This window comes from Echiichthys vipera, assembly GCF_963691815.1.
Source record: "Echiichthys vipera genome assembly, chromosome: 19".
In the NCBI taxonomy this organism is placed as follows: Eukaryota; Metazoa; Chordata; class Actinopteri; order Perciformes; family Trachinidae; genus Echiichthys; species Echiichthys vipera.
The window spans coordinates 16,177,179-16,249,267 of record NC_139844.1 but is presented as its reverse complement, the minus strand read 5'-3'; the positions used below and the strand labels follow the sequence as shown (position 1 = coordinate 16,249,267).

Here is a 72,089-nt window from a genome sequence, read left to right as displayed (position 1 = left end):
AAATTAAATGGAATTGATCGAAGTGCTGCTGCTACTAAAGTTATTACAATAACAAGCTGGTGATTTATACCGCCTCTCTAAAACTACACTTTTATTAGCTTTCAGTTGTATCGGACAGCATTACACTGCAAGGTGTTACTTGCCCAAAGACATATATTGCTCCACCGTAAACACATTAAATGAAGAGGACAAAAATACTGGAAATGCTATTTATTCTAATGCAACAATATCAGAAAGTACAGACTCAAAATGTCAACACATGAACCACTTAACCAGAGTCCATTTAGCATTGCGGTAAAATTGTTACTCTCATGATGGACAGTTTGAAAATAAATATCATAAAGCAGAACCAGAGATATTTTCTTTATTATTCCACACTTTATTCTTCCTAGTCCACTGGTTCTCAAACTGTGATACTTGTACCACTGGTGGTAAAGGAAGCCAAGGAATCTTTAAGATAGAAATAAAAGGCAGAAAGCAAAATAAAAACATTAATTACTAAATAAATATAATACTAAGAAAATACTTCAACGTTTAAGAGCCGTGAAATGTAATTTAAGATAAGTTTAGCATTCCCTGTAATATTTTTGTTTCGATATCAGCCTGTTACGTAGTCACGGTCATGAGTTAAGAGCTAAACTGTGATGGCAGGATACTAGGCAGAGGTAAAATAATTGACTGACATGTCAGTTCTGATGCTACCCTTCCTACAGCATGGTTGTGGCTGAAGACAGTCAACAATAAATATAAATAAATCTCCTGATTAGGAATAAACCTTCCTGTCTGTGTCGGCCTATGCTGCTGTATTTGAACATTGGTCTTTGAACATTGGTGGTGGTGCTTGAGAGAGCCTGATATTTTCTGAGGTGGTACGTCATGTACAAAGTTTGAGAACCACTGAGCTAGTCAATACATTGTGCCAATATTACCCACAATGCAATTGCAACCCTTTCTCATTCTACACCCCCAGTTTTTTTTAATCATTTTTAAACTTGTAGTCAGATTTCAAGTACCATTAAATAAGGCAATTTATCTGATTTTAGAGAGCTCCATCTTGACTCACCAAAGGCTTTTTTAAATACAGGTATGCAGTAGCTCTACCCCAAACAGAAAAAAATAATATTTTGATGTTCCGACGTTTGAAGTATAAATTATTTTTGGCATATACAAAGAGTTGAGCCAACGACAATAATAACAGATACAGAAGCTCACAGATGTATGTCTATTATTTACAATTTTCGACTATGTTTCATCATCACTCATTCTTACCAGAGTTGCATCACATAGTTAATATGCTTTTCTATAAGACATCCTGCTCTTGTTCTCAAATTATTAACTCTCATGCAATGTCTTTAAGCCGTGGTGCCATGCAAGCTGATCGTATGTGGGGAAGGGAAAAGCCAATCATATGACAGTTAATCCTGGTTTCGGTTCTCTCGTGATACTGTGTTCCAAAGTGAGAGCACACATTTATCAAAGATTACTGCTTTCAAGTTTAACTAATTTCTTGCCCCCTGCATTCAAAGAACTAAGATAGATGAGGATTAAAAGATCATACTATGAACTGCTAACACTATATTAGACAGGATTAATTAAAGCTGAAACACATATTTTTCTTTTCTTTACTATAACTATGATTGAGTATCTAATATGTTTTTACAGTTCTTTCAAAAGATGTCAGCTAGGATCGGTCCCAGTCCCCCCTCCCCCCGCAATCCCGATAGGGACAAGCAGTTGAAGATGGATGGATGGGTAAATGGATGGAGTTCTTTCAACCTATTGTTGTTGGTATGCGATATATTATGCAATATATGTATAACAGGGCCAAGTGGGTAGATATTTTTTCACAACAAAAAACACAAAAATGTGAGCTGACATTTTGTCTATAATCTTGTAATATATTTTTTGTTTTCCATTCTATTTTGGACAATCTTTTTAATAAAGCATCAAATTAATTTTGCAGAGATGCAGAGGAGCCATGGAAGCATTAATAGAGAGACCCCTGGGAATCTGAATCCCACAGGTCTTATTCAAAAGGATTCAGGGGTGTAACTGAGGCCAAAAGTTATCGCATCAGATAGGTGTCTAAATCAGTGTTGGCGAACAAAACGATATACAAACACAGTTGGAAACAGACACTCACGTACCAATGTACACATATGCTGACAGAGGCTTACACAAACACAAACGCACACACACACGCACACGCACACGCACAAACACACACACACACACACACACACACACATAGTGCAGACAGCTGCACGCAAATGCTTTTTACCTAGCTCCACATATTGTAAATCTCAACACACATGTTATGTAAAAACACCCATCCACACTTTCAAAGGACAGACATGCAGCTTGCTACAATGGCCTTAGCCATTAAAAATGCATGGCAATGCAGCAACAGTTTCTAAAAATGAGCATCAGGGTAGCTGCAGATTGGTACGCTGAGAACTGAGTGAAGGTGAAATCTCTCCCACAATGTCATCTGAGTATTAGACAATAAAAAAACACTCTTCTTGTGAAGTGTAGCCAATTTCATTAAAGCCAGTCCTTGTTTATTGCATGTGACTAAACTGTTAGGGAAAGGGTTAACAGCATGTGTTATCTCTAGATGCTAATATTGTCAGGTCTGCGGCAGTGCCAGTGAGGGTTAATGCGCTCACCGTTGTCCTCCCCATCATGTTATCAGCAATCATCGACACTCGCGTCTAATGTGAAAGCAAAAGTGTTGCCAAGCACCAGACAGGAAGAGAAATCATGCCAATAGACCCCAATCGAGGCTTAATGTGCGCCGAGTGGCGCGGCTAGCTGAGACCTCTCACACTGCCTGTTCATCATTCACTCCCGCTGGTGTCTGGGAGATGGCAAGGGCTCCTGGCTTATCAAACAAATTAGCTGCTTCATCACTGAAATGAAGGTGGTGATGAACAAGCTGCAATGTTGTCCTTTCCTATACAGGCTGTCCTTGTTATGAATCAAAGAAGTAAAATGCATAAAGAGAGGATGCTCTGTATATGGTTTAGTTAAGACGGGGGGGGGGGGGTCTGCAGTGCTCCGTGTGCTGGGTAAAAAAACAGTGGGCGTTTCCCACCTCCTAGGGGTCTGACACTTTGTCCTGCTCATACAGTGGGCAAACAACCAACTTGTGATGACTTCTGCTTGGACAGTGGTCTGATTACAAGTGGGTCAGGAGCCAATTGTTGCCGTTCCAGTCCATGTAAATCCTACCCACACAACACCAGGGCTCTGAATCACTGAGCAGGATGGCTGCAACCACTTTGGCTCCACTCCATATGCAGACACTCCTACAGTACACTCTACCTCCTTTTAATTTCTCTTCCTCCTCTTCACTTTTCTAAACTTAGATGCAACTTCGCCAGTCTGCAGTGATGTCATTGCTCCAGTCTTCCTGTTGCTTTTCCGCCTGTCTCCTATACTGTAGCTGCAGGGATTCAGGCCTGGGTGTGCTGCACTGAATGACAATCCAAGGACACATCTGCAGCACTTTTAGGTATTTGTATCTTTGCAGATTTGCACCATGTTGATGCTATTCCACAAATCTCTATGTTCATCACAGTGTACATCACTCCTGCTGAGTCTGCCAACTCCCACTCTGGATGATGTCAAAGCAAACCGACACAATGCACCATAGAGCTTTGTCTCTGAACAAACATACAATAGGATGAGGGAGAATAAGAAGGGAGTGTAACTCCTTTCTTATTCTCCCCCATCCTCCCTCCTCTCCGCACATCTCCTCAACTCCTGTGATGTCTCGACCCTTATGCTCCTCCCAAGCCGTTCCCACATCTCGCATCACAACAACCACATTCTATTTCAATCAGACAGAAAAAGCACAAATAGCCCCTCCGTCAGTCACGCTCCACACATAGACACACATGCTGGACACAAACAGACTCATACGCACTTAAACATACTGTAGGCCTATATAACACATACCAACAGGCTGTGAGCTGAGGAGGGGGCTGTGCGCATGACAGCCATGTAGCAGGGCATTAAAGCCTGAGTCATCACGTCATGCGACACATGTGTGTCTTCCCTGCAGGCGTTCAACATGATGGTATACGAAAGGGCAGCCTACAGAGGAGCAACAGGAGGACAAATATCATCGTAGCTACCAGCAGGAAAGAGGACGGCAAATGTCAAGATATGCGTAGCATTTATTGCCGAGCAGATGCGCTGCCAAATTCGGTCCAGAATCACAGCCTCAGCCGGCTAGAGTTAGTCTAGGATATAGGCTTTACTCAAGAAAAGTCCAATACAAAATGTAATTTATTTAGGCTGGCAGCAGTGAGGCTTAAGTCACTGAGTGGATATTTAGAGCCCCCTTTCTTGAGGTGTATGGTTTGTGGGTTCAGCTCAGCACACACACACACTTTGTGGTTGAAGCTGCTTCAAGCATAGTGGTGTTCCAGTATTTTTACTGTTACATGCAAGATTTCTCAAAAATGTTACATAAGACAACCAAGTAAGTTTTCTTTACAGCTGTCTGTCAGTTTGAAATTCACATTGTTTAAGTCTGCAATAACCATTTGCAGGCACCAGAAACAAGCCGTAAAAACAACAACATTGTCTGGCTCTTTAGCTGCTTAACGCTCCACTATGTTCATCAGGTAGTCGCTGACTTTATCTGTCTGCCTTTTAGTTCTGGAAAGTTGGTTTTTACAGCTTTTTTTGCTGAAAACAACTGCCCGTTTCGACGACGACAATGCTGTCGGCCAGTGTGGAATGAAACTAAATACATTTCAAGTACAATTTTGAGATACTTGTACTTCATGTGAATATTTTTATTTTCTGCTACTTTATACTACTTCTACACTATACCTCAGAGGGAACTATTGTTATTTGTACTGGACTACATTTGTTTGACAGCTTTAGTTACTAGTTTCTATTTACATACTATAAATCATATGTTGTATTATATGATCCAGTACTTTGTTACTAATCTACCCAGTATTTAACAAAGTACCAAAAATTCGGTCGACATTGACAAACTATCAGTGCTTGATTACTCTTAAAAATGCTGTTTCAGAAGTCTTTCCACCTTGGTAAGGAATGTTCCTGTTGGTAGCACACCGCCGTGACTGTGCCAGATATTATCTTAAGGTAAATATCATGGAAACTTTCTTAGACTGGTGTACAAATGTAAACACTAGCTAACATATTTTTGTGAGTATGTGCTGCAAGGAGGGCAGTCTTAGTCTCTGCTTGAGGGGATGCAGTGCAGTTAAAACAGTAGCAAGTGAAATATCTAGTGATTGTATGTATTCTTTAATATGCCTACAAGCAACATTACCCACAGTAGAGGCTTGTTAGCTCCAACTGACAGAGACACTAATATTCTCCAGCTGGAGTTGGTTTAGTTGAGTGTAGAAATTAGCCTTTAGCAAATAAGGTATAAAAGCATGAAATAGGTCAGACTCAAATTGTGTAGTTCTACATCGGAGCTTTGAAGGAATAAAACTATAGATATGTGTGTGTGTGTGTGTGTGTGTGTGTGTGTGTGTGTGTGTGTGTGTGTGTGTGTGTGTGTGTGTGTGTGTGTGTGTGTGTGTGTGTGTGTGTGTGTGTGTGTGTGTGTGTGTGTGTGTCGTAACAGATGGTTCACCTGGATGCACATTTTGCTGGACATTAAGGTCTTTCAGAGGCTAACTACACATAAATACAGAACAACAGGCAAGGACACACACCTACTGTATGTATGCAGCTGAAATCACATACAGCTCTGTCTCTGTCTGCCGGAGCCTTGGCACACACATACATCCACCTCGCAGCACGCATAAACATGATGACAGGCAATTCCTCAAGGTCTGTACCTTGAGGAACCTCTCTGTCTCTCCTCCTGTGTTTGTGTATGTGAGTGTGGGTGTGCGTGCACATGTGTGTGTCTGTCCAGAGCCATGCAAGTGTGTTTGTGTGTTTGCAAGTGCGTGTGTGAAGAGAGGCCTGCATACAGAGACAGAGCGTCTAGATTTCCGTAAGGTCATAACCAACCTTTTACACAGCCAATGGCCATAAGGTGCTTATGGTTTGTCACCTGTACGCCTTCAAACCAGCACAGTATCTGTCTATTAAAACACCTTATATACTACAAAAATAGCAGCTCAGAAAAGGGTTGTTGCAATGGTACAATGTTATCCTGATATAGTACATTATTAACTGACTAACTGAAATCATTTCAAGTGTCAGTGAGTCAAAGTCAATCAAGTTCTCCGTTATATGTATATCATTGTGAATCAAAAAATTATTCAGTTAGGAAAATCAACTCTAGTTAAAGCCCTAATCTTGTATTTAACCTTAAGTACTGAGATCCATTTTTATGTAATGTTTCCAGCATGACCTTCACTGTGAACACTGTGAATTTAGATCTTTGCAACAGTTGCCTCTTAACTGTTGCATTCATATGTATTGTTAAGGCGTGACATGACGATATGTTGACTGCAGGAATTTTACTAGTCAAACAGAACTATGTATTAAGATGGTTGGGAACCAAAATATGACTGTGTAGAAGAGGCATTATTCAAACAGAGGTGCAGAAGTGGAATTGAAGCTTCCATATTGTAAGGAGTGAAGTTCCTATGTCTTAATGTTTTATTAAAAAGCAGGAAGAGGTGCTATATAAATACTGTGAAAGTGCCAAAACGATAAATTCAAAGAGACATGCGCATGCATTCAGAAACTGTGCCTTAAAACGAGCCGCCAGGACTTCTGGACGGTTGTGATGTCACAACTCTACTTGCTGGGTGCAATGACTGTAACGGCAGGAAAACATCTTTCCATCATCTGAAACTGCTTATCCCACTCGGGGTCGCGGTGGTTGAAGCCTATCCTAGCTGACATTGGGCACTAGGCTGGGTACACCCTGGACAGGACACCAGACTTTCACAGGGCGGACATATAGAGTCAGTCAATCATTCACGCTCACATACACACCTATGGGCACAGCAAAATATGTTCAAGTAAGAACCCAGAATACAAGCATGAACCTGTAAATGAGCATGGTGCGCCCCTGACTGTGACTCTACAGTTCAAATGATAAAATGAAATGGCAAGAAAAAGCATCCAATGGAAAAGGTCGCTTCAATAGCCCATGTTTCACCTGTAATCACGTTTCACAAAGATTAAGGGTTTGCTTTTAACTCAACTAGTATGTATGGTATTTGGACATGCAGCTATTGCTCAATTCATTTTGCTCACCGTAACAATGGAGTGTCAGGATATCACATCCTGACATCTATATGGGATGACCCGATTACATATTTGCACATCTCACTGCATAAATAGGTGCATTAAGAACAAAAAAAGCTTTATCACACAAAGACGATCATGTTACTACCCCCTACTGTACATGTTACATACAGTAAAAGATCATGTTAGCCTATTAATTATAATTCATTTATCACGGTAGGGCATGAAGTGCATGTGATGACCATTAAAACAACATAAGCCTCTATATGTTAGGATAAAGCACTAGGGAGAGGAGGTTACAAAAACCAATGATAAGAAAACATATGAAACATTAAAATGGGGAGGAGGCAGATCCCTGTGAGACAGAGTGGGAGATTACCTACAGCAGCAGGACAAATATAATGAGCTGCGGAAAAGCAGCAGGGGGACCAGGAGCACAGAGAATCCCATTACTACAATCCTGAAACAACTAAAAAATTACATCTCAGGGAATGTGAATTTAAAAGCATTTTTTAAAGCCGGATGTAATACAACAGAAGTCGAAGTGAGGGAAAGAATAAACGAGGAAGGAATACTTCATAGATTCAGCGGTGCCGCCCTGTGGACACCTGGAGGTCACATGATGGGCAGAGAGAAAAGAGAGATGACAAAATCTTTGTGCTTCACTGCATTCTGCAAGCCAGTCCCCTTACAAGCACCACAGGGAGTGTACCAACATGACAGCAACAGTTAGACCCAAACATGCCACACTTCCACACCTCAAGCAAAAAGTGTCAGAAATCACTGTTAAAGTTATATTCACACAAGCAACTAAAAGGAAGAACTTTTGTCCATTCAGTCAAGAAGAACCCCTTTAAGTCAGTCAGGTCACCTTGAGAATAAACAGACATGATGATTAAACAGAAGGTACTGAAGCTAATTAAACACCTCAAACAACAACTAGTACTACACAGCTTTATTTATAGGTAAAGGGTGATGTGGATCCCTGCATCATTTTCTTAGTTTTGACAGTTGTGAAAAAAAAGAAAAGAGAAACAAAGTACTGTCAATATGACTTTAAAAGTACTAGCATTTAATCCTTGGAGATTTCCCCAAAGTGTCATGAAAATGATAGCCTCAGACTTACAAATGAACCACAATTTGAAATCAATAGGAGGTATAGTGTTACCATGTCCTGATGCACACATACCATAACTTGGAAACATAACGCTCGATGATGATGGACCTCTGTGGTAAAGAGACTGTACAGTGGCCAAACACTCCGGTCATGAGAGGGCCGTTACAGTAGAGAAGCATATTGACCAGGACTAATATGAGTGCAAATCAGTAGTAGGTACATGATCCACACAAGTGACCCCAAGCCGTGCTGAAAAAGCAGTTGTGTGAAGTAAACCCAGTCATAAATCACACCAAGCTGACAGCACTGCGTGTCCCTGGATGTCACTGTCTGCAAGGTCGAGGGGTGCAGCAAGTTTGTTTCCAAGAACACGACACACTGAATGATTACACCGGGCTCAAATTCCAAATTACAGTAAAGTCATCACCATACTCAGTACCTCCAAACAGCTAAGGGATAATTCCTGTTTATAACAAATTGAAGCTTTGGCCTTTTCTCTATTCTGTATTAGTTAGAACATTGTAATCACCGAAGACATTGGGATGAAGGCAAAATTGTAACAATCAAGTCTGACGGAGCAATAAACAAGTGGTCAGATGATTAGACAGGTTATAAACAAGTTTACAGTTAAGCCAGCACCTGTCTTGCAGTTAATTGTCTCCAATTACACAGGGAAACTGTGTGCAAGCTCATTAGTAGCTGGCTTCTTAATCCTCTAAATTGCTGCCCACATTTCCAATTTGTTCAGAAAGTTCTAGTGTTGTACCCACTGACAGCTGTCACTCAATCAGAGATTGGTAGGCAGGATTGAAACTGTTGATGGCATTTTCCAACATAGCTAGCTCTCTGGTTACCCCACTACAGCCATTAAAATAGAGATGGCTGCATCATACATTGGATCAATGTCTGTAAACTCTGATGGCAATTTACAATGGACAACTTGGTTAATTGTCCTATTGTTGGGCTATTGTTGTGTCTTCCAAATACAGCCACTTATGTTCCTTGAGCCTTCAGACCTCATTTTAGAAATGTCACTCAGTTCTCAGACTACATCAAATAATAAACAATGTCATCATTACAAATAAGAATGATGGGCAAATCTATGGAAATAAGATACAAGTTGTAATAATCATGACAGTGTTTTTAAAAAATATACACTCCAGGCATTTCCCATGGTACCCAACAAAAGCTTTTTGCATTCACTATCAGCTATCACGAGTTGGTCAGAGATGAATGCTTCCTCATTTCTACTGCCAGGTTTAATACTGCTTTCTAAAGTCCAGTTGTTCTCAACAACTTCTATCTGAAAGTATCACAGGTATGTAAAATGATGCCTGCAGTACGCATCATTGGGTTTGATGTCAACTGTGAAAGTCATTTTAGTTAGTCTGTGTTTACTTTTAATTAATGCTATCTAATTAGCACTTCAAAACATTATGACAAGCAATCCCAGAGCAGCAAACAATATATAATTTGCGTGGTCAAAACACTGGAGCTTCACTCATCTACAAGCAGTTAGAATAGCGCCAACCATCAACTGGTGCGGTAGGTACACCCTCTGAGTGTATGTGTTCAAATTTGACCCCATTTATTCTTTCCAGTCCACATGACACTGTATTTATGATGAATCGTTCGAGCGTTGCCTGCCGTCTGTTGGGAATAATTAGTGCACAGGTTGGTGACCTCTGAGGCACACGCATGCATTTCTCTGCAGCTTGCTTTCTATTATTTTTGAATGCAGATTGATGAGAATTTAAAAAAAAGAGCTGTTTGAGCATGAATTATTTACTCCTGTACGAAGGTTCGATCAATGTAACCCTAATTTACAAAACACCGTGTTGACAGGGAGAAAATCACACACTGTTCCAGACAAAACGTCTTTAGTATGCATCCCAAACCACAGCAGCAGCTCTCACTGCCAACCTTACTCCAGGTCATCCAGATTTCTTGTCCTCCAATGACATTGCTTTCTAGTGAGAAACATCACACGGCTTCCTGATTTATGATGACTCACTGGAGGAATAAAGGCTCAGTGTGTTTTCAGCCTTCTACCTGCAAACTTTAAGAACAGGCCTCATTTGTTGCATGATTCTGAGTACTGCAACACCGAACTGTGTACGTCAGCAAATGGCCATTGACAAGAATGTCATCTATAGGTCAATAGGAGTCTTATGAACAGGGGCTATAATAGGTGTGTGTGTGTGTGTGTGTGTGTGTGTGTGTGTGTGTGTGTGTGTGTGTGTGTGTGTGTGTGTGTGTGTGTGTGTGTGTGTGTGTGTGTGTGTGTGTGTGTGTGTGTGTGTGTGTGTGTGTGTGTGTGTGTGTGTGTGTGTGTGTGTGTGTGTGGTTTATTGTGTTCATTTGTTTTGCATGTTTACATTAGTGAACTGGTAAAACATAACAATTCTTCAAAGTCATATATCTCACTTGACCATGCACACGCAGGACTATCATTTCTGACAAGACAGGAGCTGACAGAGATAAAGGACAGGGAGCAAGAGGAGTAAAAGCTGGAGGTAAATGTACACTAAATTATTGAAGAGAAGCAACATGGCAGCACAACTTTAATCACCCTAAACCCGGATCCCATTTGGGGGCTTGTCAGGGCTGAAGGACTTAAGCAGGACACACTGTCAGGATACTGGACAGAGAGAGGCAGCAGCTACATTGTTGTGGTACTGATGCAGCAAAATTTGTTTTCCATTTCTAAGAACCAATAGAAGAGAGGCAGCTGAGTGCTTTTTGGAGAGCCTGAAAGATGAAACCCAGTACTAAAGAGGTCTTTGATTAAGAGTACTTCACTACAGTGAACAGGTACGCATGTGTAAACATTCACAAGCACGCAAGCACACATGCTGTGTTCCAGTAATGGTGCAAAGTTGATGTGCACTGAACTGACATGAAAGACACATCTCTGCATCTCTGGTGACCTCACCACGGACTCTACTTTAGAACATTTTATTAAAAAAGGCCATCTGGCAGACACAAGCTGACTCTTCCACCAGCAGCTCTTTGAACACACACCATTAAACTCTCTCATCAGACGTAATAAGAGTACTTCATTTCAAGCTATTCTCCCATCTTTCTCTTCCTCAATCCCTGTCCCGCTTGTGCGAAAGGTAAAAGGAGGTCAACTGGGATGAGATACTAATCCCTCTTGATTTTGTGCGATACCTCTCCTCTTCCCCAGTCTTTCATCTCCCATATAGTATGCTACTGATAGCTAACCCGCTAACCAATGAGACAGTAATGTGTTTTCCTTGATATCACCCCAGGAGCACGGATGCAATATTGCTTGTTGTAAATGGTAAACATGTTTGGATCATACACACTCAAGCCGTTCACACATGCAGCAGCTTAACTCCTTTGATGAGGCTGTTGCTGTCTCAATCAGCGCCAAGCTCTGGCACATTGCATAACTGAAGACAGACACAAACACACAACCCCAGGCCTGGTCTGCGCTACACTATGGAGAGCCATCTCCAAGAGTTAGCTCGCAACTGTCAACCCCAATGTGGAGAGAGCAAAAATGAGAAAGAGAATAAAGATGCAATGAAACAGATAGAAGAATAAATGAATAAACAAATGATCTGTGACCTGAAAAGAATCTCCAGCACTCTTTGAGCAATAAACTGGAAAGAGAGCTCGACACAAACACTATTTCAACATTTGCCATCCCTCTGTCTCTGAATATGTTGAAGACATGCAAAGAGAAGAAGCCAGATCTCTGTAATCGCTGATTACAATCAAAATATATTACCATGATTACAGACATATGAATAATATACAGTCAGTGTTTTGTCACAGGCATCTGTGAACTACTCTGTGAAACAAGAGCTTATATCACATTAGAATCATATGGGGGATTTCTACCATACATTGAATTCCCATTGAATTGAATTGAAATATGCATGCACACACGCTGTGAAGCTCTGTGGAGCGCATACTTTCATTTGCACATACTGTGCCAATGAGATTACAACATTGCGAGCACTTCTGAGCTACAATTTCTATTTCAACACTTTAAAATGACTCAAATTCAGTAGTCCAGTCAGAAAACTGCTGGCTCAGGGTTCTCCTGTGACTAACTCGGGGGGGTAACATAGGTACTGTATGAATCACAAGGAAGATTAATAAAGGAGATATGTTACAGTCAATCTGTGCTACGACCAAAAGCTATACAGGGCCACTGCCAGCCACTGCCAGTCACAGCAGTTACCGCAAAGCCTGTGTGTGTGTGCGTGTGTGTACAAAATTGTCTCTGCAGACACGAGTGCGCCGCTGTCCACCCCTCATGTGCAAACGTTTGCCCTCCTGTGTATGTTAGTACACATACAGTATTTGCGTGTGCACATCCACTAACATTTGTATAAGTCATCGACCGTCATACACCTGTGTGTGAAAGCACAAATGTGTGTGTGTTACCTCTTCCACATCCGAATGTCTATCCTGAAATGATAACTATGTGTGTGACTGTGCATGTTTGTCCCCTTTTTGTAAGTGTGAGTCCTATGATGCCCTGCGCCTGCCGATGAGATAATCTGGCAGAGCATGGAGTGACAATTTGATCAATTGCTAGCTCACAGGGATTCTCTGAGTTATAGTGCTGCCATCTCTCCTGGCTACCACCAGTAAAGAGCCGTCTCTCCACTGAGATGAGCCGCCACACTGTCAGACATACAGCTGCAGACCACCCAGCAAAAAGACACACAATAATACACACAAAGACAAATTACTATAGTTTGATGGTAGAGGGCTGCCAAAATTTTCCAATAAGGCCTATGACATGTTTTCTGTCAGGAAGTGACACAATCTCCCGTTACATAGTGCTCTGGAAAAATCAGTAATTTCCACCCACATTATGCTTGCCTTCAGCATGCGACCTGAACCAGCAGAGTACAATTTAAATTACGAAGGGTGGTGATGGGTTTTTTTCTATAAAAAAAACAAACTTGTTTACATCCTAAATGGATTCCGTCAAAATACTGGGAAGCTGGTTATTAAAAGCATGGGATACTGATATTCCGGGTACTGTTTGAAATATTTCGATACCACTGCCATAAGATACCTGAAATATAATTTACAATGATGCCAAACTTCCCAATGCATTAGAATTTACTATTGTTTTAACACAAACAGCCACCCGATAACTGAATAAATTACAGTCCAAAAAAGTGGAAATATCTGGTTAAAGAGAAAAAGATATTTTCCGTTTTTCTCAGTTCTACAGATGCATTGAGATTCCATTGCCCAGCCTACAGGTTACAGATGGTGATTATAATTCCACTTTGTTATAATTATGAAAGTGCGGCAGAGACTTAGATTGTAGAAAGTGTTTCGTCTCAGATTAGGCTGCATGTTTTGGTTATTGCAATCTTTCTGTCTAGAGATTGATCAATATCAATTCACATCATCATTAGCTCTGATGAAAGTCCATAATATAATCACATTACAATATATGGTTAATCAATATTAGTATGCTGAATTAGCCCCACCTTTTTAATCTGTTGTCTATGGCTTTATGATGCCAATGCTGTGTGTCAATAATCTGCAGCTGATGTTTTTAACAGCAAGGCCATTAAACTACTTGTGTTGGGTTTGAGCTTTATAAAATAAAATGTCCAGTGGCATCAGTACAACACATTTAGTTCAGCCTGGTCAAGAAATAAAGGAAATACAGATGATCCTCTTATCACAAATACTCTGGCTCAGCATTCAAAACCAAAAGAGCTTTTAATATTCAACATTTTAAAACACAGCATTTCTGTTATTTTCAAAATGACACTGCTAATCCTATGGATACCTAATATGCGTGGACTTGCTTGCACAGCAAAACCTGTTTTCCAAATGCCCACAAGTTCTTTTTCACTGAGAAACTGTGGAAAACAATTGGCAGCAGTGTGTGCACTTGGGCATATCTGTCTCAGTGCATTATCACACACAGATCAATAAGGATCCTATTCTTGGCCATTAGATCTTGACGCAGGGGATAGCCTGCCTCTCTCACTCTTTCCAATCTATTCCCTCTCTCTGCTCTATTGGCCTGTGCTCTCCACTGGCTCTCTATCCCCCTCGTTCCCTCCTCCAGACAACACCTAAGGGACATTGTCATATTCCCAGCTGGACAGTGGAAGCAACAGCAGAGTCAGCGGCAAGCATAAAACCGGGGACAGGTTTGGGTGGATCATAGAAGTGATTGGCTATGGCTAGAGGGATCAGCCCCCTCCTCAGAGGATTCACACACAGACACAGACATGTTAACAGACATGCACATATTTACACACATCCACACACACCTCCTGCTACTGCTGTAACACTCGGTCCACTGCCACACTGCCAGGCTGAGGCCCTTGATCTGCCACTTCCTGTAATCCTCCCCAGGCAATGGGTGCAGCCAAATGTCCTGGCAGACCAGCGAGTCAAACAAACACACCATACACACATGCACAGATACCGGTAGCCTTATGTTGCAAAAGTAACAACCTCCAGGATATACAGTAGATGCGTATCAACGCAGGAGTCCCCGGATGTCTCAAAACATCACACACAAAACATGCAACCTGATAAAACTGAAAAACCCATGAACTGCAGCAAAGCAACGCAAAAAATCTCCAATGTTCATCAATGCCACGCTGGAATTGTTGCCATCAGATAACGAGACAAGGCTGAATATAAAGCAAAATGACAGGGGATGAAAGCCAGAACCAAAATATAGATGGATGACTCCCAATTCACCTTCCCCTGACTCTGATAAGACTATATCGGATCCACATCACTCAAACACAAGAGATTTCACTTTTTATTCAATTTCAAAGTGACCAGTTTTAGCCAGTAACATCTGACAAGATCAATTCAGCCAAACTCGGGATAGTCTGAATGAGAATGCATTATGATATCTAAGCTGATTGGTTAGGCTTCTTTAAAGCTTTTTTTCTTATACTGACTTTACCCAGACTGAAAGTCACATTAGTAATGTACACAGGTACCAGCCAGCTAGCCAGCCATAAACCCCATCAAGCTTATTAACCAGTTCTTGCATCAACCATGACATAGAACAACCACATTAGGGATTTTCATATCCTATCTTCTAATACACGTGTACCACTGAAATAAACCAGGACTTTTTTTCATCAAAAGTACAGGAACTATAGAATATATACATCTATAAGAACATTCAGTTATCTCCAGAAAAAGTGGTGCAACATCTCACTCAAAAAACATACTAAAAGCTACATGGATCGAACACCACAGCCTTTTTAGAAGTCTGTTAAACATGTCTCTGTAGACTCATTCTCCTCTGCCTGTGAGTTTCTCTGGTGCAGGTGAACAAGACTGAGTCACAGCCTTAGCTGCCAGCAGGTGGGAACAAGGGACAGCCAGGTGGACAGCTCTTCATCATGCCGTAATGAGCTGGCAAAAGTTGTCGGACAGGCATAAGGACACATGGAGAACCTGTAAAAGCAGCCTGACACAAGCAGGCTTGCGGGCGTTCTCTGAGTCTATACAACTCCCTGCGGTGCCATTTCATCACAAGCTGTTGTCCCCGTTTGTGTAAACGTCCTCATATTACAAGGAAGCCGACGCAAGGTACCTTCCTCCTGCGCAACTGCAGCACATGCTTCAATATGCAGTCAAATGTGGACTTTTCAATGACATTTCTTGTGATTTAGAATGTGTTTGCAACAGTGCGACAGTGTCTGTAAAGCAGATAAAATGAGGAATTCAAGGGATGCTGAGTTGAGCTTGTTCATGGTCTATGTTTTAAGCATTATCTAACTATGTGACAATATCTGGAGCTTGTAACAGAAAACTCTTCAGCATGCTCTGAAATTCCCTTGAAGTCCTACCAATCAGCATTTGACAATTGCAGCTCGGACATCTGTTCACTTACTTGCTGCTGCTTCCCAGGGATGCAGGGACCCAAAGGAGCTGCTAAAAGCCACAGTAACCTATAACATTGTCAATGACAAGTGAAAGGATACAATCTGAGAGCTCCACTTTGGGTGCCAATAGCCAGTATCTTCTGCACCGGGTCGAAAGCCATGGACGACGGCTGGTAGGGGAAGCCATGACGAACAGTCTAAGGTATGTGCAGAAAGATGAGAAGAGAAGAGAATGTGTTATCAATTTGCATTTCACAGCAGGGGTGTTGTTTCTATCAAAGGATATTATGCACATTTTGGTAAAGAAATGGCCTAGATGAATGTGGAAAGTGTTATGAAACAGAATCGTAAAGTCTGAAATTGCACAGACAAGAGAAAAGGAAAGAGAGGAACAAATTCCCTTTCCATGCACCGTTTACTCTGTTCTTCGTGATAGCTGATATTTGGCTTCGCTGTTTAGGATCCTTTCATAATCATGGGCCTATTTTGAGACTTCTTCTCCCTCATTTTATTCTTTTTTATCTTGTTTTGCTTCTCTCACTGCCTCCCACATGAAGTCGTGATTACACTGTCTGGAGATGAAAAACACACCAATAAGTAATGTTTGGTTATGACTTGTGGCAGGGCCTTCTATTGGAGAGCATTGAATTGGAAGGCGTTTCTGTTTTTTTGTCCACCCTCTGTATATTTGTGCGTGTATGACTGTAGCTTTATGGCATCAGTCAGCTGGTGGTGGGCTGTTGGATTTGTTTGCTTAGCGGCAGAAGGCTAAAGCACATTACATAAGAAGCACTCAGTGCAGCAGAGACAGACACCTGCCTTCTCCACAGAGAGACATTACAGAGAGATTCTGTCCAGAGAGACAGACAGACAGTGAAGGTGCAAGAGGGGGGGGGGGGGGGGGGGGGCTGAGTCTTGTTCAAAGAGACTTCCATCAGATGCCTGGCTGTTGATAGACATATTTAGGCTGCAGTGTCAATCACACCTGCATCACTGGTCTAGTCTTTATAACACAATAATCACCTAAGCACTCTGAAGTGTTGACTAGATTATGTTTTCTAGTTTTTTAGCTATTTCATCGGGTAGACAGGCACTCTAACTTATTACTTCTGTCATCTGTTAAATTGATTGCAGTTTTTAAAAACTTCACCTGCCCTAGCCTTGGTGTTTGGTTGGTTGTTGGTCTCTAAAACAGACAAGGTCAACGATCCCATGACTCTTCCACAACGCTGAGTTCCACCGGCACACAGAGAGTCTGCCATGTAAAATAAAATGAAACCTTCCAGACGTTAAGGTTGTTTTCAGCATCATATCCAATAAGAAAAACAACTGCACAACCCGATGGAACTCTTCTAATTCTACAGTTAAAAGCCTGAAAAAGAATCCACAAACAAGCCAGTAATGACGGTGCAAGTTAAAGATGTGAGGGAATCAATAGCAAGCACACAGTGATGTCTATAAAAAGACCACATCAAACCACTGGGGCACACGTGGGGTAATCCTGATTTACCATTATGATGGGAGAAGATGTAGCATACATACTGTAGTATGTAAATTGCATGAGTGTTTATTAACCCCAGCTATTATTGTGGCCAATTCAGACAGTGGAGGGCAAAACACACTCACTTTAGGCGCCATCACTCCCCAATGGATCAATGATGGGGGTAAAGTAGTGTGTGTGTGTGTGTGCGTGTGTGTGTGCGTGTGTGTGTGCAACAGAGAGAGAGATGCACACAGAAAGAGAGCAAGGAGTAAGAGGAGAGAAAGGTGGGGAAGAAATGGATGGAGAGACACTGCAAGGAAAAGACAACACAAAGGGGATGACACACTGACTCACACACACACACACACACACACACACACACACACACACACACACACACACACACACACACACACACACACACACACACACACACACACACACACACACACACACACACACACACACACACACACACACACACACACACACACACACACACACACACACACATACATTAACCAGAAACCACCGTTTTGCTAATCCATTCCAAACCCAGCAGATTATGCAAGAGGGGATCAGTTTGGCCCAACCCCTCCATATATGACAGTTCATGCCAAGCACACATACAGCAAACGATGGTGATTTCACGGAAGATGATGTCCTATATTGCCATAACCGACTTAGTTGGTTTGAGAAATCTCATAGTAAAAACTATAGGACAAAAACATGCAACCATACGGAACTTACTTATGTTTATTGTCCTGTCGCCAGCGCGCATTCGATACAGGCTACAGTATGCGCAATGTAGTTGGGCACATTGCGGGCTATCTAACATGGCTTGGACAAGCACAGAGGGCTCTAATGATTCTTTCTGAATGGGATTATTGGCAAATGTTAAATATTCCTTAACCCAGCAGTCGTCCGTTGTTGTTTAGACTACAGAGCAAATTATTTTCTTGATTCATTAATTTATTATGTGGAGCTCACTTGCACCTGACGTATCCTGAGATGGGATGTACGCGCAGTACAAACTGTGAATAACAAAAAATACATGGGGAACCGTAATGAAAACAGCTGTATAATAAAAGCAGCAGGCTCGCCCACCTTGCAGAGCTGGAAATGATCGGACTGGAGGGTCTCCTGGATCAGATGGTTCTCCTGTGGCCCCACTTGGACAGACGGGGTGGAGGAGGACGCCTCTTTCAAGCCGTCCAGCACCTTCCTGATGTTGAACTTCTTCATTTTCAGACTGCAGAGCAGAGCATTGAGATCACACGCAAATGATAAATAGGATAGCCACTTTGTCGCTCTCACACACACACATACGCCTGCACATACAAACGCTCTCTCTCTCTTTCTCTCACTCCCTCTCTTCTGATTTCCTCTGTTAATCTCACGTTTTAGTGCTTGCTTTTTAGCGCAGTCTCCATGCTGGAAGGCTCTGGTGCGCCACCGCACAGGTCGCTTCTTGATGTGTAAATTTGGAGACGGGCCGCCGGGTGTTGGTGCGTCGGTGTAATTTGCTCGGAGTCCGTGCTATGCCCCAATGCGTCTCTGTGGCTCCGCTCTTCCCTCCCCTTTCGGCTGTGTGCGCCGCTCAGCCAAGGCGGAAACGCAGCGCAGCGGTGGTGTTGGTGCTGCTGCTGACGCTCTTGCGCATGTCTGACAGAGCAGAGGCTTCGACACAAATCCCGCCACCTTGCCAGCCCCCTCTCTCTCTCCTCCTTTCATCTGCCCCTAGCGACAACGCCCCCTCCCTCCCTCCCCTCGCTCTCGCACGCACACACAGTGGGTTTTGCTCCACTGCACCTGGTGATGTTGGGATGCTGCAGCGTTGTGAATGTCTGTGGAGACGGACGAGCTGACAAACGGGGGCTCAGTCCCGTTCTTTCCACTAGTACACGCTCGCCCTATCCACTCCCCCTCTTGTTTCTGTGCTTGCGTGGAAGGCTCGCCATATTTAAGGCCATGCCAAACCACAGTGGATAGTGGAAGTGGACTATAAAACCTTGCTGTGCTGGATCAGGGACAAACATTGCATAAATGTGCTGTTTTTTTCTCACAATATGTTTTTCCTGGTGGAATAAAGAAAAATCTGTGACATTAAAATAAAACAGTTGTCCCTCAATTAATTTCACAATTGACTTGTATGATCAGGCCTCATTTAGAAAAATAAGATCATGTTGGCATAATTCTGCATCCTGACTTGATTTTGTTGAGGGACAATTGCATTTGCAGGGAAACCGTGCATAAAACAACCCAACAGCTGAGCAAGCAATGCCACTATCAGTATCCATGGTGATGGCTGCTTCCTGCCGATGATGGAGTAATACCCTCCCTCTGAATGTGGAGAACCTTCCACAGTTTCAAGTGTGACTTCATGAGCTGAGAGCTATTGAGGGCTGAGGTGGGTTTGGGAAAAGGCGCCGGAGGCTGCCAACCAGGGGACATTGCATATCCTTCTTGACAGAAACCTAGACATGAAAGGCAAAATGTCTTTATTTTAAATTCCTGTTGGGGCACGTCCCTTCAATGGGCTCGAGACAACATTTCTCTAGAATTCAACATCCAATATTTAAAACAGAACTGGTCAACAGTTACTGACTTAATTTGATCTTGTTCATGTTTTGATTCATCAGTTATCGGACATGTTGAGATGATAACTATTATCTTCTTCTGCGTTTCAACTAGTGCCGGGATATCAATCCTTTTAATTAAAAGGATCAACATTCATGTTTCTTCTCTACAGGCGCTTTCATATAATTTGAAATCTAGTGGGTCTATTGGGGCATGGCTTAATGATGCAGATAGTTTAGCACTATTTCCTCACGGCAAGAAAGTCCTGGGTAGAAATACAGAACTGTGTGAAGTGTGAATGTTCTCATTATGCTTGTTCCAGGTTCCTCCAATCCTAAAGATATGCCAACTTGTGATCATGAGAGATTGGTTGTATGTGAACCCTATGATAGACTGGAGATTTGTCCAGGGTTTACACCACCTCTAGCCCAGTGTCTAATGGGCTCAGAACTATTGCAATCCTGCAAAGCATGGATGATGGAGATGGATGCATAGCTATATTTGAGCCATCACCAAAGAAGGACTAAACAAAATAACACTCAGGTCATAAGTATACAGCTGGGCCCCCAAAGAGTGAAAAATAAAAATAATAATGAAAATCTCCATACATCACCATCACTGTCCCATTCATGGCGGGCTTTGGTCTACCTGGACTAGCTGCTATAGAGGTGTACCACTCAAACAACTTCATCGCTGTTAATGTTTCCTCTCAGAGATTCAATGAGTTGAGTTCAGATCCTCAGTGCACCTGTGTATGGTTGTAAGGTCACAGATGAAAGTACGAGCCTTGACAAGCTCAGCTGAGGCTGTACATGCTTGAGTGACACTGATGTTGCCACCTGTTTGGGCTGTTTGTTAATACGTTCATCTTCGACAGGTTGCCGCCGGCAGCACGGACATGGGTGCAGCAGCGGAAGTAATAGGTGAGTTTGCGCGCTGGCTAACAACACCTGATGCCAACTCTGTCCAGACCTGGAGAAAGTCCAAAAATGGGCATTTATATGTCCACCATAACTGCACATTGTTATAATCAATGCTGATTATATGAGCTTGTACGCATGTGTTTACACGTAAGCAGTCCTTTGTCGAGACGCAGCTGATGTAAAGGATGCATCAAAGAAATTTAGAAGCTATTGAAATAAAGGGCACCAAAAGATAGAAAAGAGGACCAGGGAGCAAATTATATATTCAGTAATCATACCAGGGTGGCTTGAGAACAATTGTTGCAATGCTGATTTGCATAATGAACTCAAATTGACCAAACGCACCTTCCAACCTCAACTGATATCGCCTGATCCAGAATACATTACACAGGCAAACAAAGAGGTCCTTATTAGTCAATCCTTGCATGTGAGTGAGTGATGTTGGAGGGGAGGGCTTTTGGCGACTCTGACATCAGTGATTTAATTTAGCACCATTGTGTTGTGGCTGGGCCATTCATCTGGCTGCATTGTGTGTATGTGTGTGTGTTGTATTTGGTGTCTGACTGCTGTGTTTGTGCTCTTCGATAAGGCTTTCCACTGGGACACGGCTGTATTAGTATTTTTCTTGTAAAACGCCAAAGTGTAAATAGAGTGGGACTGAAAGAGAGAGAGAGAAGAGAGTAGGGGATGTTCAAGTAGAGGTGTAAATCCCATGTAAAGTCAATGCGATATAGCTTTATCTGTTCATTTGATCATTAGGTCTTTAAAGGAGACATATGCTCATTGCAGGTTCATACTTTTATTTTGGATTTCTATTAGAACATGTTTACATGCTTTAATGTTCAAAAGCAAATTATTTTTCTAATCCTATCTGTCTGATAAACCTCTACTCACCCTCTGTCTGAAATGCTCAGTTTTAGCACCTGTCTCTTTAAGCCACACTCCTGGAAAAGCCCAGTCCGCTCTGATTGGTCAACATTTACTTCCGCATCTGCGCTGTCAGCTTAGATGGCTTCAGAGCCATGGTCGAGGCCATAGATTCTAAATTGCACAAACCTCAGTATATAATTTGATTTGATTGATTCAAATCTAATTTTGAAAAGGGTCATTGTGATATTATGGCCTTCCATTGTCATTGAGAATCCCTGGGTTGATGTAACAAAGTTCAATTTTATTCTTGGAAAAATATTTGGTACTAAGCATTCAGCAGTGGCATGTTTTTAGGCAACCTATCAGATATTAGTCGACAATACATGTTTCCAGCCTGGTCTTTCTGTAGTTTCTGAAAGTCTTTTAGGCATACAGAGTCCCTGAATATCTTGCAGTTTGAACTATTCTACATCATGGTGAACTTCTTTGTGACAAGTGCAGGTGGACCAATTACTACAGTCTAGAACACCCTGCCACTGCAGCCCCATTAACTGTGTATTATCATTCAACACAACAACCCTGTGAAATATGCAAATTGAGCACATACAGATCTATTAGCTGTCATGCACATGAGCGGAGCACTAATCCAGTGCTAATCCCAGGTCGGAGGTGAGGGTGGATGAGCCAGGAGCATCTACAATATGATGACTATGACTGACTCTATCAAGCAGCTTCTGCACTAGCATTATGTCCACTGGCTTTGCTCAAATGACTAGATTACAGTAAACAGTAGCAGTGGCACAAGTCTGATTAAGATAATCAGATAACACAGAAACAAAACACACTCCATCTAGGTATATTAATGTGTATTTGACTAGGAAAAAAGGCCCTCTAGTTTTGAAGACATGGTGGTACAACAGAAGGTATGTTGTCTTGTTGGACAGCAGATTGCAGAGTGATGTGACACTGCCTATCTACACACACACATTTGCATATATTACACAGATGTTTGCATAAAGAGTATGAATATGCATCTACATACTTCATATACATACACCTACGTGCATCTCATCACTGAATTTACAGTACAGGATACTATGTTCTCTGATTATAGAAGAATGTAGTTCAATTGTATTATATTCCCATTTTTAATGTAATGTTGTCGTTCCTTCAACTATTAAAAAAATGACAAAACTAGAAACAATCAATGTGGTGTAACATAAGCAGGCAATGTTCAAGCAATGCAAAAAATGCACTAAGAAAAAGATGATTCACCTATTGTGCATTTTAGCCACTTAAAATTTTACCTAATATGGATAGACCTACTCTCACACACTCAATAAACAGATCCAGCTGAAGCACCACACTGCGCAGCCCCAGAGCTCGGTATCACAGTCAGCCCTGTTTGACCCCTACAGCAGCAAGTCCCTGTGATGTTTGCAGAAAGTGAAAAACAGAGGGGGACGCAGGGGACAACGGCAGGTTGTAGAGATTCGGGATGTCTATCTGTCATGCAGAAGGACTGCAGGGACAAGGACCTTCCGCCCTCACTGACAACTGTAGTTAATCAAGCGGATCATAGCACACCTGAGTTTAGGGCTTATGACCCCAAACCATCCCGTGACATTCAACCATGAGTCCTTATACGGCAAGTATATGCAGTATAGCACTAGCTAACAAGTGAGAGGACAAACATTATCCTCACACGTATAGCTCATGCACACATATGCTGGGGGCTTGTGCTTTAAAGGAAGAAGCAGAACATGCTCACACAAGATGGTGGTAACAAGAACGTACACACTCACAAATCAAAGGAGGCATACCAAAAAATGTGCGTGATACACAGGCACACAACACGTCCCAGAGGGATTTTAAGTTAATGAGTCAATGCCCTTGAGGGGACACTTGATTGTCTCTGGCTGCTTAAATAGGAGGATGTTTTCAATGTCAAACATTCCCCCAGCAAACACGCATGTAGATGAGTTGCATGCAGATGGTTACAAAGCTTAGAGACACATGTGTAAATTTCACTCCACAGAGCCCCTCCCCCTACCCACCTACAGTACCAGTCCTTATGGTTACAGAGGGGCTTATAAATATTGATGGGAGGTAGTAGAGATAAGATGGGGTGAAGAAATGGACAATATCATAAGGCGTCATCACATCTAGTTTATCATCCTGGCATCACACCTAATTTTTGACAAACGTGGGTGAGGAGAGTGCTCCGTTTCCACCACTACAACAGCTAGATGTGTCATTAGATCAAGCATTCAAGGTCAGACGGTCATTTGTCCCTAACAAGCCAGAAATGACTGAAATTGCATTTATTTTGTGGCTCTTGTGTGTATGTGCAAGCATGTTTGTGCAAACAGCTGAGGGGTTAAAAGTGACACAACATCAGCTTGTCTCTCGTTGAGGCAGCACAGCTGGTATCAATTCCAATATACAGCCAAGGCGATAAGCTGACCATCAACACACATGCACACAGTCGAGCAGATGGAAGCCACTGTTAAGGAAAGGTGTAATGCCAATTTTACTGTTGCAGTGGCACATGACCTCTGGGAGGACAATTTCTTAGAAAGAGATAGTCGGCATGCAGCCAACATTAAGTTTACTTAAAACCAGTCTTCATCGAAATTGAAGAAAGAGACATGGGAATCACATTTTGTCCTCAGTTCAAAGTCACTGACTCAATTAATCGAGACCACGGCTACTCTCAGTCCCAGTCGTTTGAAGGAGCATTGGGGAATTTCAATACAGTCAAAGAAGGGTTGAAGATGAACCTCAAAGTATCACTATCTTCTTTCCTAATTACAAACACAAATTAATACAAGGGAAATTGGGCTTAAAGCGATGTGAGTGAGTGAGGGGGTGATAAAAAGAAAAGTATTTTGCCCTGTTATCTAAGATAGCAATAATCAATGCTGAGTACAGGACAGGATATCGATGACTCCCTTGTACAGCCACCCCCTGTTGGTTTCAGCTCTAATCAATTCACACGAACATCAAAGAAGCCCTTCCCCATGACCATGCCTCTGTCGCTGAACTGGTATGAGTCCTTTCTGTCCACACATTACAGTGAAAAATGAAAAATTTGGAATGAAAGGCAGATTCTGAGGAAAGTGAAATTCATTTTTCCTCCAGGACTACAGCGTCGGTGAGTCCACTTGCCCAGGAGTCCTTTCGTTTTTTGGCCTCTGATGGTGAGTTTGGCCACACAATTATCCTCTGTGATTGGTTAAGGCTATTGCACAATCCAATAAAGTGGGATGAAACTTAAGACTCCTGTTTTACTGGCAAGCTGACAGCTACGGGCTCTGCTGTATAAACTGCACTGCTAAATTAATGTGATCATCTCCAACGTGAGGCAATTAGGTTCATTCACAGTCGCTGTCACACTATTTAAGGAAACTGAGTATCCTCTCATCCATCATGCCATCTATCTATCAGTCAACCCTTCATCCACCTATCAGATGAGGCAGAGCTTTGAAGTGGTGACCTTAAATGATGCATGATTAGTGCTGTGCTAAACAAAAGTGTTTCTTATATACAGGTACATACAAACAAAGAACCACATCTGGGGCAGTCTAAATCACTGTTCAAAGATCTTTTGAAATAAACACTTTGAGCAGGCTGTGGCACAACAGCAGGAAGTAACAGCTGTACACAATAACTTCTCTATAATTACTACAGACATATGCAACTTTGAAACACACAACAGTGGCCACCAAAAAAAGTTCCCTTACATCAGTAGTACTTAATATAAATGTCAGGGGATGTAGCTGGGAAATAAAATATCCCAGAAGGCAGTTCAGATGCAAAAACAAACTTTGATCGGTATATTTGGACAAATACACAAAGCAATGTTCCCACACAAACACACGTTGTTGTGTAGTGGCGTGCTGAGTGAGGGGCAGCTGTCAACCCAGGCCTTTGCTTTGAAAGCAACATGCCTATCTCTGCTGTCACTCTCAAACCTACAGAATGCTGGGTTCTAGACTAATCTGTACAAAGAATTCTCTGGTAGTCCAGGCAGGATCTTGTAAAAGCCATATGGAAATAAGGAAGATACAATTAGGAAGCTAATCTGTATAAGTTACAATAGAACACATCTTTATACAGGATTTCTCATGCTATACAGAAGGTCTTCGAAATCTGATGACAGGTAATGTTTTTATACGGTTATGATGACCTTGTGTCTATTGCTTTATTCACTCCGCACCTCTAAAACTGAAGTGTTGCAGTTTTTTTGTGAGGTTCTCCGGACTCATTATTTGATTTTCACATCCCCCCTGGTGTCTGCAGCAGAGCTGCGCTGTGTTGGCTGATGAGAGAGGTAGTGTTGCTTGAGGTTGGGCCAAAAAGAGAGTAAAGAGAATGTGAAGCCAAAGCAAGGTGAGGCAGGGGAGCAAAATAGTTGGGTTACAAGAGTGAGGCTTCAACCAAGTCAGCATTTCTGTGTCTGCAAGTCTGGGGTTCCGTGTGTGTGTGTGTGTGTGTGTGTGTGTGTGTGTGTGTGTGTGTGTGTGTGTGCCTTAGAGACAGCGTTACAGGGGTTTTGGATTACTGCAGTAAAGTCTGAACGTCAATCTGTGAGCCCTCACCTTTTCTCCTTCAGTGCTATTGTTCTGTCAACATACAGTAAAGGCTTGGCCTTTTGCTCCTTGTCGTAGTCTTAACTGCAGCAGCACAAGCTTCTCTCTCTCAAAGCCTTGCTCTTCTGTCTGTTATCAGCATAGCAGGCTTGGAGAACGGACCTCTAGAGACATTCAGTCCCAGAGGGAGAAAGAAACAACAATGTGACAATGCTGCAGCATGTTGAGACAATAAGCCAAAGGACCCTGTATCCACCCCATGTCAGCTGGGAGTATGTTTACGTGTGTGTGCACTTATTGATATGGGGGAAATGCATGTGCCTGTGCAGGGCAGAGAAGGGTGAAGGAAAAGGAAAAAGGAGCAAACTGAACATAAGGCTCTTGGATGCTTGAAGGGCACTGCATATTCTTTGCCGACACCAATTTATAGATTTTATGCAAAACAAGTCTACACTCATTTTATGGCAGAAAATCACTGGGTGGTGCATAATTCAGAGATGTACACTCAGAGGAATAGTTCAACATTTTGGGAAATATGCTTACTCTCTTTTTTTCTGAGAGTTAGATGAGGGGATCGATTCCACTCTCATATCTGGATGAAGCTACAACCAGGAAACGATTAGCTTAGCTTAGCATAAAGACTGGAAGCAGGGGGGAGCTAGCCTACCTATGTAGCCTACACCTCTCAAGCTCAGGAATTAACAATGTATATCTTATGATGGTGTAAGAACGTCAAGTTGGGGTTTCACAAAATGTACACGTTTGAACTATTGGCAAGGTGATCTCAAATCAGCTATTAGCTATTTTTATGCTAAGCTAACAGGCTCCTCTAGCACAAGATGATTAATCACTAATCAGTTTAAGAAATAACTGAAGATTACAGTAATGAAATTATGAACTTGATGAAGACTGACTCCCTGTTACTGAGTGTGATTATTCCTATGTTCCCAAGGTCCAATGTACCCAGGGCATGTGTGTCTGTATTGATATAAACTCACATAATAAGAGATTGGTAAGGCCCATCATTCTGTTTCAACTGAAAAAGAACGGAGGGAGACGGATGTTTGAAATGCCTTTTTTGAATGGAAAAAATCTGTTCCGCAACTGTGGAGATAAAAAGGTCAAAAGTCAAGAAAACTGCCTTGCCTGTAAAATAGAGGCGTATTGAGTAATAGGCTGTGGGTGTTATATTTCATCATATTTACCCAGGGAAACATATATTGAACATTTGACCTTGGGAATTACATCGCTGAGAACATACAACAGTTTGTAAGGTGAAAGAGCAGTGTGTTAAATAAAGGGAATATTGAGCTGGGGAACATAGGACCCTGGGATCAAAGAGCTGAACATAGATAAGCTTCCTATAGTTCCTACTGAGCCACATGAGATTTGAGGAAGGTGAGAAAAGACAGCACCATATCTCACAAAAAAACAACACAGGAAATTCCTGCATGCTAGAATGCCCTTTTTGTCATTCACAAAAAGAACCAGCAAAGAAATTGATTATGGCATTCTTGAATTATTACCTCTAAAATGGAAAGTGAATTAAAGAGCTACCACAGTCTCCACACCACTCCGGGAATGTGTATCTACTTTCACTTAATTTCATCATCCCTCTATGTGGGTCCATTTAAAAATCAAATATTTTCTTATTACTTGTGGGAAGTCTCTCTCTCTCACACACACACACACGCCGACTGCTTTCAAGGTTACACCGGAGTTCTTCAGTCGTTCACAACACATTTGCATCAAACCACCAGCCAACAGCTGCCAATTAACAAACAGCCTCTCAGTTAATACACACATGTCACTGCCAATTAGGGTGTCAGGTGATCTCTCTAACAACAGAATGGTGCGACACACTCAAACCCAACCACTATACTCGGAGGAGGAGGAGGAGAGCTGATTTAGGGGTAAGGAAAACCGCAAATAACAGCAATGTTTTACAAAGGGAGGACTGAATTGGACGAGAGGGAACAGTGCAGTCAAGAGGGAACGTTCTGTGCCAGGAACAAGGCTTTCCGGATTAGCTCTGCCATGCAGTTACAAGAGTAGAAATAGTGGTTGGCTAGATGAGGCCTGACAGACAAAAACTCAAAATGCAATACGTACATCATGCAGCAGCACAGCTTTTATGAGCAGAATAACACTGATGCACACAATGCACATGCAGACATGTTCCAAGTATGCATAGTATATTTTAAACATTGTGTTTGTATTCACACAAACAAATTACTATTAAAATGTGCTTGTTGTACAAGCATGGATATTCCTAATTAAAGTCCAATATCAAAATGAAAGAGAATCATTTTAATAAATAAACTGTCAGGGGAAGCTTTGGAGCAGGAACAGATGACAGCAGGATTACCACATACATACAGTACAAGCAGGCGCAAATTATCCCTCTCCCCCTGCTATCTTGTACACACATGGACATCCATGCGTGCATGCACACACATAATTTCTTTCATGCAGTAACACAAAATTGAACTATTCATTATTGTCAAGCATGAAAACAGCTAAGTGCAGGCAGGGTAATGAGAATGTATTAATGTCCACTAGATGGCACCCTCTTCCCTTTCATTTCCAATTTTGCTTCCCATTCCTCAGCCGACTCTCTGTGGGATGAAGATGCACTATAAATACTGAGCTAAGATAAAAGGCACTTACTTTACTTACATCAAATTTATTTGAAAAATAAACACCCAATTGATTACCAGTTATGCATATCACAAACCTAACCATCTGAAATATATTCATTTTAACCTTGGGGATGATGGAAATCGATAGTTGCCATATAGCTGAAAAGATCTGCCACCTACCTATGTTGAATTTTCCATATAGGCTCCAACACTATGTCTTGGTGTTGTAGGACGAGACTCTTGGGGGCTTCTATCAGCAAGAATTTATCAATTAACCGATCAATCAGTAGCACTTAGATTGTGGGAGGTGTATCCAGCATGCCTCGAGTCATACGATCAATACAGTGACCTTCAGGAAAACAAAAGATTTGCAGAAAATAATCAAGCATACAAAGCAACAAACAGCCCAACATTGCAACTGAGATGGCTTGACATTCCCAAAAATGCACACAGCCAGTAAAATGTATTATATATTTATTATTATTTTGTGAGTGTACAGTGGCTCTGTTAATACAGGTCATAAATGAAAGATGAAAGATATACTGTAGATGTGTGCTAAATAAGAATATTTTTCAAATATGACACGGCATACAGTATAAATGTTTTAGAAGTATAAACACATTTGGAAAAAAACTTTAAAAAACATTGAAAACATTAACTTTTTAGAGTTCTTTGTTTCATATTTCAAGACACAAGCAAAGGGCAATAGCACTTTGCTCTAAATCGGATGCAGCAACAATCTTTTGGTCAGGTATCATCAAATGCAGGCTATGATGTTGTGTTTAATCAAAGATTCTTCAGTGTTCGGACTTGTTGAGGGGTCTGCTGAGGAGAACTGAGACTGGAACTTAGTGCCAATGACAATCATTTCTTCTTGCCAGCACTCTTGGCACGTTTGTTGGGCTGCTGGGTGGCAGCAGAGGTGGGGTTTTGTTTTTCTAGAACTGCTTGCTGGGCCTCCTCCAGAGCTTGTTTCTCTTCCTGTTCCTTTTTCACAGCCGCCATCTGATGGCTACTAAATGCCTTGCAAGCTTCAAAGAATTTCTTACATTGCTGGCACGAGCCTGCCTGAAAACAGGACAGAGAGGTAAAAAGAAAGAAGAGACAGAATGATATCTTTCCAACTCTCTTGTACTTACTGATCATTATTACTGTCTACATCTACACTTTTAGACCCCACACAGTCTTCTCTCTGTCTTGACTGACCTGCATGTTCTCATACATCTCCAGCTGGTGTCTCATTAGCTCCTTCCTGTTGAGCTTCTGCTGTTTCTGATGCTCCAGCACAATGTCTCGGACCAACCGATAAGTCTGGATCTTTTCAAAGCACTCTCTCTGCCGGATCTCCTCTATCCGTGTGTCCATCAGAGCTGGAAAATCCTTTTGGCGTCTACGAACGTACACAAGGACTTGATACAATTTGTATGTAGCTTAAAGGAGCAGTGTGTTGGAATTAGGGGGATCAGTTAGCAGGAAGGTTTTTATTAATGTGTAATCACCTCAAACTAAGAGAAACTTAGAAATCTGCATAGGGAGCAAGTAATCTAAACACTATTTCTAGAGAGGGCCTTTTGCATTTTTACATTACTCAAAGGCCACCATCCATCACTCTTGGAAAGGGAGAGGTGAGGAGAGGAGGATCAGTTGATTGTAATATGCGACCTCACCACTAGATGCCACTTAATCCTTGACACTGGTCCTTTAATTAACTGACAGGCGCTGATACCTTTTACACTTACACAATATTGTCTCTAACCAGAATGGTAATGCTGGATGGTTCCTATTGCTCAGAGGATGTCTTGAGCATTTGCTATGAATAAATAGTTCTGTGTAATATGTTCTTCTATATTTGCACGTATAAGCACAACACCTGATCTGTCTGTACTTGCCCACTGCACACAACCGACTGGTGACAAAATCTGCACTCATTCATTGTGTATTGGAAGCAACCAATTTGTTGCACAAAGCATGCTGGGATACCTAGCGTGCGGACCAATCTGGAGGTGTGACAAGAGGGGGAGGAATTCAAACAGCCACAAGTGACAGGCTGAGCAGAGGGAACACGAGTTTAACAACGTGGTCATGTGCAGTGGGAAAGCACTGTGTGGCCGCACACGGCACTGTTACGCTTATGTGTAGGCAGGAATACAGTTCTACGGTTCTATGGTTTAGAAAATGTAGTCCCAAAGATAAGTACTGTCTGATGGCAAGGTAAAGCAGTGAAAATATCTAAGATATAGTGTGTGTACTGATATAGATAATTTTAACCAGAATGTTAATGCTGGATGGTTTCTATGGCTCAGAGGACGTCTTGAGCATTTGCTATGAATAAATGGTGTTGTGTAATATGTTCAAATCCATCAAATTCTGAAGGGAATATTTTCAGGATCAAATATTAAACAAATATCAGCTCAAGTTATCTAAAATGTTATAAAATTCTACCAAATCTGACATATATTTGACGTCTATTTTGCGAGATGGGACAACTGAATGTTGACACAGGCATGCTGAATAAAAATGGAAATGTGGCAGATAAATTCAGAGATAGGCAGGATAAATGATAGACACACAGTAACATCTTTTATCTCATATCCCAAGTTGTATCCAGATTGATATCTGTGAAGTCTATTTGGTTCTGGTTGTAATCACCGTATTTGGACATTTCTCTGTTAAGAATGAATTGTTCAACTGTGTGTGTAGAAAAAGAAGAGGCATACAGAGACTGAATGAGTGAAGCCGTTAAGTGAAGTGAAGTCAGTCAACGTTTATAAAAGAAAAATGACTGGGAGTATCCCTGAGGTGTACACACACACACACACACACACACACACACACACACACACACACACACACACACACACACACACACACACACACACACACACACACACACACACACACACACACACACACACACACACACACACACACACACACACACACACACACACACACACACACACACACACAGAGGCTGTTATGCATGAACCTATCAAACTCACACCGATGGGCATGAATCTAAAGCAGTAAAAAAGGCTCTGTAGTGTGCCTTTGTGTGAAAATGGTGTATTGCAGACTAATCACACTCCCCTAATAGACTATTCCTCTGGATCTCTCTCTCAGCTCAGATTGCAGGCCATACTGTCAGCAGCCCCCCCAAACATGAAACAATTTAAGTATTGTGTCAGTACTTAAATGCTTTTCAGTTGGTTTTATTTTCATATAACATGAAGACTAATGAACACTGGTGTCCATTTGGTAGGTTTGTTCTTGAGGTTGTTTATAGAGAACATTTGATAATTTATTCATTTATTATCCTTTCACATTTTATGTGTCCTTTTTCTATGTACCCCTTCTCTTAATGTTTCTACATTACACAGTAAACATCCGTGTCCTCTGGAGCCCATGCATTGCCCTTTCAGGCTAGCCGAAGTGTATAGCCTTGAAACACTGCTGTTCACAGCACCAATGGGAGCAAAGGTCACAAACACAGCACAGGAAATCACTAGCATTGTCCTGCAGACACTGTATGAACCAATCTGCTGAGGATACAGATGTTGGTATAACGAGCAATATAACATGCACACAATCCTCTAATGCAACCAGGCCTCAGGTTTGTGAGCTTATTTCATGCTCAAAGTATAGTGTGGCTAAATTATAGCATGGAGCTATGATCTGCTTCAATCATCATTCTATCTTTTTATTGAGCTGTCTGAAAAAAGATATATATATAATAATAATAATAATAAAAAAATAATAATTCTAAAAAGTTGGTAGTATAATGTGTGTAGAAGCGGCAGAGCACCTGATATAAGGAGTGAAGTCCATGGCAGGAGAGGAGCATGAGGCATCAGTCAGTTTTTGAGTAGAAGGACTGCTGGAAGTGCCAGGACTAGATCCGGAAGCAGCTGTCAAAGAGCAGAAGAAACAGAAAGTGCTCAAATACATATGTATATGTAAGTGTGTGTGTGTGTGTGTGTGTGTGTGTGTGTGTGTGTGTGTGTGTGTGTGTGTGTGTGTGTGTGTGTGTGTGTGTGTGTGTGTGTGTGTGTGTGTGTGTGTGTGTGTGTGTGTGTGTGTGTGTGTGTGTGTGTGTGTGTGTGTGTGTGTGTGTGTGTGTGTGTGTGTGTGTGTGTGTGTGTGTGTGTCAGGAGTATGGTACCTGGCTCTAAACTCTCTGCTTCTTCTGAAGTCGTTTCATCACCGGCTTGTTGTTTGAGTTCATTGCGAAATTTGAGACGAGAGTGTAAAGCCTAAAAGACAGCAACACATTGTGTCTGAGTTTGAGAATAGTATTTAAAGGGATATTTCGGGTACTTAGAATATTTACATTTTCTCAACCATATAACTTCTATATTTCCACGTATAAGCACAACATCTGATCTGTCTGTACTTGCCCAGAGCACACAACTGACTGGTGACAAAATCTGCACTCATTCATTGTGTATTGGAAGCAACCAATTTGTTGCACAAAGCATGCTGGGATACCTAGCGTGCGGACCAATCTGGAGGTGTGACAAGAGGGCGAGGAATTCAAAAGGCCACAAGTGACAGGCTGTGCAGAGAGAACACGAGTTTAACAATGTGGTCATGTGCAGTGGGAAGGCACTGTGTGGCCGCACACGGCACTGTTAAGCTTAGGTGTACGGAGGAATACAGTGCTATAGTTCTATGCTTTAGAAAATGTAGTCCCAAAGATAAGTACTGTCTGATGGCAAGGTAAAGCAGTGAAAATATCCTAGATATAGTGTGTGTACTGATATAGATCATTTTAGGATGAGCCTTTTTTGGGCGGTTAAACTGTGTTTTTGCTGCTGCCCCCATTCACAGCTGTACATTGCTTAGCTCCTGTATCAGGACTCTTGTCTGCTTCACCAAACTGGGGTCATGCCAACCATCATTTACTTAAGATTATACACTGACCTCTCGACCTCTTCAAAATACCCAAAATATCCCATTATACACATTTTCTAAATCATACTTCACATTTCGGAGAGATCACGTTGGAAACATTTTAAAAAGGAGTTACATTAAATCACCATTACACAACTTCTGAGTTACCTTGGCGCAGCGACCAGATTCAGCCATTTCCCAGGCTTTTTTAATGGCTTTAATCTGGTCCATTCTCTCCGTGTCCTTCATCACCTCGATGCTCTCTGCCTTGCTCTTGTCAATGACCACACGTAGAGACCAGTTCGCCTTAGTTAGGTCAAGGCACTGCACAAACATGTACAAACACAAACATCTTAGTTGAAGGTCACCATGGCACGATACATTATGTCTCTTTCAGTGAGCCACTCAGACAGTCTGGTTCACAGCCAGCCAGGATTAAAGGTCCTGTTCAGCTGTTGTGTCTTCATTGTAAATAATAGATAATTTTTAGCTCATTTATTCAGAGATCATCATGTCCTCTACCCTCACCAATGTTGTGCTGCCAGTGCTGACAAAAAATATCTAAAATGAAAATATATTGATGGGGACCACTATTCTGAAAACTTACCTTTCATATTCCATCGTCTTTAGGCTTTAAACTGTAGTGCAGTAGAGAATAAAAGGAACTCATTACGTGGAACACAAGGACTTTTCAAGCAGCTGTGCCTCTGATTACTAAAGCAAGCCCATAATACTGAGAGTTATACACCATGAGATTATAGTGTGTGAGAAGAATCCCTTAATCAGTGTAAATACTGGAAGTTTTGGGATTCGGATGATCCCAGTCTCTCTTTGTTAGCATTTCAGAGTCAGCCGACCCCCATCGATGAAATATGTAAATATTGACCTGCTTGATATAACAAACTAAAAAAAAATGATAAAAGAGATGTCAGGATTGAGTTTAACAACAATTTCATTATATCTGAATGGGAATCAGTGAAGAGGAGTGAAGTGTGCACTCAACTCCTCTCAAAAAGGAAAATATTACTTTTGCTAATATTTACTTGAAAACAAATGACAAGTACCATTAACGTTATTAAAAAGATCAATTCTTAAATATTTTTCAGCACCACATGCTTCAAAACAATCGAGTATACACATTTGATAGTATAAACATTTTTTTGTTGGTTTTCTTTAAATGAAAAGCAGATCTACAATCAGATTTTCAGCCCAAGTCTGCACAAATCAAACAACTGGGCAGAAAATCAACTGTGTGTATGTATGTGTTCATTGATTGAAAAAGAAAGAAGTGGAAAGAAGTGCAGTGGTATTGAAAGAGGCATTGAGTATATTTGTTTTATATTAGTATTGCATTGAAGTTTAAAGTTCTAGTATCGGGACAACCTTAAGTAGCCCTGAACCTTGTCCTAATATGGGAGAATGTGAAAAATACACGTTTGGAAAAAAAATAAGCACTTATGTAAAGATACAAAAGCAGTGCCTGGCTTTTAGTTTGAGTGAAGACTGGCTATTGCATTGACCTTGCTAGAACTTGTTTAATGAATGGTTTCCATATGCAGCACTGTATTATTATCATTATTATTATTATTATTGCCTCTTGCAATCAAATAACAATATCCAATCCAATAAAAGCTAATGTAATGCAACAGTTATTTGAAAATGCAATTTGGCAGCTATGATGAAAAGCTTTTCTGAAGTATCATAGCTACACAGTGATCACTGGTAATCAGCGAAAATATTATACTTTAAAATCTCACTTCTGATCATATGAAATATATATATATATATATATATATATATATATATATATATTTAGATAGAATACACACATGGTGTTTTAAATCTGTGGTGTAGTGAACTATTACCGTTTTCTGCCTGGAGCCAGATTTAGAGTTGGCAGCTGGTTTCCCCTTCTCCTTGTCACCTTGCCCTTTGCGGTTGGCTTTGGGAGTGTCAGATTTGTGCCCATGATGTGTATCAGTGGTGGATGAACGGTCCAAGTCCTCAAGCTTGTATACTACATTTTGCAAACAGAGATTAGGTAGATATTATCACTATATACCGCACAATGTCAGCAGTGTACCTATGTGATCAATATTGGCAACTTAGTGTTCATGACTATGTCATGTAAAAGCATGACATATCAATTCAATAAAAATTCTACATTTTCATTTTCAGCATGCCTACATATTCTGAAGTCGACATGTCTTTGATGAGCATACAGTATATGTATTTTAACATTACAGTAAGTAACGATAGAATATGGAAACTATGGATACCTGAGAAAATTGTCCTTACATTTCTACAAAATTAACATCTCTTCGCCAAAATTATTAAGATCAATTTAACTATATTGTGAAAGGCTAAAACATTTCCTTTGTCAACACATACCATGTCTATTAATGCACATTAATCTTACCAATGAACCTCAGCTGTTCACATTTTACTCATTACAATTAAAGCTTGTGTGATAAAAAGGGAAGACACTGCATGTGTTGTGTTTTTGCATGTGTGCTAGATGGCACTGTTGCGCTTTGTAGCTACAGTGAACACAACCCCCAGCTTTGATGAAGCATTAACTATGAGTCCCACTCCTCTGAAATTGAGAGGGGTAATAATCCATCATTTAGCTGACACCTAGCCATTCTGCCTGAACATCTTTGGAACATGCTCATTGAGTTGCTCTTATCTCAAGTCATACAGAAATTCAATGTTCAAATTTATCAATCTGTCTTGTAATTTCAGGCTGATACATGTATTGAAAACAGATTTTCAGCTGGCTAAACTTCAATAGAATGTATCTTTTTTGTTCACTAAGAGCCTAAAAGGATCATTGTTTAGATACTAAAATGTGGCTCAGTAAAGAAAACGTTAAGGAGGTGGCAAGGAAACGAAAGGGCACACAACTACATGTACTACTCTAACTGTATATACTGGGGTTTAATGCAGAGATGGTAAATGTGCATTCATTAAACATGTGCAGTTCAGTATTTTGACTGTAGCTTGTTAAACAGCTTGTTAAAGCAGTTTCTAAGCTTGCCATGGCATGTACTGTGGTGCGTGTGTATCCATGTAGCATGTAAGGAGCATGATCAAGGGCACAGCCTCACCACTGAGACAGAGTTAAACTGGGTGAAATTAATTCACTTTCCTGCTGAGATATTTCCCAGGGCACCAGGGGGCAAGAGCCAACTTCATTTGACTTCCCATTGACCCACTTTCACAAGCTTATTGGAAAACCACAGGAGGTTTGTGTGGACACTGGCCTATACATACACATATGGACAAACCCAATCAACGATGAAAAAAAAACCTTAACATGCTCATATACATCTATGAACAGAGAGCACATGCAATAAACTAGATGAACACACAGCATATCTAAGCAGTAACAAATCATTGCAGTAATACTCGCACATGACCATTACTGTAATAAATATGTCAACAGAGGTTTCTCTCCCTTAGTCAAAATAGATCCATTATCTGGATATTTGGCTTGTTAGTTTATAAATGTGCGCATGCACGCACGCACACGCATGCACACGCACACACACACACACACACACACACACACAATCATCTTCCTCTGACTTCATGCCATGCAAACAGAGTGGGTAAATAAATATGGGCTTTTGTCAGAAGCAACAGAGAGAATAGAATGAGAATTCAATGACAGCAGGCTGGCCTTTTTTCTTCAGGCTGTCATGCAAATTGTCACCCATGCAGCACCTCTTTCACATCAACATCCAACCGTGTCACAATTAATTCATCCCATCAGAATTTTTAAGAAGCCTCTGCAAATTTCAGAGCCCTGATTTTTCAATTGATCCATTTTGTGCAGCATGATTAAAGGCAGAGAAGCAGAGTTGGTGGCAGAGGACAGGATTATTGCTTCAGCCGACGACCAATGGGCACAAAAAATCACACTCTGTGATCTGCAAAAGCAGCTGTATTCATTTGGCTTTCATTAGGCTTGTGATTAACAGGCCTGTGGCTAGCAGAAGCAAAGAACACACAGCGTCTGCCTTGGCTTCTGACACTGCCTACTGAGTATCTTCCATATTTCACACTGAACACAAAAATAAGCTGTACAAAAAAAAAACATGAAGGCCATATTAGAAAGGCTAAAATGAAAACTTTTAAATGCAAAAATAAAAATGCTTCATGACTCATAACGATATTTGGGGATATCAGAGCTTTGCATAACGCAACGGATGACCAAGATTCATGTTACTTTACAAAAGTAACTAAATATATTTTTATGTTTTCAAGGAGAGCAAAAAAAGAACAAATGTGACTTTCTTTCCCATTTTTCCCTCAGGCGAGTCAGCATAGCTGACTGATGCCGGGTTTGTGCTTGTCTTACGTATGTACCTCTCATTTCATTCTTCTCCAAGTCCATGAGCATATGGACAAAGGCTAGCTGAGATTCATCCAAATTCCAGCTCTTATGAAGCACCTCTGCCTGCACCACATACTTATGATCCTGTGAAACACAAGCAAAGACAGTACAAAACCCACATCTGATTTTAAACATGCAATGGTCTTTTTTCACAGTAAAAAAGGCATATACAGCATAATGCATGTGGCACACAAGATAAATAAATGAATAGCTGACTTGAGATGAATGCTTATTAGTATTTTTTGAATATACAGCTGTAAACAGTACTAGTGCTGATGATTCAGAGAGAGATGCAGAGATCTTAAACAACTAGAAATTTTGTTTTTGCTCTTCTCTGCCCTCTGTCAGAAGCACATGCTTGGCACAAAGGGAGAGAAGAGAGGCAGAGGGTGTGTAAGCCAAGATTATATCAGGGGTGGCAACTCCCACATCCATCTCACTGAACAGAAAATATGGAATTTAAAAAAAAAAACAAGATGAGACTCAAATATAACAATAGAGACAGAAATATTCTACAAAAAACATTCAGCATGTATATTAATTTGTCCAATGTTATGCTTATAGTTGAAATAAAGCCCAAAAAAATACAGCCTGAAGCAGGTAATCGTGTAATCACAAATTCCTGAAACACCATTGTACATCTCTATAAATAAAATGAAGGCCACATTGACATCAGCATGTTTGTTTTTTCATGTGTTTACATGTGTCAAACAAATTATACTGTATATAATGAGCTTTTACCATTAACCTTCCATTACAGAGTAACAATAGCGCTGGTGCATCGAAAAACTTTCATCACTGACACTTTACCCTAAGCCTTGATCAGTGGTCTTAGTCCTGATCAACAGCTGTTTATTCTATGTGATCCGACATGATCTATCTCATGTCACTACACTCATGGGTTACTCAGGTGAAGAGACTTGATAAAGAGTATGTGTAACATATGCCGACTCTGACCAAAAACAAATTTGATAGGTCTATAGTGAAAAGACACCTATTTTATGTTAAAATGCTCCATGCAAAGCTGTAAGCGTAAAATGAATTGTATTTTTTTTAATGCGGTAAGCAGTTACTGAGGGAACATTAAAATGATTGGTCTTTCGCCGGAGTATAGTTGTTATCACTGACAGTCGCCAAAACAAAACAAATGAACGTTAGTTGATTTTCCTAGTTTTATGGGCACGCAGTACAATCAGTGTATTTTTTGTGTGTGTCTGATGGTTCACACAAAAAGTACACACTTTATACTTTTGCAGTCATCAAACTACGACAACAGGTCTGTTAAAAAGGGAATCTTCAGACAATCGAGTGACTCATAAATCATGCCCAAATCACTGCTCACTGCTGACAAGCACTGATAAGTAACACAGTAACAACAAACCACCCCTCCAGTTTCTGCTGCTTTCCTCTTGCAAATTTTGTCTGTGTAGGAATTAGTGCGTGGGTGTGTGCAAGTTCATGTGTGTGTGCCTGCAAGTAAGACGTTATGGGTATCTGGCAGGGAAAAATTGATATCAACGCAGGCAGCAAGTAAGCGGGTGAGAAAGACAAATGAAAAGCGAGATGCATGCTTGTGTGCCTGTGCAATCAGTAAAGTATTTGAGCAACAGCAGATACCACGCAGGCAGTTGTCAGAGATACTATAGTCTCTGTGGGAGGCTGATACTGGTCCAGAGAGAAGTCTGATTTCCCAGATGTGGCATTCTTCTCGTCTCTTTGCTGGGGAGTGTCGACCACTTTGACTCCCTTGTCCTGGGAGGGGAATCCCTTCTGGTTCTGGTTCTTCTCATCTGTGCAACGGGGGGCTGTAAGGGAAAAAGAGATATTGAATTCAGCCCATATCTGAAAGACAACAGGGGTGGTCAGTAATCTGTGCTTTTGTAATTTATGGAAGGATCACGTGAAAAGAGGCATACCTCAAGTTGGCATGGAAAAAAGGCCAGTTCAATATTACTTAAACGCTCAGTAAACCAAAAATATTTTCTTACTTACCATTAGTGGAATTCACACACATTTACATATGGAATTTCTTTTTCAAAGATATCTTTTTCTGCGATTTTTCCTCCATCCCAATGCAATGGGATTTTTTTATGGTGCTCAGGGCGTTAACCATAACATTTCGACATCTGGTAGAAACTGATTAAGATCCCAACCATATAGCCATAATGTTAGTGGTTTGATTCTGGCAGAGACCTCTGTTGCATGTCATACCCCTCTCTCTTTCCCTGCATTTCCTGTCTGTATACTGTATCTACGGTCTATCGAGTGGAGGCAAAATGCACCAAAATTATAATAGGATAAATAAAATAAAGATAATACAATAAAAAACAACAGCAATCTCTCTTATCAGAAACAGGGTTACTGTTACTCTGAATAATCCACAGAACACCCTGACATGTTTCACGCAACAAGTAGAACTAATCGATGAATCTCTCTGACTCTAACTTACATTTCTAAAAATAGAGGGAACACTGACTGAATTAGCGTTTGCAATTTAGAGGGCTTCTTTTAATGCCATGAAATGAGGAACACTCATACACATTTTGCGATTGAACCAGAACAGTAATACGGTGATCCATCACATAGAAATAATCCCAACGACTGGGACCCTATATATCTAACATTAAATTCTACCAATAGGATAAGTACAGTGGTGTCATGACAGGACCATTCTACAAAACAATTTGTAAATTAACCCTCTAGCCAAGAGGCGGTAACCTCAACTAATCACCAGCTTACATACTCCCACTCACTTCAAAATACTATCCTTAAAGTCCCTTTGCCCAAACATTAATCCCAGCTCACTAGTGACAAGTTACACAACTCGTAATGTTAAACCCAACAGCAAGCTATTTGGTGTTTGGGAAGAAGTACCAAGTACTTTAGTCTCATATTGACAGACTATCTCCAGATCTTCAGAGTGCAGTGTTAAAACTGCAGTATCGTCTGACTACAGTGACTTTTCATATCAGGATAGGGGGAAAAAAACCTGGCTTGTCTGTATTTCTTTAAACCAATCACAATTGTCTTAAGCAGAGCAGATGGTGCAGTTACAAAACGGATAGTGGAGATGGCTATCCCATCGTTGTGCATCCTGGAACCAGACTACGAGCACATTAGTGTAGCAGAGAACGGCCAAAACATAAGATTAAAACAGTAACATTACTTTAATATGTTTTTATATTTTAAAGCTAAGACTATCATAGAAAAGAAGATATATTGTACATGTAACTTAATGCCTCACCTTTGTTAGCCAGAAGGCAGAACACAGGAATAACTACATGGCCCTTGCCCGTGTTACTGGCCACCTCCTTTTCCTGGTCCAGAATGGACAGACGGATCAATACATCTGGATCGGAAGTCTGAAACTGAATTGTTGCTAGGACGTCTGCCGTCACCTGCACAAGGTAACTGTAGAAAGGTTTGAAATGATCGTGGGTACCATTCATCTCTCAGAGTATCTTGTGTTAGAAAATTGGGCTTTTTCAACAGCTTAGTATGTGCTCCTTGACTATTGTCACACCTTGTTTCAAATAATCAAAATCAAACATCTCAGATTCATATACAGTAGTGTAATTTTTTTATACACCCCAGCAACAGGGAATCTCAATTGACCAGTATAAATTTTATGATGATAATTCTACTTAACTCTCAAATAAATATATATCCCATAGATATCTTACCGACAGATGAGGTTTTTGTCATTGTTAATGTAATAATCCCTGAATTCCTTCACTGAGAATGTGTTGAGGGGAGTCTCTCTGGACAGTTTTGGAAGGGGTTCCCTTGAGCCAATCAAGCGCATCCTCCATTTGGCTCCAACAGGGGGTGATTCAGGTGTGACAGCCTCTGCTACAAAGGTATAACCAAGCTGGAACAGGAGATACAAAGAAAGAAGCCAACAACAAGTTTGTACCCTGTTTTAATCAAATCAGGCAAGAAACATTCCTAAAGTTAATCCAGTTATCATAGAAATAGGAAAGCTGGGAAAATATGCAAGTACATAAGGCTTGAAGTGCAAGAGCATTTATAGCATTTACACACCTTGTTGGGTTGATAGACATGGGTTGCTACTTTGTTGAAGACCATGTCCAGCTCCTCTCCTGTGTCGTTATTTATGACATGCAGCAGACAATTAGCGATTGGAGAGTAGACCTTTGGTACCAGCAGTATCTCCTGAGGAACCAGGAACACCTCTCTGCACAAACAACAAATATATCAGGTCTTTTCAACCAACATTTCATTCTGAAATGTAACGTTATAGAATATCTTAATTTCCATTAGTTTTACTGGCAGGAATGAGAAATAATTGCATTGCTTAAATACACACACACACACCTACCCACCTTTCATTAGAGGGTTAAATGATCTGTCACCGTGTTTTAACTCACTTTTGGATAGATAGTAACCTAAAAGGCAATTAAATACTGTAGATGAAAATCTTAAAGAGTATAACTTTAAGTAACAATGTTCTCTTACCTAAAGACCAAGACCCAGGAGTTGGCTGTGTCTTGAAGAGAGACGGAGTAATCGGCGAAGGTGAATCTGGTCCATTCATCCTGCTGACAGGGGTAGAGCGCTGCTTTCCTCTCCGGGTGGTCAATGATATACCTGTGCAGAGAACACAAAAGGGCAGATACATCCATCCATTCAGTATCTGCAACCACTTATCCTATTCAGGAGTTGATCCTAGCTGACATTGAACAAAGGCAGGGTACACTGTGCAAGTCGCCAGACTATCACAGGGCTGACAGATAAAGACAGACCATTATTCACTCTTGCTATACTACAAGCCCAATTTAGACTCAACAATTAGCAGAACCCGCATGTCTTTGGACTGTGGGAGGATGCCGGAGAACCTGGAGAAAACCTACACACTTTATGGGGGGAAAAAAACTTCACACAAAAGTGCCCAAGCCTGCCAGAGAATTAGAACCTGGAACCCTCTTGCTGTCAGTCGACATTTTTTTCTGCAGCAAGAACATTTAGAAACTTTTATTGGAAGTAATATTAAAACCACATATATATAGAAAAGACCATGATAAAATCTTTTATCAGAAAATAATTTACACAAACTTCTTACACAACTGATATAGTTGATTATGAGTCAAATCCAGTAATAATAAAAAAAAAGACTACATTGGAGGAAAGTACATACACTTCTTTAAAGTGGATGTCAGTTAAGAAAACCACATGCTCAAAGGCTCATAACACCCCACTAAACCCCACTCCACCCTCCACACACAAACTGACCAAGCTCTCAATGTTCATGCACACACATACTTCCCCAGGCAGCGGGTCATACGGCAGACGCCACTAGCTGATTGGAACGAGGAGAGGATAAACAGCAGATGGTACCACTGGGAAAAGATGGAACACAATGTGGAAAATGCTCCCTGCCTGGCTGCCACAACCAGGAGAGGGAGCAGATTCTTGACATGCGGTGCAACAGAGCGACTAAATGCAATACAATACACAGTACACAGCATTGGCAAATGACTGCGTGAGGAGTCCACATATTCTCTCATATAATGACGGTGTGAATAAATACCCGCTAGGTTAATGTGGTGTATGGTTCTTTGATGATGTGATTGCAATTCATACATTCTGTCCACATAATAATCATTAAGACTCATTAATATATTTTATTTACCGTAGCAAGAGGGCAGCATGTTTTTCAGGATCTGATTCAATTTTCGTCCACATGTCTAAAAGGATCTTAGATGCACTGAAGTTCTTCTTCATGCCTGAATGACATGAACACGCAGACACACAAAAAAAGTAGCCACCATTAAAGATGAAAGACAATCCATGTTGCTGTCAAACACATGAAAAAAATATTGTAGCTGACCTAGTTCAGGGTAGGAAACTGACATTGCATACCAAAAAATAGTTTTTTACTTCATTCAGTGAGAGGTGATAGGGGGAGTTTATTCACACCTTGACATTAACTATCACACTCATTTCACCAGATGGTTAACCACTCTGACAGGACAGAAAATTTTACAAAAGATGCAGTACTATGTGTTCATGAGAATGTGTGTGTCAGTAAGTCTGTGTTTGTGCATAGAAGTGGAAGAAATGCTCAGAAGAGACAGCTACATGATCGTCGTTTTCACATCTGACATGTAGCATAGGTCTCCCCGCATCCACTCAAAACCCCTGCCTCCCGAGTGCTCAGCTTTTTCTTTTTAAATGGCCACTTTTTCAAATTGATACAGCCATTATTGCGGGCCAAGGCAGGCTAGTGGCAGATACAGATCTCCGATCATCTTTACAACCAAAGAGAGGCAACAGACAGTAAAAGAGGCAGAAAGAAAAGAGTAGAAGGAGAACATAAATTGGAAAAGAGCAAAAAGGAAAATAGAGTTGTGGTAATGTATAAACAGATCTGCTGGGAGAGAAATAAGAAAAGTCAAATTATTTATTTTCTTTGAAGGAATGGCTTTTCAATGTGTAGTTAGACAGGCAGTGTTTTTAAAATAATGATTGGTATTTTGCCATGACTGTAAGTGCCACTCTGAAAGCTGCATTTTGTGCTTTGACAAGTAAATGAATAAAATTTGAGAGAACTTAACCCTGACAGGCCTATTCCTTCCATCGAAGCCAAGCTGTTCAGCCCGTGTATTTGTGTGTGTGTGTGTGTGTGTGTGTGTGTGTGTGTGTGTGTGTGTGTGTGTGTGTGTGTGTGTGTGTGTGTGTGTGTGTGTGTGTGTGTGTGTGTGTGTGTGTGTGTGTGTGTGTGTTTGTATGTGTGCTCATGCTAATGCCACAAAACCACCATCAGTATTTTTAAGGTTGCTGACAGATGGGTTCTGTAATGATGTGGATATTTGGATGTTTGGCATGCCCTTACCACATTTTCAAACAATAAAAAATTTACAAATTTTCATCAACACCATTTGATTTTTCCTGAGAGTGACTGTGTCATGTATTGTGTCTGGAGAAGACACATTTAGCTTCAGGTCCTAGCAATAAATAGAGGATGGCTGGGTAATGAAATGCTGCAAATAGTGCTGCACCTTCACAGTTAGATAGTTACCACCACTTCTGGAGAAAATTGGATATTAAAAATGATTTGAACTGAAATGTAGGGGGAAAAAACCTGTTTTTTGTGAACTGCAAAAGAATATAACTGGCAGTGAAACAGTACAATAAACAAAAAGAAAACACTAAAAAGCCCACTGATGAATCAATTTCACAATAAAAGCTGCTCAGTTCATTCATCCCTACAAGCTGTCCAGTGTTCCCAAGTCTTCTCTTCCCCGTACTGTATTTCACTTGCTGTCACTATTGAGACCTTTGGCTATTGATGCTGGAATGTGGCGTGTGTGCGTGTTTGTTTTCTACATGTGTGTGTATCCCCTCTGTGGCATCCCCTCATCTGTCACGGAGTGTTAGTAAGAGTGGCAGTCTCATCAATACATATTTGTGCCTCTGCTCAGAGGCTCAATATATGCCATTGGGCTTAATCAAACTGACTGTAAGGTTTTTTCTGTATGTGTTTTGGGGCACTAAATAATCTTCAAATCGAACTCAGATACTTAAATCAAAGGTGATATAGAAACCTGACCATGTTACTTAAATTTTATATATTTGTATGAGTGTGTTTACCTGGTTTTGAGGCATTAAAGATCTCTCGCACCAAGTGACCTTTGAATCCAGCCTGCAGAATGGTGACTGCCTTGACCTCCCTGTCTGTTGGCTCCCTGTCTCTCCAGCTATCTGGAGGCTTTAATTCTGCATTCACTTACGAGAGTAACAGCAGAAAATCACAAATCAATATTCAATACCAAACTATGAAAACTGTTAAATATGGTATAATAAGTGAAAGATTATAAAAACAACAGGAAATTGTTTTGAATAAGTTCATTGTAATCAGTTACTGTAGTTTTAGGTACATACTCACAAACATGTAAATGAGCAACATACAAGAATAACATACACACAAATTGCTCTTACATGTACGGAAGTGTTCTTTGGGGTGAGAGGCCAAGAGTGAAGGATCAGCTGTGAGGGCGAGTACAGCAAACCGCTCCTCCGATGTCAGCTTCCTGCCCAAAGCCTCACACAGCATGCCGTAAACTGCAGAGGTAAACACCTACACACAAACGCACAAGGGGTGTTAGCAGTTGTGAGCAGTTGAGTGTGTGAAGTTGCTTATTTTTCCAGGTATTTTTATTTTTGTAATTTGCATCCTCCTTAGTATGTGAGAATGACAGTTTATATGAGAGATCATTCATGTCCCTTCAAGACCAACCACTCTGTTCCTCAAGTAGGCAGGTGGTTGGACTCACATCATTCACATTTTTCAATAACGAGATAGGTCAGTGTGTATCATCCTCTTTCCCCCAGCAATAAAAATTTAAAGGCATTGATTTCAATGAACTCTCCAGCTTAACAGATATATTGTGTAAATACAAAACTTTGAAGTAATGCCGTATTTCAATTTTAAAAAACGTGTTTTTTTAGTATTTAAAAAAGGAGAAGAAGCAGCCCTTTAAAAAGCTTAAACAGGTATCCTTATAACAATAAGTATCAGCATAGTGCATAGTTAGTTTACATCAGTAAGCATCCTGATTGCGTGGTTAAGACAGGACCCCGAACAGAACTGATTATTGTCCATAGCAACTGAAAAACAACTGTGATTATTTGAAATTTCTAAAATCACAGCAAAGTGATGGCATTAGTGATTAAATACTTACACGTCCTCTTAACGTAACTCAAACTCAACTCAAAATACCTCAAAATGTCTGGTAAGGATTTCATGAGTAATATGAATGGTTATTTTTTTCTCACTCATCATTAAGTCAATGTCATGCTGATTAGTCAGTTGTAATATAAATTATGATTGAGACAATCTAAACTTGAGACTGCATCTATATGTAGCAACTGCCAATCAATTACAAAGGTAAAGTATAAGCAAGGTGAGCTGTTCACTGTATGTTCATCACAATCGTGTACCACCATAGAACCATAGTTTAATAAGCTACCTTGTGGTGTTTCCCTTTCCCCAGGGTGGTGGTGATGTTTTGGGGGCAGTGAGCCTCTTCTAGGGCTCTTCGGGCTGCTGGCTGGTCCTGCTCATCACTAAAGGAAGACACCAATCTGGACAGGGCCCTCAAGATGGACGAGGCCTGCTCAGTGAAACAAGCACTTTCCTGTTTAAAAGAGGAAAAGAGTAGGGAGGCATTCAAATTCGGTTTACTGGTGCAAATTAAACAGAATGCAAGTTATATAGAAGAGAAAAGCAGCCCACCTTAAAACCTTAATCAAAAATGTTAAAGCAGGAACAATTTCATCCTGTCCGTCTGTTTGTTCAATCAAGTTTTGTTCTGTACTGTTAACATTGGCATGAGATTGAACAGGTTGTATTTCTTTTGTTAGTGCTCCAACATATATTTTTGTTCCCTGATGTATTTGTTCCAACACATATCCAGATAAAAAATATCTAAAATATTCTCAAAAAATGTTATTGAGGATTGTGCAGCCTTGGTGGAGTAATTCATGCTCTGACTGCTGTCTGTTCATTTCGTTTAGTCATCACAATATTTCTCACTCACTCTATGCCTCTCCCAGAGCATTTTTGTTTTCATGTATTGTGACATATTAGCTTTTTATGAGCGAGGAAGTGACTTGGAGACTGAGAAGGAAAAGCAATATGCATATCACCCTGTATATTAGAAATGCACATGTAAAGGTGTAATTAACTTGTAGCAGCAAATTACTGAAATTAGTAGAAGTAAGATGGTATGGCTGTCGAAGGGCTATCAATTTATTTATTTCTCTAAATAAAATTAGCACCAGCCATCAGCCAAACATCAGTAAAATATGCAAGTGAATGCTAGATTTGCTTTACTCACCAGCCCCAAAACAAAACAAAACTATGGTAATTTATTCGGTGGCAGGTAGATTTTGTAATAAGCCAACCACATTGGCAAGTGGACAAAAACAAAAATTCCAACCCTGGTCTGTGTGTCTTAGACATAAAAAAAATATCATGTAAAGTCTTCTTTACTGCACATCAGTTCAGCTGTGGTAGACCCCTCAACTGGAAAATTGGCATCAACAGATGAGGTAAAAGGAAAATGTATATGAAACTTCATTATTCAGCAAAAAAAACTAAAACAAACAAAAAAGACAGTGTGTTTTAAAATTATTATCAATGTTAATTGAATTCCAACTGATAACCTAGGGCCTCAGCCACCTTGGTAAGGTGTGACATGATAGTTTCTTCATCCCCAAAGCTGAAAGGTATCTTGCTGCACAGGTGAACATGGTAGCCCAGCGCTGCCTTTGTGTAGAAGGACAGGACATGGCGCCTGGAACGGAGAGAAAGGAAATGGACTATTACGAAATGAATTATTGTTTCATTTTAAAAGATTTAAAGGTCTGCATAAATCAAGCTATCTTGAATTTCACAATAAAAAGGGCAGAGAAACAACAGTAGAGGAACAAAAACAAAGTTGTGGGTTTTTTCCTATAGTTTTAATTATATCACGATATCTCAGATTTATCTTGCGTCCTTTTGCGTTTCCTGACCCCAGGTTTGGCTCTTGACAACTAACCTTTTTTTCTTCATTGCAATTACCAAATAAAACAATGTATAAATATTAGGCTACTAAATTTATGAAACTAATAGTAAGGAGCACAGAGGTATTCCTTCACCAACTACCCCGTGGCTTCACAGTTTTAAATAATAATACTGCACAATCCGCAGGAAAATGAAAAAAATAAATTACTAGTCTTAATAGTTAAACTATGTTTCTGTCAACTAATACTGAATAGGTCAAACAGTCAGAAGTGCTGTAGCCTTACATCGTGTCTGCCAAGTGCCAAGCTGAGTTCACAGAGCCTGGTCAGGCATGAGCGAGTGGAACCCTACTTTCTTTTCCCCATTAGCTTTACATAATTCAGCAATCACAGTATAAGTAGGTGGATGAGCACTGAGGCGGGGTGGGCTAGTGCTGTAGAAGCAGTGGACAGTATACAAAAAAAAAAGATTGGAGAGAGAGAAAAGAAGGTGAAGAGTATGGGAGAGAAGAAATGAAGAAGAGACAAAGGGAAATGGAGTGGGGAAGTGAGGGAAATACACATAGGGAGAGAGAAACCCCTATTTAAAATGAATAGATAAGTACAGAACAGTTTGTTTAAAAAATGTAGAAGAAGAAAGGACACAGGGTCAGTGGAGAGACTAAAGAAAATAAAACAGGGAAAATACTGTGCTGCATACAGATGGGCTGACAGAGTCATATAAAGAGAAAAAGAGTGGAAGTGTTTTAAAAATAATAGTTGCCCAAAAGCACGGACATCTCAGCTATTCTATCTTGGAGAGAGTGTACTATGGGGCGTATGGACATGAGAACTTGAGTGCTATGTGTGTGATTATGGCTCAGTGGTAATTGCACTGCTGAATACCTGCACCTGACCCCAGAAACTAGGCCCTCTACTTCTAGGCCAAGTAGCACCCATTAATAGAGACTAGGACAGATGCTTTTTACTGCTTTTCAGAGCATCTGAGTTAGGCAGATATCCTCTGCTCACATTGAGTAGATCTCTGCATAGCTCTAAAACTCACAACAATAGGAGCTTTTCATCAAAAGCTCCTAAGGGTGCTGTGCAAAAAATGCATACATTTTGTACTGGAACAAGTTCCCATGATGGGAATTATAGCTACAACCTTGGCACCATTAGTGCCATGCTGACAAGTGCTTCAGGTACTTTAGGAAAAAAAGAAATGTGAAGAAATGTCAGAAGTGATGACATTTTGTTTGGATAAAAATCTAAATTGATTAGTTAAAATGGCAACTCAAATTAAAACATGATTTTCACGACTAATCACAAGTGTAAAGAAATGCCTAGTATAGTGTAGAAAATGTTATTAGCATTGCATGATAATGATGTTTTTACTAATAGATGCAAGAATCTACCATATCCAATATTACAACTATGAAATGTCATACTAAAGGATCTACTACTGTGGTAGTAGCTAATGGGGATCTTGATTATCATTAATGTTCATTACAGAGTCTGGGAACAATGATGTGTGACATCCTTGTCTGCTCATGAATTGGATCTAAGCTTTCAGTTTTGATCAATACTGTACACAGTTCTGAGAAATCATTAATTGTGTCCTACCCTGGGGGTAAGTTAAGCATGGCTCCTTTTGAGGAAGTGGTCTTGAGGGTGAGAACTGGCAGCTGAGAATGCAGACTTGTCCAGGAGTAGACCTGGGCGATGAGAACTGCGGACTTACACGCTGCTGACATTTCTTTTTCTATGAGGTGTTGGAGAGGGCAGAGATATGTGTATTAGTCACACATCACTGTGAAAGATCACAAACACAGTAGGTCACATTGATGAAATGTTCATACATTTCATTGTTTTCAATAAATATTTTATATATACTTTATATCCCAAAGGGTTATAGTGTAAAATTTGTGCATGCTTATGGAGTTATAATTGCTTTTAGAGACTTGTGTGTGTGTACACTGTAGATACATCCTTACTCTCCCCAGCTGTATCTCCCCAGAGAAGCAGAGCAGAGAAGCTGATGAGGAGCTGAGGAGGTTGCAGGCTGTCCACACACAGGTAGTGAGTGCCTCTCACCTCTGAACACTGGGGGGTGACACGCAGGCACGCATGCACGCACGCGCACACGCACACGCACACACATACACAACCACACACACACACACACACACACACACACACACACACACACACACACACACACACACACACACACACACACACACACACACACACACACACACACACACACACACACACACACACACACACACACACACACACACACACACACCTTGGTTATCAGTATGAAGACAGACAAGGAAAAGAACAAGTGAAAGAGAGAAAGAGCAGAAAGCCGCAGGGAAGGTTGATGGATAAACCGATAGAAGGGTGGCTTAGTGTGAGAGAAGCTGGAGGAAAGAGGGAAAGCAAAGGAGGTAAGTGAAAGAAATAAGAAGAAGTAGAAAAGAGCCCAGTGAGTTAAAGAAGAATTTAGTGGTGATGCTAAGACAGTGAATTAAGTTATAAGCGAACAAAGCAGGAGACAAAGAGAGGGTAGAAAAGAATGATAAGAACAAGAGAAGAGAGAGAATGCATACGTGTCAAGCATGACAAGAAGAGTCAGCAGTCTATACACACAAACGTGGAAATATACACACACAGACAAAAACTGTGCTACACACATGCACTGTCACTCTCACATGTGTGTTTATGTAATGCAAATGTCACAGACAGTTTACTTTGAAATCGGATTCATTAGTTTTAGAAAAGAGGCAGAGGAGCACCGACATCTATAAAAAGCCATGGACTACTTTTACCAGGCACCAAATCTGGCGTAATTTCTGTTGTTTGGGCCCCAGTGATGCAGCTCACAGTTAGATTTAAAGTGTATTTTAACATCCTCCTCATTACTTACAAAGCTTTACACAGCTTGCAATCGCTAGGTATCCATAAATTGCAGATCCCCAGGAAGCTAAGGCATATTTTGCTCTCTAGATAAATGACCTGTGCCTATAGTCAACTGCAGTAGCTTCAGACTCTGAAACAGACAGCCACTAAATGTTATGACAGCAAACCTTGTATTGGTCTTTAATGCATGGTTTGTTTTTGGCCTTGGAAATCATAGTTTGAAAAAAACACTATACAAAAGGTAAACTTAATAACTATTTACCAGATGCCAAATATTTTTCTAAACAGAGACAGGGGTTATGAATAACTGAGCCAACTCCATCTGTTGATTAAGCCTGTGAGATGTGGGTGAAAACTCTGTAATATCTGTATAGCTCTCTTGTCTGTCCTTGTTCTCATGGTAGGTTGTATTAGAGTGTCCCTGAAGATACAAAGTCCTGCCAATGGTTTTTCACTATTCCACTGATCTAGAGGTGGCAGTAAATTGCCAAGAAATGCAGAAATTCGCCATCAAAGACAGTGTAGATGTAGACTGCAAGACAAAACATAACTTGTTTGTGCAATATATCTCTACAGGTCATAAGTGTCATTCGTGGGTACTATTTACAGGATCATGTTCAATCACACATGGCAAATTGTGTGCTCATGTGCAATTGGTGCATGTGTGTGTTTCTGTGTGTTTGCATTTGTGTACTTCAGGGCTTGCTACAGTAGATGTCACAGAGAGGGATCCAGTCAAGCGTGTAGATGATCCGGTACAGCTGGTACCTGTTGCAGTTTTGGACAAGACCGTGCTCTGCAAACAACAACAGCTAAATTAATAACAATAATGCATAACCCATACTAATAGCAATAATGTGTCACAAACACATGTAAGAAAATAAATGCAAAGCTTAAAAGGCACCAGCACGGGAGACCAAACATGCAGAAATAAGTCATTGCGTTATTTTGTGAGACACACTATACCTTTAAATGAGATTTCTGGATGTGATGTGGGTAGATATGTGATTTATGGAACACCAAGAGAGTCCTGAAAGAAAAACACACATAAGAGCCAGTTATTTTTTAAAACTGTCATCTTTATCACACCATTTTTTAGGCCCCTCAACTATCACTTGGTCTAGGTTTCTCTCTTGGTACAGTTAATTTGCAACACATAAGTACATATTTGTGTCTGTGTGTGTGGCAGGATCCCAGTCTTGGCAGTCCGTCCTTTTTCCTTTTGTGCTTGTGTTTGTCTCCCTCTGTCTGTGGTTCCTTGTATGTGTCTCCCCTCTTTGTGTTTGTCTGTTGGAGACGGGAGGCGTGGTTCCGGACAAGCTGATCTCAATTCCACTAATCACCTCCCCAGCAGTATAAGAAGCCGGATGTGGGACACATTCGGTGCCGGATCGTTTCATCATCTACGCGGTATCGTGTTTCGTTTGTTGGCTCCACTTTGTGCTTTGAGATAGAAATTCCATTCGGTGTTTTCGATGTTCATTGTTTCTTTGTTTTTCTTTGTTTTAGTTACCTGTGATCCTGTTACCCTGTTTGCACCCCAGTCTGCTTGCCTACCACCCGCTCGTGTTTTTCCCGTGATTGTCTCGCTGTCGTTTGTTTCTTCACCTACACTGGACAAGCTCTGGATAGCTGCACCTTCACCTGGACCTCACTCCTTTTTCCCCTGCTTCCTTGACACTTTTGTACATAGTTATTTCATTAAAGACTCGTTTAAACCTGACTCTGTTTCCGTGCCTGCATTTGGGTCCCAGTTTTCTGTGTTGTTCCCAGTACCGTTCATGACAGTGTGTGTGCATGTGTGTCTCTCACTGAAAGCATTTAGCAAAGTCATCCAGGTCCACCCAGGTCTTCTGCAGGATAGGTTTGACAGGAGCTGAGAGTTCCTCAGTTACAGGTTCCTCCAATGCCGTTTTGGGCCAATCTGGGAGGGAGATTAGTTCATGATTAAAAATGTTGTTTATAAACATTTTTGCTGGGTTAGACATTTAGTAAGGTAGAAGGTTTCCAGTATACAGTCGCCTTGCTGAGAGATAGATGAGAAAGAAAAGTATTTTATTTCATATAATTTATTATTGTTAATATAAATCTTCAGCATCTTAACAAAGGAAACACAATTCCTTATCAATATGGGCAGCATCCCAGTTGACTGGGGCTTTTCACATCACACTTACTACCAAATAGATATGGAATTGCCGTGAAACCTCCCATTTCAAAATCCTGCGAGTAACAAAATGCCTTTCCTTTTAGTGACTCATAGCAAGTTATCCTAGACTCCAATCATTATCTTAAACACACTGAGCCGAATTGGCCAAACTCCCACATAATGGCAGTGTTAGTGCACATGCACATCCTTACTCCCACTCACTGACTCCCACTATCTCAAAGCATGCAGAGCAAAGTCATAGACATGAGCGCAGTGGCACACACTTCACCCAAAAAACGCACACATGCATACACACACACATTCACACATACAGTAGTTGCTCTGCCCCTAGGCTCTTCTCAAAGCGAGAAGTCTGATCAGAAAGCTGAGGCGGTGAGGGCTAGTGTCTCTGCTGCTGAGCAATGGTGGTCCGCTAACTCTAACTGCAGGTGTTACTAAGCAACTAAATGGGGGCAGAGAGAAGGCAGGGAACTGGCTAGTTGTCATAAGGCATATTTTCAGTCCCATCTTCTTACAAGTGTCTTGGCCAACCGACGGAAACGTGGAGAGACAGATGGAGGGAGTGGAGGCGAGAGATAGAATAACTTTTAATCGCATTAATTGGACTATGCTGCACAGATGCTGTTCAAGTCAACCAATAATGAAGACCTTCACTACATTCCTAATTTCCAATAAAACCGCATTAACCACAACTCCCCATTGTGGTAACCTAAAATCAAGTAATCAACTTCAAGTAAGGCAATATTGTGTGCAGATTTTCAACATGAATGCGGTGCCCAGCTTTTACCATTGGAGATGTCATCATTGTCCTTCTTCCTGTCCTCTGCAGTAACCTAAAAGGGACACACACACACGCACGCATGCACACACGCACGCACACACGCCACACACATACACACACACACACACACACACACAAAGAGAAAGTGGGAGAGACAGAGAAAGATAATGATTTAAGTAACTTTATTCTATCGGGTCATTAACTAAATACATTCACTTTCAAAACTCAGAGCAACAAATACTCAAAAATATCAAATAAATTAAAAGAGAGAGAGATGATAGGTGAGTTGCTGATAGAGTACTACCAATGTTGGTGGTGTTGAGCCATTCTCGCCGAACACCACAGGACACGAGACACAGTTTAATGTGACAAGGGCTACTCCACTCCTGCTAAAAACACCACCAGGGAATACCAGCTCTAATTTAATTAGACTATCAGTGACAGACGAGGAGTCGTTATGTTGTTTAGCATGTTACTTCTCTTAGAGGGGATTTACTCAACAGCTTTGATTTCATGCTCGTCTGCCCAACACAATAAAGAAATATAGCTAATGAGTCATTATCATATCCTTCATAAACTAAATTCTTCTGTCTGAGCAAGACACAAGATTTTGTGGTCTGGAAAAGGGCATCGCTGCTGCTTTGATAACAAAGCTAGATTCAAGTGCAAGAAGTGGAACACCTGTATCAACTAGCCAAAACCTTCCTCCAGGCCCCTTCATTTGAAGTGCTTTTTTCAAATGCTCCTTTGAGAAAAACCCTGGTGAATGTCCAACAGTTCTGAATAAGAATTATAGCTTTGTGTCATGTAACTTCAAAGCAAACCCCAGCCAAGACTCTCATGAGTCAGAGTGAGTAAGTGTCTGTGTGTGAATCACCACCTATTTGAATAAGTACCCAGAGACCCAGACAGACGGAAAGAGGCATTGTGATTGGGAGGCACACTTGACCTCCTCTCCACAACTACAGCAATGCTTTCACTGCAACAAAAAAAGTAAATGTGTGTGCTGTCACAAGAGTGTGCAAAACTGTGAGTCAAGCTCCAAGGCATGGTGTGTCCTGTCCACCCACAGCATGCCATTTATTAGATCGCTTACATGTGTGCAGTTAAAGGACACTGAGACTGATAGATTTTAAAAAGAAGGCTCCTTGGATTTAGAGCTGCTGCTGTTAGAGGAGAAAGCTATTTTTTCTGTGATCGAATCACAGTTATGCATTGATGGGTGGAAGGAGGTGCATTTCTTTAATCCCTCACTTTATGGGGCTTTATTTTACACAGCCAGAGTTAACTCTTTGCTCTTCAACAGAATCTCTCCACATTTCATATTTTCTCCTGAAGTGCACCCAAGTTTATACATGAAAAATATCAAATCAAATACTGCTAAAGACCTCTTTGAGGTAAATCACAGTTCACAGGTAGAAGGATATTCATTGATCTTAGAGCCCAGACTGGACTTTGGGAAGTGTAGTTCTCTAGTATAAGTAAACTGAAACCACAAAGGGGCTTTGGTGATTAACCACATTCCAATTGAGGGTATTAAGGACATCATGTGACACCAATTTCTTATATTCTAGGAGCTAGGCACAGAGGTTGGCCAGAGTTGACAGAAATAGAGGGAGGGGTTGAAACAGCAAAAAAAAACTTTTCACTTGATGTACAGTCACCTCAGCACGTGACCACCACGTGTTTGCGAAGAGCGGGAACACACACTAAGTAAAAACTTGGCACACACACACACATCAAACGACACATCAAATTAGCGTGTCCATACTGCCCTAGCCTAACCGCTCTATAACTGGTCACAGTTACACAAGAGGGCGATTAATATGAACTCTATTTTTTCTCTGTATGCTAGGAGTGAAGTGTAATAATGAACCCCCCAGGAGACGCAGACACTGATGGCTCACCATCTAATTGCACTGCTTTTTTCATCAGCACAGTACACGACCTCTCCCCGTATGAAACCCACGCTCCCCGTGCATCACCACCGCAATGCACTAGAGATTCTATTTTCCCATTCCTCTGTATCCTGCTCTGCTTCTTATCTCTCACTGTCCAACTGTCACCATCTCCCTATATTCAGTCCCCCTATTTTCCTATTGTGTACAGTTGTACCTCTTCATCCTTCCTCTCCATCTTTGTTTTAATCCTCATTTCTGGGTCTGTCTGTGTCTGTCTGTGTCCCTCTGCTGCTGCTCTAAACCCACCCTCCCTGTCTTCTTTCCCTCACTGGTTCTCTCTTTAGTGCAGATGTGCCCCTGGTCAGTGGTGGCCTGGCTGAGAGACAACCGAAGTGACTTTGAGACTCGGGGATGTCAGCCTTGTTGTCACTGACACACACAGCTACTCTGATGAGCCTTGAACTGCATACTTGCAGGGTAGAGAGAGGGGTGAAAGAGAAAAAAAAATAAAGAGGGAAATAACAAAAAGCAGCAGACGGCTGCTATCTTAGTTGTTGGACAAACAGCATTATGATGGGGTTTGCATTTTTTTATAAGCATTTGAATGACTTGGGGTTACCACAATTAACTGAGATTCAACAATAAGATGTTTCGTAAAATGTTGAACACACAGATGCTGAATGTAGAAATCCACTCTGTGCCCCAGCAGAGAGAAATTGTATGTACCTCTATTTTGTCTGTTTGGCCGTTTGGTGAGTTAGTGGTGCGTTCAGCTGCAGCTGGCTCAAGGACTTCTCTGTATTCAGTCTCCTCTCTCTCAGCAATGGACACCAGAGGGGATCCGTAAGAGCATTTCCTCTGAGCGCTTTGCTTGGCCTCTCTGACACACAAAGATACATTTATGCTACAGGTTATGTGGACATACAATACATGCATCATATCATAGTCATGACATACACAGCTCTCATCTCATGGTAACACATTTAGAAGCAATACACCATATCATCTGCAAATGAGTCATGCATGTCACATTATAGACATCAAACAACACCAGAACAGCAATTCTACTCTAACATTGCTTTGATGTGATTTTTTTTTTTAGCTTAAGAAATGTTGGCAAATATTTATTTTAGTGAGTATAGTACAGTAATAGTCAAGTGGGAAATCAACAAATCCATCCTTCTATCATGGTAGGCTTCAACCTTTAAAGTATGAAAAAGAAAAATGGCCATGTGGGATGGAGTATGGCGGGAAAGATATAGAGGCAAAGTAAGAAGATGAGGAAAAGACATAATGTAGTTTTTGCTCCCCAGACGGAGGATGTTTTCTTGCTTTACTTCCTCTACAGTGCGGTCAGAGCAGAGGTTAGCTATAGAAAAGTAAAAATACCATTTAAACAATACCATACAGTTAAATGAGCAGAACGACAGAAAACACTCATCTCGTTGCATTTCTCAGCTTCAGATCATCTAAGTGTACATACAGCTCTGAGATCGGCCCAACGCTGCTCTTGACACGGTAGGAGAGAAAAGGGCTGGCAACTTCAATGAACTGCTCTGGTTTTGACAAAGGAAATTCTACAAAAAGAGAAGAAAAAACCTCACACATCATGCCAATACTGTTTTATCCACTCTCTGACTTCTACTGCATTTTTTGCCTCACCCAGAGATCAGCTGATGTCAGATATGCCCGAGCCAGCAGCTATTTTCATTACAGAAATATTGCAGATATCCTCCTCCTTTTTTTATTTCAACATGCGGTACTGTATGCCCTCTGTACTGCAGGTTCTAAATCTCCTGCATTAGCAATTGCTTTTCTTTCTAGTCATATTTATTTATGAAACTCACCTACACTATCAAATCATTTTTGCTTTTCTATTTGTTTGATATCCTCCCCTGCATCCCCCTCCTGGTTAACCCCTCACCACCCTTTATTCCAAACTTGATTTTAACATTTTTTATTTCAAGCCTCGTTCCCTGTCTCTTACGCACTCCGTGGTTCATCTGTGACCACAATCTCCTTCCGCTGGCGGATTAGTTTCCATTGGGGTACAGGTGCAGGTTTGGGTGGTGCCTCCAGCGGACACGCCCGGGTTCTGGTCAACAGGACAATGTGGCTGTACAGCGAGGAGAGACCGTATTGACGAAGAAACTCGGAGGAATTAGCCTGTGTGCCCGCATAGAGAAAAACGCACAGAAATAAACACACGTGCACTAGTCACTCACAAACATTTAGAAATGCCATTTAAAATGTATTCTCCAAAACCTAGAATTACTGTCACCTGTAACCAAATTTCAAGTCAAACTGTCAAAGGGGGATTTTGACCCAAGATCAAAGAGTGGAGGTGATAGAACACCCCCAACACAGAATAATCCTGTCCACCAATTAGCCTTAGTATGGGTGTAAATAATACAACAAGTTAAGCCTGTTGAGGCGAAGCATCCAAATAGAACACACCATGCCCCCAGGTCGCAAGCACTGTTATGTTTCATCTCCACCACCCACTGTTACTGAGGGGCTTCAGTAGATTTTTCACATTCCTGTGCTATATAACAGTGTTGACTAAGATAGTATATTCAAAAAGGTATTGAAACACAACTATATGCTTTCAGATTTATGGAAAAATCATAATTGTGTCTATAGGTTAATTCAATAAAATATAGCTTTTAAAAAAATCATTGTCTTTATATTTATTTGGATTCATGGGTCAACACATAAGCAAGCAAGAATGTCTACATCAAGGATGAACCTTCAGAAGGTTGTCACATTATAAATATGTAGGTCATTGATAGAACTCCTAACAGTTAGGTTTACTCTTCCTCTCCACATCGATGAAATGCTTATGAGACCAGATCGCCATCAGACTGACATATTTGCATGAGAATGTGAATCTCTCTACTGTGGGCTTCCAAATCTGTAATGGAGATCTGACTGCAATCTACAGTCGGTGAAATCTAATTTTCATGAATGCAAATGTGTCTTGTTACGGTGTGACTGAAATACAAAACCTGCATTGAAAAGGTAAGTTTATGCCTAACCAGAGAGGAGGAATAAAGAGAAAGACATACCTTTTGTCTAAACCACAAAGAATTATGTGGCTGTAAAGGGTAGTAGCTGGCACACACCACGACCTCAGGGGGACCTGTGCAACACACACAAATGAGACTGACATAAGTACAGGTAAACCCCATAGGCATATGCAAACTCACACAAACAAAAGTATACTTCGACAGTATGACTGACATTAAAATGGAATTCAATTAATGAGGGACTCTGATTAAACATATTGATACAGTGAAATGTGGTGCCATCTACCAATGAAAAGATGAAGAAAACAATAAAACATTACACTTCCAAATCAATGTCAAGTGTTACCCTGGAAATATAAAAGCACAATAATAAGAAAACAATAGTAGAGTATATGGTTATCTATGGATGGCCCTGCCTCCTATGGTGAGTTTATGGTATAAAAAGAGCACATGGGCAAGGAGGAGCTAAGAGACATGGAAAATCAATTTGAAAGACTCTGGTGAAGAGATGGGACCGCTGCTAGCCTAATATAAAGGCTACACATTAAGTATTGAACAGAGAAGTGGTTCTCAAACTGCATAGTGACTTATGCACTTCAAATCATGCATTACAATGGTGTGGACACCACAAGTGAGAAAGTAAGGATGCGTAGGGTTTTTTGCGTTTGCATACGTGTATGTTAGCACCATGTAATGCATTTCCCTAAAGGGTAAATACTCTGTGAAGTAATGCCACTTTGTGCATGCCACCACATTACATATATATTCCCAACACTTTAATAATTGTAAATATATGGAATTGTAAGTGAGACCGAGGGACAGATTACTGGCAGACAGAGCAGGTGAGAAAATATGAGAGAGGACATTTAATATACTATTAATATAGTGCAGCCCACTCACGTTGATGTGACTGTGTTAAAACCTTTAATGTATTCTATTTCAATTAAAAAATCTTCCTTGAGTTAATTCTACAAACCTCAATAATAACTTTATTGTATATCTCTACCTCAATGACCTGAAACAACTCCAGGCCACACATTATTTTCTGAGGACATGTTTCAATCCTGCCGTCATCACATAACCACATTTGACTTGGAAGGCTCTTCTGCCCTGCGGGAACACCAAATAATTCACCCTTCCACTGCTCCCTCTGCTGGTTTATTTATAGTCCACCATACACGCTTTAACTCTCCCTGCGCTACATAATACATCAGCTTGGGAAAACAGGAAGTGATGCTTGGTACAACAGGAAAGAAGCAGCTGGGCAAAGAGCTGAAAATCGAGGTATTGTGCAGTATGGCAAAATAGTGACCTCTGGCCTGTTTTTTTCCCCTTTCCTAAAGTAACTCACCAGGCAATACTATGAATGTTGCAAATGTATATAGGTTATTACTGCTATAAGAGAATGGCGTCATTAATAGGCGTGAGTTTCTTGAGGGCAATAAAATATTCATCCTCATGCTCTATAGTAGTTGAATTATGGATGCAGAGGAAGGAAAATAGAGATTTACACACACTGTGCATTCACATAGATATGTATAGTATCGCACATATACACAGATACACAACATATATCATTTTTCAAACTAACTGCTGATAAATTAATAAGCTGTAGTAAACCATTATGTGCATACAAATGATCACAATCTAATGGATGATTGATTTAATTGACTCACTCAATTAAATGTGCAAGCAGAGTGGGTAATTGATATGTATGTTTCCGGGCATGCATGGGTGAATAATTGTATGCCCCTCTGTGTTTGTGTGTTTGTGTGTGTGTGTGTGTGTGTGTGTGTGTGTGTGTGTGTGTGTGTGTGTGTGTGTGTGTGTGTGTGTGTCGTCTGAGTGTGGCACAATTCAGACCATTACTTTTCTCTGGCTCTGACAGCTGACTGTTGCTGTCATTAAAGCTGGAATCTCTCCCAGCAGCTGGATCGGCAGTCTGAGGCTTGGTCTCCGGCAAACTCTCATCTGGGTGTGTAAATATGGGAATGGTATCTTGTAATAAATCCCAGGTTTTTCCCCGGTAAACAGACCTGAGAGAAGGTGAAATAAACTGGGATTGGTTACAGGCTACAGAGAATGGTGTTATAATATTTTATATTGATAAATAATAAGTAAACCAAGTGCATTTTAAGCCTTTTTTGCCTGGAATTTGTTTAATTCGACAAGCACGAATGTTGAGCCCTCAAGTCTATTGCTGATCTTACCACGCCATGACTTCTGCTATATTAGATGAAGTCTACTTGAGTATATTGCAGCTTCTGTTCCAGTTACTGTGAATATCCCTCTCTTTGCAATACTATGAGCTACAGTTCTTACATCAGCATTCTCACTTGAAAATAAATACAATGTCTCTCTCTTTTACTAAAGTGAAGGGAAGTTCATTTGTATCGCACATTTCCTCCAAAAATGCAATGCAATTCATTAAGAAAATTGAATCAGCACAAACAACATTCAAATTTAAATACAAACAGGGACCTTTTTAAAATGAAACAGAACCTCTCAGACATGACTGAAAATATTGAAAAAAACAGTGAAGAATATCTCTGGATGAATTCTGGCTTGAACTACAGCATAAACTTTCCCTTTTTTAATAGGTCTTAGCAATGGAATTCCATTGCGAGGCAACAGCCTTGGTCCTTGTAAACTTCCTGTCAGGTGATGTCATTGTCATACACTGCAACAGGAAATAAACTAGGATTTAGAATGTTTATATTCACATCTTTGAAAGGGTCTATAGGTACGCCTCCCAGAGAAAGCCAACCCGAAATGTTGTTCTTACAACGTGTTAGTTTATTAGTTGTGGAAGGCAGAGAGAGTGGCTGATAATGAACAGAGCATATTGACAATTACAAAAAAAAAACTTTGATTGACAAAATATTGGTAGCCTTTTTCTTTAAGAATAGTAGATGAGGAAAATAAAATCCTGTGTGTGTGTGTGTGTACATGCACATAGGACTGCAAACCCATGTCACGAATAAATCTGAAACATACAGTCATCCTCAGTGCCTGTACGTGTTGATAGATTCCATAGGCGTCCTACTAGCAGTATCTAACCTGCTGAGCTAGAAAGAAAACACTCCCAAGCTCCACTCCAGAACACCGTTGAACAGGCTGAGATTATCTGCTCCATACTGTCTCTCCTCCTGCTTTATTATACATCTCCTTGTTTCCATTTTAGACCTCAATCATGGTCTTCCAAAGTGAGACTGTTCATACTTCTAGGCAGATGCACGTCTCCCTGTCTTTGCTACCGTATATTTTAGGCAGTAGTCCATTTGAGAGGAAAAAATGCACAGCTTGCATTTAGTGCCACCAGACAATATAAAGATTACATTACTTTTCCCAGAGAGGAAAAATAAAAGCAAAGGGATAGAATATCAACCCCACTGAAAATACACAATCACATATGGATAATATTTAGAAAAAGAGAGATATAGAAGACAGAAGTACAAGAGTGGAGTTAACCAATGTGGACCTTACTCTATCGGACTGATTTCTGGTATCCAGCTGGTCAGGGTGTGGATAAAGGTAAACTCACCCATCTCCCCACAGACGTCCGACACAACACTAAGAAACAAACACAGAAAGAAGACAAATGTGCAAGAAATCAAAGGCTCCATTCAAACCACCCACAGCGCAATTGGCACAGTTCTCAAATGCAACTTGTGAGGTCATGGTCTCAATAAGTGAATTTAGACACAATATGCTTGCCGCTCAAGTGTTTTAATTCATGAGAATCCTGTTTGTTAGCATTTGACAACAAAAATGGATTTTCTCTTGTTTTCTTTCGTGAAGACAAGATTTTTAAAAAATATTAATGTTTGTGACAGAAATTTATACTGAAGAATCACAAATACTGAAAAATGGGATGTTCAAGACACCATCAGAAGCTTATATAGGTCAATAAAACAAAAGAACTGTTTGGTGTTGTCTCCTCCAGTCTGGACTTTTTCTACCTTCTGTGTGGCTGAATGTCAATGATACAGACTCAGTTTAAGTTCTACATTTTGAAATTGTCTTATTTGTATTGCAACTATTATTTATGTCTCTAGAATTGACTTATAGGAGTGCGTGTGTCTGTATTCTTCACACTCGATTCTCTGTTAAAACAGATGGCTGCCGCAGCTCTGATGGGCCCTCTTGGGATCCTGTGGCCAACCTGTCCAGTCCACAGACATGATACCCGAGGAAGTGGAATCAATACAACTTGATCAGTAATGCCACAACCCATAACCACCACAAAAAAGCTACTCAGCACCAAAGTGACGGAGTCCTCAAATTCTCTCAAATTCATCTTTCTATTAAAGTAAGACTATTGCTTTTTTGAGAAGCACCAGCAGACACCTGGGCAAAGTTTGGTATTAGTTCAGTACAAAGAATTTTCACTATAGTTCATAAATGATTCACCAGGAGAGATTCTTCTTTGTTTCCTGTCTTGGATGAAACATTTATATCTCGTCCTTCTGTGGACACTAGAACAGCCACCTTTACACACGCCATGTTGCCCCATCAAAGACACGCACACTGCCTGTCTGTCACCAAACTCGAGACAGCCCAAGGCAGAGATTAGTTCAGGTGAAGGTGTAAGTCAGCAGAATACACTCTAGAGGTTCTTGTGCATCTGTTTTTAGTTTAGTTCACTTTGTTAGGTTCAATGTGTCAGCCAGGAAATTAACCTCCTGAACCCTGATTTCCCCTAAAAAAAATGCATAGTAAATTAACAGAGAGACCCATATTCAATGCTCTTGGCTTTTTTCATGGATGCACTAGTACATAAAACTGAGAAATTCTAGGTTTACTGTGCATAATATTACAAACATATAGCTCAGCATTAAGCATTTGATATCTCCGGAAATGCTGTGATCTTGACTAGATAAAAAATTAAAATTTTAAAAAAAGCTATGTGGTTTTCATTAATGTTCTTGATCTGGCAGGGTCAAATTGCTTTTAAATGTGCAATAGTACCACTCTGTGCATTGCTTAGAGTGTCAGTTTAAAGGGTAAGTGTGCATGCAGTAATATGTGATGTAGTTTTATAGTGGAATTATTTTGCATAGTCTGCATAGCGGGTACTTATGCTACTATATGCTTAAGTCTGTTCTTCAACCCTCTAACTTTAAGACTATTATAACTGTTTCCCAACTCCTTAAAGCAATACTGAGATGCTTTTGAAATGTATAAGAACTCACTTTGTGTTGGCCACTTTAATGAGAGCCTTAGCCAATAACATTGGCCACAGCTCTGACTGACAGGTGGAAGCAGGAAGAAGCAGGTTGTTGTCTTCATCAAATGGCATCGAATCATCTACTGTTATCTTCCTCCAACAACCCTAAAAGCAAGGATGTAAGGCACAATGAGTGAATATATGGCATAGCAATCAATGCACCTCAAAAAGTAATTCTACAAGCTATAGCAATTCATGTAAACCTTAAGATGTTTTTTTGCTCAATCAATACCACTCTCAGGTCTTCGTTAAGTTCCTTTGGATTTGCACCACTTTCTTAGGTAAAACATTATGTTTTAGTAGCAAATATCTAGAAATCCCAACCTGATTAACTACTTAAGCAAACCAAGTCCAGTTGCTTTTGACTGAAATTGCTTTGAGGATTACGATGACCTGGACAAATGAGAACATTCACAGGCCTACTTAGGTAAAAGAAAATAAAGGCAAGTTGTTGTTTTTTTAATGTTCCTTGGAGTGGCACATGTGGATGTTAAATTGTTGACCAAGGTCTCAGAATCCACAAAAAAAATCAATTCAGTTTTAAAAGAGGTATTAGTAGTAATATCCTGAAACTGACAGAATACTGCTTTTGGCTATATGCATTCCTAGATTATTTGAGCTGCTGTATATCCACACTGAGTCTCTCACAGCAGAATGGAGCATTGCCTTCAAGCCGAGTTTCACACTTCTTATAAGAAAAAGCAGCACAAGCAGGTGATAATCTGACTGACTGTTCACAGATGTGCTTCTCTTTATCCATTAGACCAGTGTGCACAAGAAAGACTTTAAAGTGTGGGCGAGCACACTTTCTTTGTTACTTGTTCTCCCACCTTCTGGTCAAACCATAGCCTTGAGGAGGAGCTTGATGTCTTCACAGATGGGGTAAAATACAGTGCGGAAGGGAAAGTTAGAGGAGAGAGAAAGAAAAGACAGTTGTAGGACGGTGGAAAACAGGGTGCGAAAATGGGAGTGGAATGGATATTCACAGCAGCAGGAAGGATGAAAAAAATTGGCGTGAAACTATAGAGAATAATATGAGCAGGGAAGGAAGGGAGTAGCCCTATGAGAAAGAACAGGCGAGGAAAACGGGAAGGGTGTTTGGGGGCTGGGTGCTTAATGCCATCTCAACAACCATCTGTTAGCGTGCTTTGGTTGGCACAGGGACTGCTGCCTACAACCATGTCATGCTTGTTTGTCAAAGCAAGAGTCACAGTGTTGTCTTTTTTTACTGTCTCGCTGACCTAAATTTTTGTGTTGAAAGAAGTTCTCTTTCTGAAGTCACAATGATGATGTAGTATCCACTAGTTAGAGATCTGTGGCAAGCAACACACATCCTGAAACTCACAGATGAGCAACTTCAAGCTGTAACCAAATGCAATGACAACCTTTATTTAAAGGGCAAACATCTTTGCACTCACACATAATCAAAATGAATAACACTGAAGTGCATAAAGCCCTCATGGTCTTACTAGGCATAGATATCAAACTTGAGCCTTGCTCTCTCTAGAAGCAGTTGACTCGTGCCTTATCTAATCAGGCAATATATGAAGCCTGGATACTTTTGGCACAGTAGTGAGACTGATTGATTTGAGCTCTGGATAAGGCTTTCTCATCCCTTCCCCCCTTGGTCCATCCCCCTCTCATATGCTGCATGCTATTGGGTCTGCTGAACAATATGAGAATATCTTACGTCATCCATTGGCTGTGTTTGCATCTAAAAATGCGAGATCAACAGAGGCATTGCAAAGCAGGACTTTATCTGCAATGAGGTCAGATTCATTTTATCCTAAAAACAAAATTTTTAGTAGACAAATGAAACTGTCAAACAAATGAACTCCATCATCACCTCCACTGACCTCCCCTCTTCATTATTTAGGGCAATCTTTAGGAAATAGGCAGCCATATTTAGCACTTTGAATTCCTTTGTGTGTATGTGTGTGTATGTGTGTGTATGTGTGTGTGCGTGCGCGCGTGCGTGTGTGTGTGTGTAAATGCATGTGTGTGTCTTAGGCTCACCATCCAGTAGAGTCTGACCACGTATTTCCCATAGTTGTTGTAGAGCGGGATATGACCTTTCACAACCTTACACAGTGAGTAGATGTGCTCCCAAGGGCCCCAACTATCTTGTTCTGTGTATGCGCTGTTATGCAGCGTCCAAACAATATAGATCTCACTGATGATCCACCTCATCAGCTTGATCAAAGATGGAGGAGAGAAGGGACAGAAAGATAACTGTGAGTTTAACAACCACCAAGTACCAACCAATATTTAAATATATTGGCTAAATCCTTAATTATCTGATCCATCATTCAAAAAATCAACAGCTCACTACATTACAAACTGATGCATTTCTTTCTGTCAAATGTCACCCTGTCTGACATCAGAATTACACTATCCAAGTGCTGATCGATACTGGTTACTGAAAAGCCAATGCAATCTTTCATAGTAAAGTAAAAAACACTCACTTCACTGCAAATCAGATGATCGTTGGGGGAGATTAGGTCAAAGGCCATTTGATTTTCAACAACGGTAAGACCCTAAAATAGAGCACATCATTGTTTTCATTGTAGGCACAAATTACTCAATTCGCCTGAGAATTTTGGCACCATCATAGCCAGATGACTGACAAACTCAGGTTGTGTGGTAGCATCTGTACATATCAGAATCATTCATTATAATAACACAGTGGTCTACAATATTGCTGTTATGCATTGCCCGTTCAAAAAAGACATGAATATGTAACCTACTTTATACTTCTCTACTCATCTCATGTCTTAAACTGGTCTAACCTTGCTATGATACTCCCAAGACTGTGTCTGTGATGAATATTTCATTTAAGTTAATAGACTCTACCATGTTACTAATTAAAAATGAATTAATGGGTCAAGTGATGGTGAGAGAGAGAGAGAGAGATCAGCTGCAGGTTGAGGGAGGCTGTGTTTCTTCCCTGTCATCACAGCATCTTTAAGTGAGAACCAAACGTTGAAAGATTTCAGTCAATAACACCGACTTTGTAAATACAGACAGGTATAGACTGATGAAGAGAGACTTTCACAGAGCTGTAGCCTGTACTGCACGGCGGATTGCTTTTGTGATTAGCCTGTGTGCCTCTTGTATGAAATTAATGAAATGCTTTTGACATCTTGAGTGAAAAGGCAGCTTGTGACCTGGCAAGGACTAATTCAAAAAGCAGGAAGCTTCCAGTAATAGCTAAATACTGCACTGAGAGAGGAGTAACAGAAAAGTGGAGTAGTGCAATTAAAATTTCATTGGAGGCGACGAGAGAGCAGATTTCCTTAACTACATTTCAAACTGTGGGGCAAAGAAACACACTTGTTAATACATCTAATGGCTGCGACCAACAGTGACTTAATTAACCTGTCTTTTTTTATTAAAAGATTAATCCTTTTGTCTTTTCAAGTCAATGTAGGCGATTTGTCCTCTAGACAACAAAATCGTTAATAAAGGCTTATGACCACAAAAGGGTAGAAAAAGCTGTTGTCTTTTTTGTTGTTTTGTTTGGTTAGCAACTGGCCCAAATATCCACATTTATTAAATTTACAGTGATATGAGAGGAAGGAAAGCAGCAGCTCTTGAAAAATTGTAAGTACTGTAGGTTGAAATAACCATTAATTAATGTAAAAAGTCTAATCAGTGTATCATGACAGTTGAAATAAAATATTTTTGTCACTTATGTGTATAACTGCACAATGCACATATTCTGTAAATTATCGTTGAACCACTACATACATTAGGGTGGTATACGGTCCAAGCATAAATCACTTTTTTCATTATACCATGGAATGACTGTCATTGTTGTAGACAGGTACTACCCAAGAATTCATATCATAAACATAGAAGTACAAAGGTAATAATAAATAATAATAATATTTGCTCTTTACATTAGACAACCTCAAAGGTTACCTTGTTGCCAATGAACTCTGTAGGACGCTTCCAGGAGTGCACTTTTAAAGATGAAGGCAGGGAAACTTTTCCCTCAGGATCTTCAAAATATGGCTGCAGACAAAAGCAACAAAATGAATGTGTTGTACAGAAACACAATGAAAAAAGAATCAATATGTCAAAACCAAAGTCAGCCGAAAGGGGATTTGAAGCAATTTATCAATTGTTTAATACACTGTAAGGTATATATGTCGCTGATGTCAATTAATACAGATTTACAGCATTGTGACTCTTGTTCGTCTTTCCATCTTCAGCTCCTTTACTTGAGTCCCATTTCTCCTTATTGACGTCTGCATCATTCCACTCAGGCCAAATGGGGAATCTGCATCTCCATACGCCTTCTAGGCTCTCAGAGGAAGTGGCTACTAGTGATGCTGCTCTGAAATGATGACATGATGAATTTTATTTGCTCATGGCTTCCTTTTTTGTCAGTATTAAGCAACAGAATGAGCCCCAGACATTCAGACTAGAGTAAGCCCAGCAGTCCCTGTTTACCCCACATAACATTTTAATCATTATTACACGTGCCATATGTGTACTGTACTCGGTTTTTGACTTGCAGCAACAGATAGATATATAGAGTGTATATATTTTTATTACAAAACACAATTGAACCAGCCACAGTTAAATTATGATGTTCCGTCACGATTAGCAAGCTTTCTTGATGCTAACGTTAGCTAGCTTGATTTATTTTGCTGATACGTTGCTAATGCTAACGAACGTTACAGCTGGCCTTAATTAACGCTAATTCCCAACATTAATCAAACTCACTCGGTCTGTCGGTCGGTTAAAGAGACTTTACTGGAGGAGGGCTCCTTTTTCTTGGGTTGTGTCTTAGACATTGCACTTGGTTGGATATTTCGACAAGCTAATTGAGCCTCTATGTGGTTAACTTATGCATCTGCTACTGAAAGTTTACTCGCTGCTAGGCAACGGAGCTTTGGCGTGGGCGGGGTGAGGGGTGGACAGATTTCCCTTTACATCAGGAAACGCTTCAACTAGTTTCAGGTCGAGGATCTCTTAGCGGAAAGAGAGACGAAGCAGGGACCGCCTAGGCCCAAGGAGAATTAAAATGTCTTGTAATACATGCGACAAGAATTGCAAGGAAAGAGGAAAAGATGTGGGGGATCTCCGGTGCCCTGTCACCATAGGTCAAAAGGTAACGCTGATCAGATTCACCACTTGAAGAAAATACACAATGCAACGTTTGGAAGATAACCTCGGACCTCTGGGGTTACTGAATGCCAGGTTAAATCTTCAAACCTCTGAATAAAGCCCTGCCCCTACTACAAATATTGCACAAAATTGAGTTGCATATTAAATTGTGCATAACTAGGGTGGCCTAAAGCCTATACAGACAGCTTTTTATGGTCCATACAATACTAAGATATGGCAGTGATCATAATTAACATATTCATATATTATACATCATATGTTAATGTTAAACATGCATTTAGAAGGCACATTGAATCCTTCAGCTGAATTGTATCTGTGCATGGCAACATTAGTGGCTACCTTGCCTGTACTGTAATTCAGTAAGCCTATCATCATCTCATACATGTATTTATTTATTTTTTCAGAAATATATCTTTTGCTAATAATACATTGCATTAATGTTAAAGTGAAATTCTGGTGTAAAATCATCCCATCCTTTTTAGGCAAATTCAGTCGTCAAATAAGCCATGGAGACAATATCTTTCGTGTATGAATATTAACTTAGATTTTCCAGAGAGTCGCTAACATTCACTAACGGCCTGCCGCGGCTAACACTGATTGGGGCGACAAGTTGAATGCATTAAAACGTCTTTTTTTAACAACTAATACTGCTCCAAATAACTACAAAACTTTACAGTAGCATGATAAGAGTCACATTAACTAAAGCACTAACAATGTAGTTTGTGAACACATTGTATTAAAAGAGTCTTTTGAAAGACTTACCTTCTGGCCCCGGTACCAGCTGCTCCATTCAAGTCAATTACCAAATGCAATCCAAAGGGAAGGAGCCCATTGATGATTTATTCCAGCAAAACACGTAAAGGTTGTGGTTTGTGGCAGACATGATAATCCTTCTGCCTAAGTGTCTCCATCGGCGCTCAATGCCCAGATTTAAAACAATAAGTCACTGGTTTATCAGAGCACAGTTATCGTACCGCAATTGCAGCCTATGAAAAGTTCCTGGGTTGTAAGCTCTCATTTTTAAGATTTTCAAGATACAAACAAGAACCATTCTGTCTCTCTTTACTGCAAGTTGCAGGTTAGTCACCTGTGCCAGCACTCAGTGTACGTCTTCTGGCAACACGTGCGCCGTGCATAATGTTTCGGTGCTGCAGGGAAAGCTGTGTGGGACTTTTCTAAATCTTTTACCATCTATTATTAACTTATGTTTCACCAAACTGCCACAAACAACAACGTATACGTGTTTTGCTGGAATAAATCATCAATGGGCTCCTTCCCTTTGGATTGCATTTGGTAATTGACTTGAATGGAACAGCTGGTACCGGGGCCAGTAGGTAAGTCTTTCGAAACACGCTTTTAATACACTCCGTGCTTACATAGTACGGTGTTGGTGCTTTGGTTAATGTCTAATCATGCTACTGCAGAGGTTGCACTGCAGTGGTGTTATTTGGAGCAGTACTAGTGGTTAATTTAATGCGTTGAACTTGCTGCCCCGAGTTTATCAGTGTTAGCTGCGACAGGTGGTTAGCGGCTCTCCCCGGAAAATCTACATTAATAGTTCATACATGAAGAAAATTGTCTCGATGGCTTATTTGATGACCCAATTTGCCTAAAAAGCCCCCAGGACAATTTTACACTGGAATTTCCCTTTAACTCATGTTAATTTCCAGACATATTTTTGAGAAAGAAAAAAAACAAACTTGGAAAGATTATCAAACAATTTGGCGGAACCCATAGCAGCAACTCTGAGGACCCCCTGTTGAAGATCTCTGCTTTACAGTGCATCCATTTTTAGAAGT

At 40.6% G+C, this 72,089-nt stretch overlaps 2 protein-coding genes across 2 annotated transcripts in view; both read right to left on the bottom strand.

The window, feature by feature from the left end:
- The window catches only part of stxbp5a (syntaxin binding protein 5a (tomosyn)), a 92,533-nt gene extending 73,337 nt beyond the window's left edge, over nucleotides 1-19,196 (bottom strand). Inside the window, exons 1-3 of the mRNA XM_083934202.1 lie at nucleotides 19,096-19,196; nucleotides 18,803-18,947; nucleotides 16,312-16,409 (exon numbers count right to left, since the gene is read on the bottom strand). Coding sequence (XP_083790328.1) covers nucleotides 16,312-16,409; nucleotides 18,803-18,940 — 236 coding nt within the window. The 5' untranslated portion in view covers nucleotides 18,941-18,947; nucleotides 19,096-19,196. The remainder of the gene's footprint in view (nucleotides 1-16,311; nucleotides 16,410-18,802; nucleotides 18,948-19,095) is intronic.
- Nucleotides 19,197-30,169: 10,973 nt separating this feature from the next.
- Nucleotides 30,170-69,956, bottom strand: adgb (androglobin; the record flags this gene model as incomplete). The annotated part of the gene is made up of 35 exons (XM_083934612.1): nucleotides 30,170-30,373; nucleotides 30,512-30,695; nucleotides 33,111-33,213; nucleotides 33,468-33,558; nucleotides 34,367-34,522; nucleotides 36,064-36,215; nucleotides 38,573-38,684; nucleotides 40,218-40,405; nucleotides 41,845-42,011; nucleotides 42,284-42,471; nucleotides 42,645-42,798; nucleotides 43,080-43,211; nucleotides 44,254-44,347; nucleotides 46,215-46,349; nucleotides 46,563-46,701; nucleotides 47,594-47,761; nucleotides 48,808-48,922; nucleotides 50,739-50,877; nucleotides 51,110-51,218; nucleotides 52,738-52,839; nucleotides 53,010-53,073; nucleotides 53,856-53,967; nucleotides 54,998-55,043; nucleotides 57,619-57,772; nucleotides 58,376-58,469; nucleotides 58,884-59,058; nucleotides 59,961-60,034; nucleotides 61,785-61,957; nucleotides 63,408-63,494; nucleotides 65,117-65,256; nucleotides 67,168-67,344; nucleotides 67,617-67,688; nucleotides 69,076-69,168; nucleotides 69,334-69,493; nucleotides 69,886-69,956. 35 exons carry the CDS (start codon nucleotides 69,954-69,956, stop codon nucleotides 30,170-30,172), a joined length of 4,524 nt encoding a protein of 1,507 aa, XP_083790738.1.
- Between the last annotated feature and the right edge of the window lie 2,133 nt (nucleotides 69,957-72,089).